The sequence below is a fragment of the Heterocephalus glaber genome, unplaced genomic scaffold (genome assembly GCF_053883595.1).
Source record: "Heterocephalus glaber isolate CG9 unplaced genomic scaffold, H.glaber_assembly_v1.0 deba00001532, whole genome shotgun sequence".
In the NCBI taxonomy this organism is placed as follows: Eukaryota; Metazoa; Chordata; class Mammalia; order Rodentia; family Bathyergidae; genus Heterocephalus; species Heterocephalus glaber.
Window position 1 is genome coordinate 1,348,596 of NW_028258330.1, and position 67,595 is coordinate 1,416,190.

The 67,595-nt window shown below is 46.3% G+C and overlaps 2 protein-coding genes and 1 long non-coding RNA gene across 5 annotated transcripts; 2 read left to right on the forward strand and 1 right to left on the reverse strand.

Moving 5' to 3' along the window:
- The first annotated feature begins 6,137 nt into the window (after nt 1-6,137).
- Napb (NSF attachment protein beta) lies at nt 6,138-44,589 on the forward strand. The gene is made up of 11 exons (XM_004840913.4): nt 6,138-6,324; nt 22,213-22,292; nt 25,829-25,945; nt 27,702-27,748; nt 27,885-27,962; nt 32,583-32,638; nt 32,811-32,895; nt 39,237-39,341; nt 39,814-39,882; nt 40,209-40,259; nt 41,781-44,589. The coding sequence occupies exons 1-11, from the start codon at nt 6,227-6,229 to the stop codon at nt 41,889-41,891; spliced, it is 897 nt and encodes a 298-aa protein (XP_004840970.1). The 5' UTR covers nt 6,138-6,226; the 3' UTR covers nt 41,892-44,589.
- Nucleotides 44,590-46,039: 1,450 nt separating this feature from the next.
- Gzf1 (GDNF inducible zinc finger protein 1) lies at nt 46,040-55,800 on the reverse strand. 2 transcript variants are annotated; one of them, XM_004840911.4, is made up of 6 exons: nt 55,688-55,800; nt 52,045-53,493; nt 50,943-51,037; nt 48,997-49,164; nt 48,241-48,398; nt 46,040-47,992 (listed from the first exon to the last, which is right to left on the reverse strand). In XM_004840911.4, the coding sequence occupies exons 2-6, from the start codon at nt 53,472-53,474 to the stop codon at nt 47,645-47,647; spliced, it is 2,199 nt and encodes a 732-aa protein (XP_004840968.1). In that variant the 5' UTR covers nt 53,475-53,493; nt 55,688-55,800; the 3' UTR covers nt 46,040-47,644. The 2 variants fall into 2 exon arrangements, with proteins under 2 accessions (XP_004840968.1, XP_004840969.1); XM_004840912.4 differs by having other exon boundaries at nt 46,040-47,946; nt 55,688-55,798.
- Nucleotides 55,801-55,883: 83 nt separating this feature from the next.
- LOC110348349 (uncharacterized) lies at nt 55,884-57,135 on the forward strand. 2 transcript variants are annotated; one of them, XR_002393512.2, is made up of 2 exons: nt 55,884-56,624; nt 56,858-57,135. It is a non-coding gene; the product is annotated as an uncharacterized LOC110348349 (long non-coding RNA). The 2 variants fall into 2 exon arrangements; XR_002393511.2 differs by having other exon boundaries at nt 55,884-56,303.
- Nucleotides 57,136-67,595: the final 10,460 nt, after the last annotated feature.

Sequence of the window (67,595 nt, forward strand, 5' to 3'; positions counted from 1 at the left end):
ATATGATGCACTCAACTGTGGGCAATTAACAATCACTGTCAGGTGTCCTGTCACAGTCTGGATCTGAAATGTTCTCCAATGTTTGTGTCAAACAAGGCTTAGACCAGAGCTTGGGGTCCTACAGGGAGGTGGTGGAATTTTAAGAGGTGGGGACTGGGGAGAAGAGGAAGTAGGGTCCTTGGGGATGAGCCCTTTGAGGCCATCCCAGGGCCCCAGAGCCCGCCCTTGTTGCTTGCTTTCTGGCCACCACAAGCTGAATAGGCCTCTGTCACCACTGCTCCTCTGTGATGTGGTATGTCACCTCAGGCCCAGTGCTATTGGACAAGGTAACCACAGGCTGAAACCTCTCAAGTTATCTGCCAATCAACTTCCTATTTTAAGTTGATTTTCTCAGACATTTTGTAACAGCAATGGAAAGCTGACTAACACATGACACTTAACACCAAGGACACATTCTGAGAAATCACATTCTAGGTGCCCTTGTGAGGACATCACAGAGTGTACTTACATAGACTAAGGCTATGTGTGCTTGCCTGAACTACTGGCTACCATACCACAGGCTGAGACAGTCTAACTGGGCCACTGAATATATGTGCTCTATCACTAGATGGATTGTCATCATGTTGGTCAGCAAAATACTCAAGACAATCAACTCACAGAAAGACGAGGTTTAGCTTGGCTCATATTTTTGAGATTTTTTAACCCATGGTTGAATAGATCCATTTGTTAATTTTGGGTCCATGGTCAGGTAGCATATCACAGTGGGAAGTAGGTAGTGGAGTAAACTACTCACCTCTGGCAACCAAGAAGCAAAGAGAGACATGAAAGGGAGGGATCCCAATATCTCCTTCGAAGGGGTCTTAATCTCAAAGACCTAAGAGCTTCCACTGAGCCACACCTTTTAGAGTTTGTGCACCTCCCTGCCCCCACTGAATAGTGTGATGCCGAGGAACAAGCCTGTTATGGTTTAGATCTAAAGTGTTGCCTTGAAAGTCTCAGGTTTGGATAAAGATGGGGCCTGGTCAGAGAGGTGGGTCCCTGGGGCTGTGACTTTGAGGTTATTTTCTTGTCCCCAGCTCCTCCCTCTCTCTGTTTCCTGGCTGCCATGGAGTGAGCAGCTTTCCCCCTCTAGGGCCTTCCACCAAGCCATTTTTGTCTTGGAACCAGCCAACCATGGACTGAACCTGCTGGAACCATGAGCCAAATAAACCCGTCCTCCTTTAAGTTGTGGACATTGAGTATTTTGACCCAGGCATGAGAAGGTGACTAAGACAAAGCCTTTAACACACAGGCCCTGATGGGTGGTGGGAGTGGGGGTGTTATTTCAGATCTAAACAATAGCAGTTGTTATGTGGCCCTTGATTAGAAGTACAAAGATTTGGGCCGGGGATTTAGCTCAGTGGTGCCACACTTGCCTCACAAGCGCAAGGTCCTGAGTTCAATCCCTGGTACCATAAAAAAAAAAGTACAAAGATTTGTAGCAATACAGAAAATGTGTTTGTAAACTAACAGAAGAGGGGCACAGTGGTGCATTCCTGCAACCCCAACAGTTGGGGAGGCTGATGCTAGAGGACAGCAAGTTTGAGTTACACCTGAGAAACTTAGAAAGAGCTTATCTCAAAACAAAACAAAAAAATGGGTCAGGGATGTAGCTCAGAAGTAGAGTCTTGGGCCGGGGATTTAGCCCAGTGGTTCCGTCGCCTGTCTCACAAGCACAAGGAGCCAAGTCCCATCCCCGGTACCAAAAAAAAAAAAAGAAGTAGGGTCTTAAGCCCCGGTACCAAGAAAAAAGAAAAACTACTCTAAGCATATACCTTGATCATATATATATATATATATATATATATATATATATATATATATGAATTTGAGAATGACATTTAGAGAGGAATACATGTTTTAAAAATAAAACAGCCTTGTTAGGTATGTAGAATTATGAATACATTTTTCACATAATATTTTTGAATAAAATTTTCAAATAAAATAACAATAACAGTAATGTGAAAGGAAATCAAGGGGGATGGAGGAAAAAGCATTTCCCCCTCTAAGCAATTATGTGTCTGCAGCTCAGAACCATAGCTTTTTTTTTTTTTGGTACCGGGGCTCAAACTCCAGTCCTTATGCTTGCAAGGCAAGTGGCAGAACCACTGAGCTAAATCCCTGGCCCTCAGAACCATAGCTTTTAAAAAAACATTTTATTTTATTTTATCCCATTCCCCCCTCTCTTCCCTATGCACAAAAGCTTTGTTTCTATTTTTTCCTTCTATTCAGAATCATAGCTTTGAGAAGACCTATTTTAAGCACAGATGAGAAAGGTCTTAGACTATATTATAGTTGTCATCTTTGTTATACCCCTTTTCCATAATGAAAGAGGAAAGTTAATTTTAAAATGTGTTGGTAGACTTTCATGCCAACTAATAAAATGTATCACTGATAATAATAGGAATAATTTGTATTTTTTATCAGCATTTATTTTAATTCACTACTTACTGTTTCCCCTAGCAGATGCTTGCATATATTTAATTTTACCTTTTCTAATTTTTTTGGTCTAAATTTTACAATTTCTTGCAGAAACGCTGAATTATATTTTAAAATCTGCATTTGGAGTTATTTGTAGCAATTTTGACATGGTATGAAATGGCATCCACACACAAACACACACATATATAAACTACTACTGTTGCTTTGAAAAGCTTCTGAATAATATTAGACACATCTAATGGTGCCTCTGAAATGTGCCATTCAAATGTTCTTGGACTTTGCAAGTCCACGAGGAAAATGAGAGGAATCACTGTGAACAGAAGTTAAATTCTGTGCCTAAGGTTGCAGAGCCTCCTGTCAGGAATAGAGACTTCCAGTGAAGAGCTCCCCAGAGGGGCATCGTTGGTCCCTGCCTGCTGATACCTCAGCTCAGTGCTCTGGAGGCCCTGGCCTGGTATTTTTTGGACCACTCTCAGGGCCACAGGCAGCAGACTGGAGCACCCCTGAGGGCTCGTCTCACAACTCGGTCAATGTGACCCAAGAGGACCAGGGTAGGAACTGTCTGGAAATCTGTGGAGACCCTCCCATCAAGAGGGGGTTCCAGGGCCAGGGATTTAGCTCAGTGGTGCTGCCACCTGCCTCGAAAGCACAAGGTCCTGAGTTCAATCCCTGGTACAAAAAAAAAAAAAAAAAAAAGAAGGGGGTCCAACATCTCCAAATGTGGCCAAGTCTCCTCCATTTGCTTCAGTGTGGAAAATCATGTATATAAATTTGGAGACTGGATCATAACAGGTGACCCCACTGTAACTGGGGCATTCTCGTCTCCTGAGAAGACTCCTTTCGTCCATCTTTTGTTCTCTTCTGACTCTGGGGAAAGGGCCCTCAGATGACTTTCACCCAGCCTTTGGCAGGTAGATCCGTCCCTTCCAGTCCAGCTCCCCATGTGCTGACTCAGTCTCAGTGTCCATGTGGCCCCAGATCTACTCCTAAGGACAGGCTAGCAGGCCCTCCATTGGTCAGGGCAGGCTCCTCCTTTCCTGCTAAGGTTTCATGTTAATGTCTCACCCACTGCTCTGTTTGCTGGTGAGCCTGGTCCCAACATGGTGTTATTGGAAGCAGAGCCTAGTGAGCCTAGTGAAGGCCCTGGACTACTGGGACGTGCCCTTGATGGGGCAGGGGGCCCACCAGCCCCTTCTGTCTCTCTCTGCTTTTTGGCTCATGATGAATGCAGGTCACTCTGATTTGTACTCTCCCCATGACCCTCTGTCCTCACCAGAGGGCCCAAACCACCAGCCACCTGGGTGTGGACTGGAACTTCCAGAACCGTGAGCTAAAATAAACTTTTCTCTTTAAAAGTTACTACCTCAGATATTCCCTTATCAAAATGCAAAGCTGACTGATGCATAAGTGGAACATAGGCCCCTTTGGCCCACTGCAATGACAGAAACATCCTAATCTGTGCAGTCCAACCCGGTAGCCACCAGCTATGCCTACTGTAACTGAGAAACAGGATTTTACATTTTATGTGATATTACTTCACTTAAATGCAAATTCAGGGCTGGGGATTTAGCTCAGTGTTTCCGGTGCCTGCCTTGCAAGTGCAAGGTCCTGAGTTTGATCCCTGGTACAAAAAAAAAAAATGTAAATTCAATATGTACCAGTGGTTGCATCCTCAGTACAGCTTGGGCAATGGTGATCTGGGCTTCTTCAGAGCAGCTTCCACCCTTCCTAGCCCACAATGGGGTGGTACTTCTCTTTCCCCTTCTGCTTTGAGGATTCCTCATCTGTTGTGTTCCCCACCACCACCACCGTGGGTCCTCATTCTGTGAGGTTTGTTTCTCAGCCCTGCTCCATCCTCTCCTCTAGCTCCTGGAAGAAATCCCTTGCTCCAGATAGCAGCTAAGGTTCAAGTTTTTCTGCCACTTTGGTGTGGACAGGTAAGACTGCCCAGGTTTTCCTGTGAGAGAAGAGAATGAGGTAAATAACCAGAAACAACCCAAACTGTCGGGGTACGTTCCCTGCCACTCCCCACTGCAAGTTCTAGTTTAGGGAGCTGACCATTCTGGCTCCGTTTTGACTGATTACAGATTTAATAATCTGGAACTGTGAGCTCTAGAACAGGTGTGGAGGGTTCTTTCAAAAATGCACACTTTCTGGATCCTTCCATGAAAAGCTAGTGGTCTAGGTGTCAGTATTTCTTGAACATGTCTGGGAACTGCTCTGATCTGCATCCTGAAACACTTGGGAGCTTTTAAATTGGCCCACTCCATTCAGTCCCCTAAACTGCTCCACTTCCATCCACCTTTTGTGGCTTTTTTCTCTTCATATCTGCATTTATTGCCACTTCCAAGTTCCTCCCTCCTTCTTTCCCCGAACTGCTCACACACACACACACACACACACACACACACACACACACACACACACACACACCAGCTCTTTGGAGTCAGAAAAATGCACCTAGTAATTGTAGGTGAGCCCTGCAGGCAAGCTGAGAGTTCCCCTCACCCCTACAGTGTCCTGAACTATCTGAACTCTGTGATGCACTCATCTTTCCAGGAGCTTGGCCCCTTCATCCTTGCTCTCTAGACAGGCTGCATTTACTTTGGCACGTTTTGCTTGTCTGTGCCAGCAGCTATTTATTAATAATGGAAAATTGCCATAAATCCTCATTTGGCAGTGATTTTCGTATCTGTCCCAGCACCTCTGCCTTAGAATGCCAAGCATAAGCGGTCTAGACATTGCTTTGGAAAGAACTCCTCTGGGACAGGCCTGGAACTCTCTGGCACAAGACGGCCTCTATCTATGGATACTTCTCTTAATAGATTAGAAAGCTTCCTGGCAGACAAGAATTTTGTCCCAGGAGATTTAGCTCTGTGACCAGCATTACGTAAAGGACAAGAAAGCTTGTTGGCTTGCATCCATTTAGTAGAATTCAATATAAAGAGTGGATTCTGAATACAAGCAACTCATTTCTAGCTCTTTTCTTTTTTCTTTTGGCGGTGATGGGGATCGATGTGCAACTCATTTCTAACCAAGGAAGAGACCCACCAGTGAGCTGCAGTTTGGGGGAATTTAGAAACAATCCTGAGTTTATATCTGGGAGGACGATACATTTGCAAACGTCTAAGAGAGGAGATGGAGATGAAAATATCTCTTCTTGCCAGCTGTTGCTCCTTTCGCGGAGTCGGGGGTGGGTTCACGTGGCTGAGGAGACTGCTGTCGCCAGCGGCTAGGATCATCTGCTGGAAGGGCGCGTGGGCGGAGCGCCCATCCCCAGACCGCAGGTCGTCGGGGTCCAGCACGGGTTCCTGAAGCTGCGGATTTTAGGTAATCTTTATTGGAAGCCACGCAACGTTTTCCAATACACACATTAGAGTCCAACAGGAACTCGGACCATGCCACAGGGTCGCGCCCTCCAGAGGTGCTGGTCCTGCCCCTCAAGGCTCCGCCCAGCGGCCTCCCTAAACTGTTGGCGTACCTCTCCCTAGCCCCGCCGCCCAGTCGAGCCGCGAACTACATGTCCCAGAAGGCCCTGCGCCGCGTTCACTCATCCGCCCACTCTACCCCCGCCTTCTGTGGTAGCAATGGACTACAAGTCCCGGCAGGTTCTGCGCCGCGCCTGGGGACCCAGCCCTCGCGCCTGGCCGAGCGCCTGCGCAGCGCGCCCAATCCGCTAGAGGGAGCGGAAGAGTGCTGGGCGCTTAGTGAGCCAGCCCAGCAGTCTGTGGAGGCGGCGGGCGACATGGACAACGCGGGGAAAGAACGAGAGGCGGTGCAGCTGATGGCGGAGGCCGAGAAGCGAGTCAAGTCCTCTCACTCCTTCCTCCGAGGGCTGTTCGGGTGAGCGCCAGTGTGCGTGCCCTGGGGGGGTCCCCGCAGAGTCCCGACACTCCGGACCCCGGAACGCGCCTAGGTACCCGCCGCTCTCCAGAGACCGTTCTGAGCCGCCCCCCCCCCCCCGCCCCGCCTCGGGCCCTGGGCGTCCTGGAGAGCCGCCTGTACCCCCAGGCCCTCGCGCTCCCGAGTCCCCAGGCCCCGCCCCGCCTGCGCCCCGCGGAAGCCCAGGGTTCCCGCCCCCGCCCCCCGAGCCCCGGCGCGCACCCGAGACCCCCCAGAGCTTCTCGAGTGCCCGGGCGTCCCAGACCCCCGGCATCCCGCGAGGTGCGGGTCTCTATGGGACCCGCCAATAGACCCGCGCTTGGCTTGGGGCCCAGCAGGCGCTCGGCGCGGCCCCTGGGTGGCGAGGTGCGGCTCCTTCTGGCTCGGTTGTTCTTCCTTTGCCTGAGACAGATCTGTAGCCGGGCCTGCTGTCTGGTGAAAGAGAACGCAGTTCTTGCCTTGAGTCGGCAGCGTTGGGGAATCCCGTTAATGTCCTGTAATTCGTCTATGCCGTCCTAGGAAAGGCTTCCTGTTAGCATCTCTGGGGCAGCAGAGCCGCATGGACAGCTTTTGGAGGAAATCTTGGCCGTTGATTGTGTGAATGATTCAGCTGTTTAGGATGAGAGGAGCAGAAATACCGTGTTTTCTTTTTCCTTTGGGAAACGAAAGATCCTCTGCTGTCACACAGCAGATTGTATTTTTTAGAAGGACCAGCGGTACATACTTAGCAAACATGGCATTATTAGTTTTTTCTGTACACAATTCAACTTGGACTCTTAGTTCAGAAAACAGACCCTTCGAACTTTGGCTTGTTTTGCAAACATCATTTCTTCGACTACAAATTATGATGTTTTACCATTACTGATAAACCTCCAGGAAATGCTTGCAGGCCAATTTCATGCAGTGCATGGTAGCGTGGCTGCTAAGATGCACTAAGAGGAGGGTCCTTGTCCTCAAGGACCTCTCAGAGGACGTTTATCACAGCTAGTTCCTAAATTTCTCATGTGATATGTAATTGGAAGATACAGCTAGTTATAATGAGTACTGCCTAGTAGCTGCTGATGCCAGACAGTAACTCCTGTATTTCACAAAACATTTAAAATTCATTCAGATGAAATTGAATGTCATAGCATCTCACACTGGGAGCGATTTTACTGTCATACCTTTTTCAATCAGGATGTGCTTCCCTGGGGGAAGCATTCACCACTGGCAGAGGAAAAAGCAGACAGCACTGAGTGCCCCTCTCGAGGGACACTTCCTTTGGCCAAGAGGTGTTTGTTGTTTTTAGGGAACTAGGTCAGATCTTGAGCCAGTAGTCCTAAAAGGATTTTGAAGAACCTTCTTGCTTTTAAAGAAACATCACTGATTGTCACTGACCTGTCATTGACAGGCCGTGTAGGAAGACTTTCTTCACTAAGGTTGTGCAGAAGGCACTGCATCTAAGTGACTTATCGCTGGGACTGAATGCCCAACACCCATGACTTAAAGAGGAGAGGTTTATTTTGGCTGGAGTTGGCTGGCTCCAAGGCAGAAGTAGGATGGAAGAGGAACTTGTTGGAAGGGCCTGGGAGCCAGACAGCTGCTCATCCCCGGGCAGCCACAGAGCAGAGAGAACAGGGAGGAGCCAGGAACAAGAACACACTACCCAGGTCATGCCCCAGCAGCTCAACTTCAGCCAGGCCCCACCTCCTAACAGCAAGTCAGCCATAGTGTCCCCAAGGTCCATTCATCTTCCAAAAGCCCCACCTCAGAACACGTGAGACTTTTGGGGGAGAGTCTAGATCTGAACCCTAACAGCATCCTAGGTGTAACAGGTTAGTTTATGATCCCAGGTTTGGGACCAGGGACAGGTTAACTTTGCTTTTCTTTGCCTCGGTCTCCTTTGCTACCAAGATAGTAATTGTGCTTTTTTTTTTTTGCATAGGGGATCGAACTTGGGGCTTTGCACTTGCGAGGCAGGTGCTGGAACCACTGAGCTAAATCCCTGGCCATTGCATTTTTTTTTTTTTTTGGTACCGGGGATCGAACTTGGGTCCTTGCACTTTTGAGGCAGGCGGCGGAACCACTGAGCTAAATCCCTGGCCCATGCATTTTATAATTTGTGAGAACAGGCTCGGAGGCACACACTTCCAGTCCCAGCACTTGGGAGGCTGAGGCAGGAGGATCACCGTGAGTTCCAGGCCAGCCTGGGCTACATAGTGAGTCCAAGGCTACCTTGAACTACATAACAAGAGCCTGTCTCTAAAAACATAAACAGAAATACCTTGTGAGTGTTGAGTGAGTTTATGTAAATCATTCAGAACTATGAGTGTTGGCAATGATGATTATGAGATAATTCTCATAGTCATTAAAATTGTCAGTTGCTTGTCAAGGAACTAGGGGGCCAGATGGATTAAATGACTTTTCCAGGATCTCCAGAGTGAGAGACTTGACTGGTATTTTAATGCAATAAATACCACAGAGAGTGTTTAGCAGTTAAAGAACCATGGAAGCATTACTTACAATGTTAGAGCTGTTTTCTTTTCTGCAATACTTGGCTCCTGGAAAGCTTGGGGAAGGAAGAGTAATTGGAGTTCTGAGTCTTAATAATATTACATTATTACTTGCAGCGCAAAACCAGATCTAGTTCCTCTGTGAAGCTAAAATTTTGTATAAATTTTGGGCCATTAGAATCCTGTGTTATGTATGACATCAAATGCATTTGTCATCATCTTTCTAGACTGGAATATGTGTTACTTGGCCCTCCCTGCCCTGCTTCCTGTTGTCCTTTATTTAAAGTAGTGCAGTGTGTCTCCATGTCCGGCTCCTGAATGAACAAAACACACATACTGACCTGAGTGTATTGGAGCTTGCATACTTAAGGGCTGATTATCTCAAACTTTTAAGGGCATATGTCATGTTTTGAGGATGTGGCAGCTGTTAGAAGATGCTTGATGTATTGCAGATGTTTCTTGCCACAGATGTTCTTAATATCCTAACTAGATTAAAGCCAGGTGTGAGTGCACCTGTCCCTCCCTTAGTATGTGCCCCACCCACACTGGTTTGGCACAGTACTGTATTATTAGACTGTTCGTAGCTCTCCTTGTTTTGTTGCTGTCAGTAAAGTAGATGAAAATATGTGTGAGTATTCGCAAGAACGAGCCAGGCAGATATTGTATGTGAGGCACAGATTCTGTACCTTGTCTGCTAGGTAGGCACAATGTCTTCGGTCCTTCCCATAAGACCTGCCTGTTCCCTCACTCCTAGGCATCAGAGCCTTGTGACTGGAGTGCTGTTCTGCCTGATGACCAGTTAATTAAATAATGATGTATTTTTGTAGATGTGGAAACAAATTAAACCTTTGCTTTCTGAAGGGCATAGTGTAGTATAGTAAAAGTACTGCCAAAAGAGTTGTGTTCTTGTTTAGTTTGTCGAAGAGATGAATTTCATAATTTCATATTCTGATTTAGTCTTTATCAACTGCTAGTGTGATCTTAAACTGGCCTGAGTGTCGGGGTTTTGAGTTGTAGAGACCTGACCACCGTCTCCACCTTGTTGCTGGGAGACCAGATTGAGGATAGCCTGCACAGGGCACTTCTGGCATGGTGGTGCATAGGAATGACAGGAAGGATGTTCCTGTTGGCCGGTGCTGGTTTTTCATCACTCATCAGTGTCAGAGTTTATGAAAGAGAGAGCAATTGGCACTGTCAGGTTGGGTGTGATGGGGCATGCCTGTGATCCCAGCACTGGAGGCTGAGGCAGGAGTGCCATGAGTTTGAGGCCAGCCTGGGTTACATAGTGAGCTTAAGGTTAGACTGAACTACATAACAAGACCCTGTCTCAAAAATAATAATAATAATAATTATTATTATTATTATTATTATTTGACAGTATCAGTATAAATTTAATGGAGGGTCCTATTGAGTTTCTTGAAGTAATGATGAATCTGTAATTTACTAGCTATTTGTAAAAATGGGGAATATTTCTTAAGCATCGTAGACCATTAATTACCAGTACTTTTTGCTTGGCTTTACTTCAGTGAAGATTGTGTCTCTTAAGTTTTTCCAGCATATGATGGGATTGTTGTTTTTATAAAGCATTTAGGTCTTAATTATAGTGGATTTCCATCTTCCTTCCTTCCTTCCTTCCTTCCTTCCTTCCTTCCTTTCCTCAGTACTAGTGATTGAACTCAGGACCTTCACACTTGACTACATTCTTTTTATTTTTTATTTTTATTTTTTACTTTGAGACAGTCTTGCTGAGTTGTTGCCCTTATGGGACTTGAACTTGCAATTCTCTCACCTCAGCATCTCTCAGTGCTGGGATTACAGGTGTGTGCCACTGTACCTGACCACAGTATATAGATTGAATTTTTAAAAAATCATTAGGCTCAGATTTACTTACAGAGACAAGTAGCATAATGTAAGAAATATTTATGTGTGATAGCCGGGCATGGTGGCACACACCTGTAATCCCAGCACTTTGGAGGACTTGACAGGAGGATCACCATGAGTTTGTGGCCAGCCTGGGCTCCATAGTGACATCTTGTTTCAAAAAAAAAGTATGTGTGTGTGTATTACATATAATTCTTATTAGAACTAGGATAATCTATACTGGATAAAATAATATCTGTCATTATATATGAGAAGACAAAGCACAGACTAGTTCTCTCATGTACTGTTCTGGGACCATTGCCAGGTAAGTCATCCTTAGAACTTTTCCCTTTCTTAGGCTTTCAGAGGATAGAGTCTGCTTTTCAGAGTTGTTAGGATTAAATGAGGTGTTAGGATGCTTATGCAGCAGCACAAATATACATTATTGTTAGTTTTCTAATTTTACATCAGGTTACAGTTTGGGTGACCTATGCAGCATGGCTCTTTCTCTCTGCTGGAGAGCAGCTCAGAGGAGGCAGGGAGCGCTCAGGGTGGCTGTGGCCTAGTGCCTCACCCTGCTGGTGACCCTCACTAGACGCCTGGTGGGTCTTGGTGGAGGGACTGAGTAAATTAATGCTAATACAAATCCTGTTTCTTTCTCTTTTATCAAGTTTTCAAGAGCAAAGATGTGGCAAGTGCAAGGGAATTGATGTGACTGTCTTCCATGTTTTAAACATTTGCGTACTGTAAACATAGCTACACAACCCTCAGAAAAGTGCTGGGAGTATAGACCCTTCTGTTAAACAGAAAATTCTCGCAGGGTCTTCCCTCTCCTTACACTCATTGTCAGAAGGAGCCATTTTAAACTCTTTTTAGTTCTTCTGATGGTTACTTTCATAGTTCTAAATAATTTCAGAACATTTCTACTTGAGACTTAATTGATCAGTATCTGTTGATTCTGGTAGAAATGAGGAAGAATTTACCAGAACTTACATGACTGTGCATTTGGCCTTTGAGCTTCTGATTTTACTTAGGTTTTTCCCAGTCTCCAGATAGTACCTTTTATGCGTAAATAGCAGATTTAAACCTGTAATTCTGGATCTGTGCTCAGTATGTCTTTTAGCTAATCGGAATGATTCTTTTGTACCTTAACATCTTTTCAGGTATTTCTCTTTGCGCCAGTTATAGACAAATAGCTGTGAATGTATCGTCCACTGGGATATTTTTGAGATGCCAAGAAAGTGGATGTGGACCATGTGTCCATTCCTCAGGACCCAGGCTCACTCTAGTTAGAAGGGAGGCCATATCCTTACTCAGACCTTCCCACCATGCTCATGTCACTAGATGGTAGAGTCAGTAGAGCCTTCGTACCTTAACGATAGCAGTATTTAAATACAGCTGAGTATAGATAATGATAATTGACGTCTAAGAAATCAATGTTTTCTAACATTATTTTTCATGGTAAAAAAGTATATCAGTTCCTGCTTTATTGGATGTTTTTAGTAGAGATTAGTGTTGTAATTTGAAGGCCTTTGCAATATCTGGAAATCAAGATTTTTCTCCTCAGAGTTATGAACGTTAGTGTAGGGCCTCCAGTTGAACTACCCTTGTGTTCCTTGTGTTACTGTATTATTTTTTAATGAGCTCTGTTAGATTCTGTTTTTACGTATTTAATTTAAGATTGTTTTATTTATTGTTATGGTTTGTGTCTAGATTTCCTTCCAAAGCCTCATGTGGTCATAGGCTATTTTGGAGGTGGCTGAATCTAGAGTGCCTGATTGATTCATGGTGCAGTGCTAGGCTCAAGGGCACTAGGGTTAAGGGTGTGAGTACCACCCACCCTAAGTAGACTGAATAAGATAAAAGGGTCAAGGAGATGCTATTAAAGTCCCTTGTTGCCTTGCTACCTTTGGTCTGCCATGAACTGTTGCCCCTCCTCCATGTGCCACTGTGCCTTGGAGCCAGCCAATTATGGACTGAATCCTCTAAAGACTGTGGGTGTTGGATATTTTGGGCTCAGCAACAAGAAAAGTAACTAAGACACTTATAAATCTTTCTGTACAGTCATCAGATTGAAGTGTTGATGTTACAGGTTCCTCATAAGAAGAATCTAAGAGTTTTTCTTTTTTCCTAATCTGGCCTCTGAAAGTTAAAGTAGAATCCACTTATAATGAAATAACTGGGCTTGTTGGTGGGTATTTCCTTGATAACTTTCTCTTTTTGCTCTTTGGAATTTGGAATGTCTAAATTACCTATTTGCATCAGTTTTGTTAAATTACATTTTCCTAGGAAATTACTCATTTCATCTATGTTTTTAAAAACAGTGAGACCCTATCTTAAAGTCAGAAAGTAAGAAGAAGGGTTGGGGATGTAGCTCTGTACAAATGTCTTGGGTTCAATCCCCAGCATCACACGCATCTATATATTTGTTTACTTATATATAAGTATGTGTGTATAATATATACATATATTATGTATATTTTCAGAATGTACAAAACAGTCACAACTTCTAAAAAATGATTTCAGGAGCTTTTTTCCTTCTTGTCGTTTCTTGTTTTTATACTTATGCTTTCCCCTCTTTATTCTTTTGATTCTTTTTCTCCAACAACCAATATTTGGACTCATTGGTTCTACTGGTTTCGTATTTTCTGCCTTAGTAGTTTAATTTTTATATTTACCTGTATTGCTTTCCTATGTTTTTCCCTTTGGCTCTTTCTTTTGGGAGGGGAGTATTAATTTGCTCTTTTTATTTTATTTGTATTGATTCAAATATTTATGGGTGTGAATTTTAGAACTGCTTTAAAACTCCTTTAATTATATACTGTAGATCCTGTTATTTAACAATTTTATTTTAGTTTATTTTCCCTTTGATCCAAAGGGGCTTTATTCAAAGCAGAAGGGCCTTTTTTTTGTATATTATTATTAATTTCTAGTTTTACTTCATCGTGAAAAAGAACACACTGATGTTTTCTTTGCCACTTAATATATGATTGGTGTTCATGAATTGCACATGTGCATTTTAGAAGGTGGTTATTCCTTTTCAGGGTTTGATAAAGATTTGTAAAATCTAATTATTGATTATAATGCCAGGTCTTTTGTGTCTGTGTGTTTTTCTTTTTTCATTCAGTTGATCTACTTTGGAGTGAAAGGAGTGTGTTGATGTCTCCTCTGTTTCTTTTTCTTCTTGCATCTCTGTAGTTTCTGCTTTGTAAAGGTGACTACTGTGTTTTGGTGCATAGACACTCACAGCTAAGATAAATTGGTTTGAATTTCATCTGTAGTATTATGAGTGTACCGTATCTGATTCCAGGGGGCCAGTCCTGCTTTCTTGCCTAAGGATATTGTTTACAAGTTTTTGGAGTATAGATTTGGCATTGTTGAAGTTCCTCAGGTGCTCTTTGTCATGAAAGTAACTTATTTCTCTATCGATATTGAAAGATAGTTTTGCAGGGTACATCAATCTGGGTTGGAGGTTGTTTTCTTTTAGGGCTTGAAATACTTCACTCCAGGCTCTTCTTGCCTTGAGGGTTTGTGTTGAGAAGTCTGCTGTGATCCTCATGAGCTTTCCTTTGTATGTGATTTTGTTTTTCTCTAACTGCTCGTAAGATTTTGTTCTTCTGAGTCCTGCTTTCTTGTCACTGGCATTTGCCCAGGACTGCATTATGTAAGAGGATCAGACGCTCACCTGGATGCCATGTGCTCTGTGGTGGCCGTGTGTCTGGCTTGGAGCGACACAGGCCCTCTGAGCAGAAGTGCAAGACCACTGGGAGGGGCTGCCTTCCAGGAGAAGGGGGACACTTTGAACAGCCTGCAGCACAGTGGAGTGAGCAGAGAATCGAGAAGGGCAGTGAGTGTCGGATGTGATAAATTAACAAAAGTTGGCTATTTTAAGCCTTCAAAATGGCTTTTAGTTGTGTCTCGTGTACTGAGCACAGAGTTGGGATTTATTTTGTGAGTGCACCTGAAAACCTCATTTATGTGCTTGTTAGCTCCGTCACACTGTCGCCAAGGTTAAGGTCTGTATTGCCTGTCACTCCCTAAAACTCAGGAGGCAGAGTGTTGGCAGAAGGAAAAAGCTTATTCAGAACTAGCTCAGAAGAAGATAAAGGGGCCTCTGTACCCCCATCCCCAATTCGGCCAAATTGTGAATAAACTCATTTTTCCATTTTTATGGGTTTTTCTTATACTCTTGCTAGTAGGAGAGGATGAATCCAGATGCCTTTGAGCCCCTGGCAACAATTCTGTGCTGTTATGTTGACTGTTAGGTTTTGTTTGTTCTTTCTCTTCATGTGATCTCTATGAAGATGTGCGTTTTTCCTGGACTGGTAATATTTATGCTGTCAGTCCTTTTTAAATGTTCTTAGCTCCTATTCCTTACTTAGGCACTTACTTAGTTTGTGTGGAAAATATCTACTCCCTTTCTTTAATGTGGGCTTCTCTTTTCCTCTCTTTATACTTTGTCAGACATAAAAATGTTCAGTTTTTTTTCTTCCTTTCTCGATATCTTTTGATCTTAGGTCTGTTGTAAAACATAGAACCACACCCGCATTCTTCTGGCGTGTCTACCAGCTTGAAGTCAGTTGGGTAACCCTGGAGTGCTGGCCTCAGTAAGGTCAGTGGCACTAGGTGGGCACCTGACTGCTGGGTAATCACTGACCTGCCCTTTTTTCCCCTTGAGATTTTCAAAAACTGTTCCCCTGTTGTCTTGCTTTGTGTGCTATTGTTAAAGTCTGATGCTAACTCTGTTTTCTTATTTTCATAAGTACCTTTGGCCTTTTACTTGGATGCCCAGAGGTTCTCTTCATTTGTAAACTCTGAGAGTGTTACGAGCCTATTTCACAGGGGACATCTGTACACGGGCGACCTGTTCAGCATTTGGGTTTGGGTCAGCTTTGTTTCCAGGAAAGTTTCTCCAAGATCCTAAGTTGTAAATATCTGTTTGGGTGGCTGTTACCCCTCCATCCTGGGGTTGTGCTTACATGGATATTGGCTCTTTGTCTCCTCTGTATCATTCTTTATCCACTCTTTTTCTTTTGTTTCATTTTCATTCTCTGGCTGTTTTCATTTTTCTTCTCCACATTAGTAGAATCTTTTTTTCAAGAATTTATACTTGGACACTTCTGTCATAAGTCCTTGAATGCCTCAAGTTCTTTCCTGGGTCTGAGAATCTGTGATTATTTTTGTTCTTAAGCAGAAATAAAGTGAGAAGCGCCCAGAAAACTGCATCCGAAATACTTGCTGGCACCATGCCGGGAGGTGTTTCTCTTCATTCCCTTGGCCCAGGACCTCCTGGGAGTGGGGCAGTGAGGGAAGTACTCATTTTGTAGGTGTCTGGCTGAAGCCCAACTTGGACCTTTCCACTGTTCCGCAGGCTTCTGTGTCACCAATTGATGGAAAACAAAAGCACTCTCACATGCTGCCCCAGATCCTGGGAAGAGGCTTTTGGTGTAAGACTTCCCATCAGCTTTCTGGAGAGTACTCTCTCCTGCCTGCCTTTTTAATATCTATATTTTTAATTTTAAATGACACATGATAATTTACATATTTATGGGGTGCAGTGTGACATCACAGCACATATAAACAATGTAATGATCAGATCAGAGTAACTGGGTTGTCTGTCAGAACTGATCATATCCTTGGGTCAGGAATCTTGACACTCTCTCAGCTGTTTTTGTTGTCATCCATACCTTAGTTATCCTCCTGCTACAGAATGTAAGAGTTACTCCTGTACCCATGACCTGACCTCTCTCCACCCTCCCTTCCTTCCTGGGCTCTGTGACCACTTGGACTTCAGTGAGCTCGACTGTTTAGCTTCCACGTAAAAGTGAGGCCATGTGGTATTGGTTGTGTGTTCCAGTTCTACCCATATTGCTGTAAGTGACAGAATTTCATTGTTTTTATGGCTGAATAATATTCCATTGTATATAGCTACTACTTTTTTTTGGTACTGGGTATTGAACTCAGGACCTTGTGCTTGCAAGGCAGGTGGTGGAACCACTGAGCTAAATCCTCGGCCTTTTTTTTTTTTTGAGACAGTGTGTTGCTATGTCCAAGTTGGCCTTGAACTTGTGTATCCCAGGCTGGCCTCGAGCTTGCAATCTTCCTATCACAGCCTCCTGAGTCCTGGGATTGCAGGCATGCCTGGCTACCACATTTTCTCTATCCATTCACCCATTGATAGATACCCCTGTTGTCCTGGGGCCTCTGTATCTCCCCTGCTGCAGAAATTTCTACTTTTTATAGCTCATGACAGAAGCTGGGATGTTTCAAAATATATAAACCGAGCTATAAAATAATCTATAGATCACAAAAGTGAAGCATCAGGTGACAGTAGTTGTTTTTGAAGTTGATACTATCACAGAATTGAAGTTCTCTGTGGTGGAGGTACTTTTAAGCACATTTGAGCCTGGCCCTCCTTTTCTAGATACAAGATGCACGGAAAGCTTTTGAAAAGCTGTAATGTGGACAGGCTCTCCATCTCTATGCTAAGCAGTTGACATCGTCATTGTGGCCTGCTCCCTTTCCCCAGAGACCAGGCACCTGGCCTAGGAGACACTGCTGGTGAATGAGGACTTCACCATGGTCCTTGCCCTGCTGACAGTAATCCCTGCTGTCCTGTGATGTGGCATGGCTCCCCTTCAGGATGTCCTGATGAGAAAGCCCAGTCTTTCCTGGTTCTGTATGCATATCACCATAGCACTGTCATTGTGACTTTTTGAAATATTTTTGCTGGTGATTTATTTCTGCTTGGCAGTTGTCACCCTTTTCTTTTGGGTATATCTCATGATGTGTGTCATTCATTCCCATGCATCTACTTTGATGCATCCCTCTCCCGCCTGGGGTTTTAAAGCAGCATGCACCGTAGTTGCCTGCAATGCTCCGACATAGGGATTGCTCAGGACTGGGAACCCCAGGCCCTCCATCACTTGAGGGAGGGTTCGTCTGCTTTGCCTTCTCTGCTCCTCACTGGCATTGTGGGACGCATTGACACTTTGGCTGCTGTGGAGCACTGCGGGTTTGGGTGTGCACTCAGACCTCTTCCAGCTTGGAAGTCGGATGTTCCTCTGCACTGTGCCCTTCAAGGTGCTTCTCTCTGCTCTGTCTTCTAACAAATCTTGTTAGTGTGGGCAGGAAAAGGGGTGCGCCCTGGGATGAACTGGGGGATCAGTGCAGTAGGGAAACATTTTCTTCTTTGGGGTCAGAATCCCATAATACCAACAAATAGCTAACTAAGCTTTCTTCTTATAAACTTAGTGCTGTGTACTACATTTTACTTTATAAGATAGATCCTCAGAGCATCTTGTTTCTGTTTTCAGGAACCTTGTGCCCACTGTGGGGGCTCTGGTGTGCACTTTGTTCATAAAGCCTTGAAGTTCTGTTCTGTTCTGTTCTGTTCTGTTAGTGACAAGCCTTTTCTTGTAGTTTAAAGTGAGACTGCCTCTGCTAGTTCTCCTTCAGAAGAGGTGAGGGTCTGTTGGCGCAGCCAACCTTGTGCAGTATTTTTGTGAAGATCACTAAATTTGAGGTCAGGAGTCAGCTGTGCCCTTGCCCTGGGATGGGGCACTGTGCTCGCCATTGCCTTCAGATACCGTTGCTCTTCTATAAAATGACCAGTGTGTAATGATTGACCTGACGTAAGAATACTAGGCATAGACCTAGCAAAGTACGGTTCTGGTGTTCTTCGTTGTCTGTGTCTCTGAAAATAATAGGCTAAAGCACATCTTAATTAAGGTAGTTTTATTTGGAAATCTGTAATAAGAACGAATACACTGTAATTACAATTCAAGATCCCTGGTACTCTTCAGAAACACAGGACTTAAGAAAGTGGTAACATTTAGTGCTAGCGAGCTATGGCTGAGACTGAGAATGCTCTCATGTTAGGAATTTTCCACTGGGGAAACCTTTTAGCTAATTTCTGGTTTTTTTAAAATAAAGATACGAGAAGTGGAGAAAAAGGGACATGAAGTGTGAGAGAAAGCTTTGCTAATTCTGGCGCTTCTCTTTTGGTGTGGTTCATTCTATCCTGTCATTCACTGTGTGATGTAGCCCTGGAAGGTTTTCTTATTTGGGGATGGAGTAGCAGCTTTCTTGAATTAGAATTACCATACAGTTCACCCATCCAACTTGTAACATTCAGTGATTCTTTTTGCGTATCCATATCTTTGCAACCAATTTTAGAATACAGATCTTCACCCCAGAAAGAAAGTGCACCCTTTCAGTCTTACTCCCTCTCTCCGAACTTTCCCCACACTCCCAGTACCTGGTGACAGCTTGTTTGGGTTGCCTTAAGGGAACACCTGAGATGGGATAGCTTGCAGAGCCAGAGCGGAGCAGAGCCTGAGCCCGGATCTTCTCACAGTTCTGAAGGCTGGAGAGTGCAGGGTCGAGGCTCTGACATCTAGGGTGGGGTGAGGGGTGGGAATATTGTGTCCTCAGAGTAGAGGGGTGACAGAAGCCATTCCCCTAAGCTCTTTCTGTAGTGGTACTAACCCATTGGTGGTGAACTGAGCGCTTTTGGGAGGCCCCACCTCCCCAGTAGTATTGGGGATTGAATTTCAGCATGAGTTTTGGAGGGTACAGAAGTGTTCCAGCCTCAGCATTGGGTAGCAGTCCGGTCCTACAGATTGGCTTACCCTAGAGCTCCCCTATAAATGGAATCATACTGTGACCTTCATCTTTCATTTCGCATAGTATTTTCAGGGCTCAGCCTTGTGGTAGGGATTTTGGAACTTCGTTCCTTTTCATTGCCTGATTGTATTCCATTGTCTGTGACACATTTTATTTTTCTGTTCATCAGTCGATGTATATTTGGGTGTTTCTACTTAAAGGCTGTTGTGATGAATACTGCTGTGAACATTTATATACTAGTGTTCATATGGGCATGTTTTCATTTCTCTTGGGTAGAATTGCAGGAGCATGTGGAAACTGTTTAACCTTTAAGCAGCTGCCAAGCCATTTTCCAGATTGGCAACTACACCATTTTATAATCTTGCCTAGTAATAGTTTCTGAGAAGTTCGAGTTTCTCCACATTTCTCCCCAGCGCTTCTTGTCTGTATAGTTGTCTTGCACATGTTTGATTTGTACTCCCTGATGGCTAATGGGGATGAGTATCTTTGCATGTGCTTAATGGCCACTGTGTATCTTTGGGAAAATGTCCATTTAAACATTTGTGTTTTTTTTTAATTGGGTTATTAAGTTTTATTTATCCCTGAGTCGTAGGGTGCTTTATATTCTAGATAGAAGTTCCTTGTGTGTTATAGGAGGCCTGTCAGTCCTCCATTCTGCCTAGAAAGAGGGGCACCGAGAAAGAAAGACAGTAGAGATTTGTGTAATTTTAAAGTACATGGGGGTTGGGAGGTCATTGCCTCAGTGGGCAAAGACAAAAACTCCGAGCTAGCCACTATTTATTGGGTGCACACAATAATCAGAGGGAGTATCGAGTGACTCAGAGGGCGGTCATGAGGATCTTAGGTTGATGAGCATCTTATGTTGATGAGGACAGGGAGATGAGCAAAGCATTCTTACAATAGTAGGTGGGACAAGATAGCAGGCTAATAAGGAATCTGTCCTTCTCTCAGGTGAAACCTTTTTCTTTTTTTATTACTACTCAGTTCTCAAAGAACCAGTATGTCTTCTGCTGATATATTCTTGCCCTTGAGCATCACAGTATTGTGGGACCACTGAAGCCTCAACTTGTGAACGGAGGCAAAACCAAGTTGTTTCCCCATACCCATAGCTGGCTTTCAGGCAAGAAGACATTGGGCCTTAGACATCCCTAGTCAAAATTTAATTATGAAATTATTTTTTCCCCAAATTATATAGAATGGCTCTTGACATACATGTATTCCCAAAGGCTTTTGTGTATTCAGTACATGGTTTCTTATAATAACCAACTGGATTGAGGACCTATTCTGAGTCAGCTCTGCCATGGCAACTATAGAAGAATTATTTTTTGATCCTCATTAATAATAACCCAGAAGTGGAGATAATAACTATACTTAGTTTATGTTAAGCAAAAACGTAAGCCCAAGGAAGTTAAGAACTAGCCAGGTCAAGCTATGAGTAGGTAGTGTGTAAGGTCCGAGTCACACTTGGGCCTCCTGTATGCCCAGCCTGGCCTCTGTGCCAGGGCGTGTGCCCATGGCGAGCTTTGTGCCCCTGAACTGGAGCTGGGAGTGCCTGAGTGCCTGGCATGTGGGTTTCAGCTGTGCATGTTCATACTGTGTCCAGTCTGCAGGGTTGGGGGCTCTCCTGTCTCTGAGTTCCTGTGTCTGCACTGCACTGGGTTCCTCAGTGTGTGCTCTGCACAGTCCACTGGGCCTTGATTTCCTCTGGATGAAATGTCTTTCATAGATGAGCCTTAGCTTAGTAAAAGCAGGGCTGAATTAGGACTCCGGGGAATTACACATGGTGAGTTTGGCTGTTATGTAAGAAGGAACAGCTGAGCAGCTGAAGCCCTCCCCCAGGGGGATCAGGTGCCTGATGTCCAGCTTTCCAGAACTGCTCCATTCACACAGCAGCAGAGGACTGTGTTCCCAGATGTCATAGAATGCCTTTCTGTCCCAGGAGGACTGGACTGGACACCCTTGGGCTGGGAAGGCCATGCTCCTGCCCAGCCAGCAGATAGTACCTCATAGAGCAGGGTGGCATCTTCATGCTCTGGCTAAGGTTTTGAAGTCTGAATAAACAGTACTAAACTCTGGAAAACTGTAAGATAAAACCATCCTTAGCCTTCAGAATGTAATGTCCTCTGAAAAATATACTTCTAGGATGTAAGAGAGAATAAAGGGGATAGATGTGATCAAAATATGTTATATGTATATATGAAAATATCCCATTGAAACCCAGTATTTTGTAAAAATTAATAGGCACTGGTGAGTGTGGTGCCACACACCTGTAATCTCAGCACTTGGGAGGCTAAGGCAGGAAGATCGCTGTGAGTTTGAGGCCAGCCTGCGCTACATAGTGAGTTCAAGGTCAGCCTGAACTACATAGCAAGACCCTGTCTAAAAAAAATAATAATAATTAATAGGCACTAATAAAATATAGCTTAAAAAATAACTAAAAGTTGGCTAGCTAGAAGGGATAATAGGCTTCCAGACTGAAAATAATTGTGGCATAGTCAGGTATAAAAGCAATAAATCAAGTTAAATTTTAGTTTAAAAAACACTTCTAACTACTCAGACCCATGTAAAACTTTGAGTTTTTATTATAGAAAGGACTGTTTAGTATGTACTCTGAATTCAGGCATATCTGTCCTGGAGTCTCCTCTCCATGGTGTTTGCAGGCCGGCCTGGGTGGTGACCTTATCACATGTGTCTCAGTCTCCACATCTGGAACCTGGGGATACTGGCATCTCCTCTGAAGAGCTGTACGGATCCTGTAAAGTCTGTCTGACTTGTAGTGCTCAGGAAATCTTTATTTTTGAGGACGGGAGGATGAGGGACTTAGATAGTCATTATAATAATGTAACCTTACGTTTGAATTTTTTCTTAGAGGAAACACAAGAATAGAAGAGGCTTGTGAAATGTATACCAGAGCTGCAAATATGTTCAAGATGGCTAAAAATTGGAGTGGTATGTACAAACTTTTTGTTTGTTTGCTTTGCAGACAAATATTTAAAAATCATTTTGTGGGAGGGCAAGACTGTTTTATTCCTCATGAAGTGTGAGACTTGGCTGGAGACAGGTGTCAGTGCCACAAGAACCATGACTTGGTGAATCGAGCTGGAAACCTGGCTCCAAGTTTAAGCACACAGCAATGTCTGCTTTAATGTTTGCTAAACTACCTAATACGATAAGCTTGAGGTAACTAAAGAGAGTTAACATGACAGAATTAGAGTAATCTTTGCTTCTTACAAATGTGCTTAAATAAGTAAGTGGCAAAGGAAAGAGATTGCAGCGAAACTCATTAAAGCTAGCAGGATAAATGAAAGTGCCTGGTTTTCTTTCTGTAAGCATTGTTGGGAATTTCTAACTGTTCCCTGCTCTGAGATGAGTGACTGAGTCCCCCAGGAACTGCCGCTCTGGGTGTCTTTGGAAACCCCCAACAGACAGACGCTCCTTCTTGCGTATGTAATGCCTTCTCCCCTGAAGTCACAGGACAGAATCAGCAGGATTATTCTTTGACCTGTGAGGGGATGCCCCGTTCTAATAGTGACTTGAGAGAAAGGTACATCCTCTTCCCCCTGGAAGAGAATGTTTCAGGGCTCAGTTAGTGCTACCTACCTGCAGACCTGGTCCCTAGGCCCTCACATACTGGCTGCCAGATGGGAGGTGTCTCCCTTGCCTTCGGCAAGCTGTTTCCCCATTTGCCTTCAGGGCAGTTACTTTAAAGTCATTTCAAAGGAAAAGTGCTTCCTTCTTTATAACTTTAGTTGTGGGTAGGGCTGTAGTTAAAAAGGTGATACTACGTTTTCGAAATGCACTTATGTCTGAATTATATTATATTGAAAAATGGAAGGGAAGAAAGTATTGTCCTAGAATCCCCATCCAGTAATCCTAAGTTAAAAAGTGATCATTCTGAAATGCAAGTGGGTTGAATGTGAAGGTTCAGAATTAGGGAATTAAAGTGAATTAAAAATGTAAAAACATTAAAACTATAAATTTCCAGGGCAGCTCAGTGGTTCCAACACCTCCCTTGCAAGCACAAGGTCCCAAGTTCGATCCCCAGTACAAAAAAAAAACACCTGTGAATTTCCCTTCTTTGATTAAAAAATCTTTCTCTTCTGTATGAGGAAAAAAAAGTTATCTTTCCTAAGACGAGTACATAGTTAATGATCTACTGAGCAGATAGTCTCCCTCCCTGGAAACCCTACTTCCCTGCCGTCTGTCCCCTGGGCTGATGTGCCATCGCTGTTGTGCTTTCTCACCCTGTCCCCTTCCTGTCTAAGTCATCCCCTGCTTGCTGCCTTGTGCCCCCCTGCAGCCACCTCAGAGCCTTTGCACTCGATGTTCCTCTGCCTGCACACTTTTCTCCTAGATAGAATGTGGCTGGTTCCCTGCTTCCTTCAGGCTCTTCTCCAAAATCATCTTTGAGCACTCTTCCCTGGGCACTCTTAAAACAGCAGTCTCCTTCTTGGAAACTTCCTTCCCTTTGCTCCAGTGCTCTTAATCATGGGCTAGCAAAAATAAATGGGGTATGTCGTATTTCAGTTATTTATATTTGTGTTTTTGTTGCTTAGCAGCTCTCATTAGAATATAAACTTCAGAAGAGCAGGGTGTCTGTTTTATCCGTGCCATGTCTCCAGACCCAGATATGTGTCTGCAGCATAGCAGGTGTTCATTGTATTTGTTGGTGAATAAATAAACACCAGTCCATGGTGCAGTGGTGGTAATCATGACACCATTGCATCTCTGTGTGATTTTTTTTTTTTTTTTTGGTACAGGGGATCGAACTTGGGATCTTGCGCTTGCAAGGCAGGCGGCAGCACCACTGAGCTAAATCCCCGGCCCTCTGTGTGATTTTTAAAGTATTTTATAGTACACAAATGCCTTTGATAGCTCAGCTTTGAGAGATCATTATGGCAAGTATTAGGCCAGTTTTACAGATAAGGAAATTTAGCCTGAGAAGTTGGATGCTTTCCTAGAGACCACTGAGTATGGTGCTCCTTGAAAGACACTTCCAGGCCTGGAAAGACCAAGCTGGCATTGCCAGCAGTGATTGGAATAGGTCCTCGGAGTGAAATGCAAGTCAGAGGCCAGCTGGGACGGTGTCAGAGTGAAGGACTTGCACCCCGTGGAGAACGGAGGCAACCTCAGAGAGCCTGGGAATTGTAGTTTCCACTCAGCAGTGGACAGAGAGACCAAAATTGGTTCTGGGACAGTGAACATGAAGTATTAAAAATGCAGTACTAACAGGAGAGAAGGGTGTAAGTTGTAAAGAAGCGATGACATTTAAACCTGTTGGAGCCCAGATGGAGCTATGGGTAGATTTGCACAGTAATGGAAGTGGTGACCTTGTACGACCTGGGCCAGGCCCTTCCAGGCACTCACTGAGGTGCGAGTGCCTGTGCTACTCTTAGGAGGCAGAGTCCTCGGAGCTACTGTCCAGCTGGCATCTCCTGCACTGCCTCTTGGTGGTGAGCCACTGCCTGAGCACCCTGGGCACAGCCCTGGCAGGGGCCTGAGCCCAGAAGAGGGCTCAGGCCCCATGAGTCACCAGGGGCCAACACGGGCTCTGCAGGGCCAGGACAATGTCTGCTTCGAGTGGTCAGAGCCTCCTTTTGTCTGGAAACTACTGTAGCCTGGGTAATTTATAAAACACAGAAACTTCCTGCACACAGTTCTGGAGCCTGAGAATGAGGATCAAGGGGGCAGCAGACTTGAGAGGGCTGTTCTGTCTATAAGGTGGCAGATGGGACAAGGCAGCTGCTGTCAGCATCCTTCATGAGGGTGCATGCCCATTTTTGAGGGCAGAGCCTGATGAGTGACTTAACCATGTCCCCAAAGCCCCTACTCCTGATGCTGTCCCCAGACACATTATGCCCCACACAGGAATTCTGGGGGAACATCAGCATTCAGATCAGAGCAGTACTGGTGTCGGACTGGCGGTTTAGTGTCTTCACAACTGCCTGGTACTCTTTTCATCAGAAACTGAGGCTCCGAGCAGGAATGGCCCTGGGCAGGCCGACTCCAGGTTTTGTGCAGCTGCTTTCACCCAAAGTGGAAGTCCAGAACCCTGTGTGGTAATCGGGTGGCACCTCTGAAGAGCAGCATAGGACAAAGGATGCAGCTGAAGCTTTGGCACAACTGAATGCTTTATTTCCTACAAGGAAATCCAAAGCAGATGTTTAGCCTTACCATTGGGTATTGCTGTATGATTAAAAATGTTTTAGATCTGTTTTGTTTTTTTTTTTGAGTCAGGGTCTCCCTTTGTAGTCTGGGCTGACCTCAAACTCTTGATCCTCCTTAGCCTCCTGAGTGCTGGGATTGCTGGTGTGCTTCAGCACACTTGGTGTTGATTCTGACTCCTTTTATAATCACCAGCCGCACTTGACTATGCTGATTCAGGCTCCGACTGAAATGCCGCTTTCCAGGAGGGCCAGCAGTTGCGTCCTGGCTGTGGTGCCAGGCGTCTCATTCCTCTGTGTCTCACATGTTGTCTTCCTCAGCCGCAGGAAATGCATTTTGTCAGGCCGCCAAGCTCCACATGCAGCTTCAGAGCAAGCACGACTCAGCCACCAGCTTCGTGGATGCCGGAAATGCGTACAAAAAGGCGGACCCCCAAGGTAAGGCAGCTGCTGAACTGACTTCTGTGGAACTGTGAACCAGGTTCCTTCAGCCTTCTGAGTCCTCTAAAAGGAATTTGATTGCCTTCTGGAACGCTGGAGGAATGTGGTAACTGTAGACGGTTTTATTCTTTAATCCTTTGGAAGCTTTTATGTAGAGAAAGTATTTTAATTTATTGTAGCTGTGTAGTCATCAAGACCATTTTCATAAACTCCATGTATGTTACATTTTGGAGACTCTTTGAAAATTACCATTAATTTTATCTAACACTTCTTATATCTCAGTTGTACAAAATATGGTTTTAATCAAACAAGGAAAGTTTGCTGTTCACCTTTTCCTGAATACCCAGTGAGTTTTAAGATCTATTTTGCCGGGGCTTTAGCCCAGTGGTTCTGGTGCCTGCCTCGCAAGCTCAATGTCCCGAGTTTGATCCAAAGACCTATTTGGTGGTGGATTGTTATATCCAGTGGTGAAAAACATCGCTTAGCCACACAATGTTCATTTGTTTTTTTAGTATATTTCAATTTTTTTTCATTTTTTTATTATTTTAATTTAATTTTTTTTGGTACTGGAGATCGAGTTCAAAATTTTTGTTTTGAAAAAATGAAGTCAGATATTTAAAGTGGTAAAAATTTGCAATTGTTCTTCTTTTTTAGTTGGAAAAGCATATGTAGCAATTAAAAGTATTAATATCTTTCCTCCCGCACATGCATGGATAGCTTTGAATCTCCTTTTTTTCTTTGAGCCCTCCATTTTGTTTAACACACAGATCCCAGCTTTTATGGACAGGCCATAAAAAAATAAGATGTCTCCAAGGCTTTTATATAAAGATGGTCACAGCTCATTGAAGATGGAACGTATTCTGCAGAAGCTCTGGGGGCCCAGAGTGAACTTAGAATGTAGTATAATCCCTTATTTCAGATGCTTCTGTGGCCTGTGAATGTTCACATTGTAATTAAAGAGCCAAATGAGAGGAAAGCAGTCCGAATGCTGGTGCTGGGGAGGGGTGTGTGTGAGATTGGAGGTTAACTTTTTTTCTATAGTTTTTATGGTTTCATGGTGAGTCTGCATTTTCATATAGTTACTAGAGAAATTGCTTTTAATTTTTTGTCATTCTGCTTACTTTTCTAATTCTGGGGTCAAGCTTTTCTGTGTTGCTGCCTTTTTCAAGACAAAAGTGATCAACTTGGAGCTGTCAGCCAGGTGGCAGCAGTGTAAATACCACCACTGTGTGATGGGGAAACTTTCCATTTTAGAAAATCATTATTACTGTCCATTAGACTTTTTCCTTCCTTTTGTGACAGTGCTAGTCCACCGGAAATTGACACCTTTGAGCATATACAGGTTGAGCATATTCAGTGTTCAGTTTCACTGAACCGTTGTGTAAACAGGTGTTTCAGAGCACATTGGGTTTTTGCTGCATGAAGGTAGACTCTAGACGGAAGAGCACTTTTACTTACATGTGTTAGCAGGTGTAATTGTCAATGGGGGTGACAGTCCCCAGTTTGTCACCTGGATAGAGTCCTCATCTCAAGGTTACAAGTAACTTAGCTGCTAGCATTCCAGCCCTCTCGCTCAGTTACACTGTTGCTGCTGGCCTTGTGCATGACTTGTATTTGCTGTTCCCTAACTGCTGCCCTACGCCCCCAATGGTACTTCATTGCCACTCTAATGACAGCCAGGAAGACAGGCTCACCTGAATCCTCTGTGACTGAATGGATTTTTCATTGTTTTTCTTAAATGCCTACGCTTCAGAGGCTATCAACTGCTTAAATGCAGCCATCGACATTTACACAGACATGGTAAGACATTGCCTTGCTTGATGGCTGTGGGGTGGAGGCCCTGAGATGGCTTAGAGTTGTATTTTTGTTCTGTTCCCAAGCTGATTGGCATTCAGATAGGTGAAGCTGGTGTGTGACTCTGGTCTTTTGCCCCCAGGGAAGGTTTACAATCGCAGCCAAGCACCACATCACCATCGCTGAGATCTATGAGACTGAGCTGGTGGACATTGAGAAGGTAAGCACTGGACATAGCTCCCCATGACCTCTGTATGAAGTGGGTGGACAGGAAGCCCAGGAACTGCCCCTCTGCCCCACTGGCTGGCATGGCAGAGTGGTCACACAGGGCTGAGTGGGGCGACTGTTTTCCTGAGTGGAACAGAGCCTAATGGACCCTTCCCCTCACCTCGAGCCTGCATGCTGCAGTTCACCAAGGGGTCCCTGTCAATAGCAAGTATGTCTTTGGGTTCCCACTTCTAGAGGGGCAGCAGGGTCCTTGCTTGTGCATGGTTGCCACGCCCATGAGCTTAGCTGTGCTCCTCCTGCCTCCCCTGCACCTTGTGCACCCAGGGCCTCTTGCTTCTCTCATTCTCCTTACCACGTGCCAGGTGAACTCCTGCCAGGACCTTTGTGTTGGCCATTCCCTCTGCCTGCAGAACTCTTCTTCAGATGTCTGTGTGGCAACTCTTTACATCTCTCATGTCCATATGGCTGGCTTCCCCACATCCTTCAGTCTTTGCTGTTTATCACCTTTTCCATGAGGCCCATCATGGCCACTGAGTTCAGATTCTCACCTTAGCACATCAAGAATACCCTCCCCTGCCTCACTAAGCTTTTCCTCTTGCTTGGCAATACGTGCATCTCCTTGCCACGTGCATGTGACGTGCCTGCTCCTGTTCCATCCATAAGACTCTGCCCTGCTTCTCTTGTGGTCCCCATGGCATAGAGCCCTGGTAGAAGGCTCTGGGTGTGCCAGTGCTGGGTAAGCACCCGCACTATCCCTGACCCAGCAGGTGGAAGGGAACCTCTGAGCAGTACCAAGGCTGGGTGGCATGGCTGACATTCACCCTTTTGAGTTTACCACCTGCCCGTTGGCTACTGTACACATTTCTTACTTGCTACATAATGTTCATTCTTCCCCTGCTCCCATAATTGCTGTGCTTTTCAAGGAAGCTCTGAAATTCCAGTAAACTGGGGGCACGTGCACCTTGGCATATATGTGTGTTGCTCTCGAGAAGGTCCCTTGTGGGTCCTAGGGCCTATGGGATTTTCCTGTAGGGGATGAGTGCTGGGCAGGAGGGAGGCAGAGCCTGCCCTGGATCAATGGTCAGGGCTGGTTATGACATCTTTATGAGGTGAAATGAGTGGCCAAGGACAGCACTGCGCAGCGTCTTCCTGGCTTGGATTCCTGGTCTGTGGTAGTCAGAGGAGCACTGTGGGGCAGGAGCCATGGTCTTGTGGCAGTTCTGCACCTGGGCGTGGTCCCAGGTAAGCACTTCACCACATGGGTCTCCAAAAAAGTGGGGTGCATGAATGAAACCATCTGTAGCATGTTTTCTTCCTTTTTAAGAAAATGGACCTCAGCTTCTAAAATCTGGCTCCTCAGGTGTGCCTGCCATTCCAGGAACCACCAGTAGGTGGCACCTTCCTTTCCCCAGTGTGGCATCTTCTGTTAAACCGAGGCAGGGAGAATGCCCCTCACAGGCGCACAAGGTTGGCTTGTTGAGTTCCGGATGTCTGGGTTTCTGTGGTGCGGAGAAGTGCTTTTGCCTTCCCTGTGTCGGTCAGACTCAGGATTATGGTCAGTGATGTGTAAAGATTAAGTTGGAGAAATGAATCCCCCAAGGTACTTTACACATTTGCTACAAATTGAAGTCTTCCCCTTTAGTGCTCCCCGGTGGTGTTCTCTGATCACTCACAGATGTTAGCAGTTGGACAGTGAACTGTGTCGTTGCCTAAATTTGTGCTGCTGCCCTCAGTCTTGAGATGGAAACCCTGGGCAGCGTATGAATAGGTCCTCTTTGGGTATCTGTAAGAGATCAGAGGAGCTGTGGCTTGTTTCTGCTTTAGGCTCCAGAAGGACCTGATTTCAGACACTTTAGTGCAGTGGAGGGTCAGTGTATGAACCAGGTTCATGGTGGATCCAGTCCCAGGGTGTCTGTTTTAGAAGATCGGTCCCATTGAAAGCCCCCCTGAGGCTACCTCTCCTCCATTGTCTTCCTCAGTGGGCGACTTTGGGTGTGGGTGTGCCATTCCTGCTGTCACTAGCTGTTGAGATTCCGCACTTGATATGAGCGCCCTGGGATGATGCACAGCCACCCTGCGCTCTGACCCATTCTCAAGTCTAGTACCACTCACAGCTTGGGAAAACAGTGGAGTTGGATGATTGGTTTAATTAACATTATTAAAAACCAAACTGAAAGCCTGTCTTTTAGTATGATATAGGTAGCTGTAGTTTTTAGTTCTTCCAAATACAGTTTGCTGACCCTGCTCTAGACCTTAATGAATATTAAGTCACTATGTTGTCAATTTTTGGCCATCCTCCCCCAAAATAATACCCCAACAGCAGTTTTTCTTGGCTGTGCCTTGTTCATTGACACCTGGTAAGAACTGGGAAGAAGACAGCAGCCACTTCTACCCAGGCAGAGGGGATATTCTCTGATCTCTAGAAAATTTGGTCTTGCTTTTCATGTCTCATTCCATTTATTACAGTGAGAAACAGTCCTGAACACTTCAGAGAATTCAGACAGCTCAAAGAAAGTTTCTTTTTGGGGTGGGGTTGGTGGTGCTGGAGATTGAATCCAGTGCCCTGTGCCTGCCAGACATGTGCTGTGCCACTGAGCAACACCCCAGCCCCACAGACTTTCGATTAAGTATAAACTCCTCCTACGTCAGCCTCCCAGAGTGCTGGGATTACAGTCCTGTACCACCATGCTTGGCTTATTTTAAAAATCAGTATTTCATGAAGAACTTTCCATCTTGATGCTTTCTGCCCATTGTCTTTAAATCATAGCCCAGTAGTCCTGTATATTTAACCACTTAAGTTGTCTTCAGCTTTTCTCCTATTACACATAATGCCAAGAAAGTGTTTCTTTCAGAGGCATATCAAGGTAGCTAAGTGCTGAAACCACAGGCTCAAACATGCAGAAAGGTCTACTTTTGGTTTTTTTCTAGTACTGGGGATCAAGCCCAGGGTGCTGCACATGCTAGGCTGACGCCTTACCACTGAGCTGTGTCCCCAGCCCAGAGTGGCTGCTTTTTACAGAAGCATTCAAGGCTGAAATGCTGTTTGCCCTGCCACCCTCACTATGTAGCTTCAGAGGTGGCCCAGCTCCATTGTCAGCACTGTGGATACCTGCAGGAAGGTGGAGGCCTGTGGGCTCTGTGGGCCGGGTCTGCCCCCAGGGAGCTCCCCGTGCCGGTGGCATGGCCGAGGCGGAAATGGTGTTCTAACACAGTTCCCCAGCTGTTCCCTTCATTGGCTCTCATTCCTGCATCCAACTCTTAACATACTAGGGGCTGCCCCTGAGCCACGGAGGTACATGGATATCCTGTGAAGGCCGTACCTGAATCTCATTTCCACATACTGCTGGCTCCCTCTGGGGCTTAGCGAGAAGCCGTTGTGATATAAGGCAAGAGTCTGCAAACCCACCACTTGTTTCTGTAAGCCCACAAGCTAAGAATGGCTTTTACATCCTTAAATCACTAGGGAAAAGAAAGTGTTTGTGATACATAAAATAAGTCGGTTGAGACTGCACTGTGCATGAATAAAGTTTCGTGAGGATGCAGCCACAGGTACATCTTGTGCATGGTCACAGTACCATTGGAGAGCCAAGCGGTACAGTAGACACTGGTTGGTTCACAAAACCCAAAACGTCTGACTTGTTACAGAAAAGCTTCGTTGGATCCCTGGTTTAAAGTCTTGCGTGGACCTACCTCTCACCATGTGGACATAGAAGCCTTGGCTTTTTCAGTCTTATCAGGCCCTTATCCCTGAACTTGGACTTACCACCTTTCCTAACCACCTGTGAACCAGCTAATTCTTTCCTGAGGGCATGCCTTGTGACAACAGCAATGCTACTGCATGGCTTTTCCCAGCTGCCTCATGCAGTTTCCAGTTCTGGTGGACACCTGTTCTACCTCCTCATTTCACTCCACCCTTTGCCACACCAGGACAAGGACTTGAGCTTTCCAGCCTGCAGCCTGGGTTCTCTCCATGTGACTGTAGAGTGTCACACCCTTCCTCCAGATGATACTGACAGTGTTACTGAACATAGTCTGTGCTGCTAGCGTAGGTTGCAGGCATAATGTTCCCTAGGGCTCCCTGTCGCTCTAAAGTAACAATTCAGCCCAGCTACTGTTGACAGTGGCTGGTGTCCTGGGGTTGGGGTGCATTCTGCCCCTTGGGTCATTCAGGAAGCAGGCTGGCAGAGTTCTGCCATCTTCAGTCTGTGACCATAGTGTTACTCTGGATGTGGTTGCTGCTGTTCTATTTTACGGATGTAGAAAAGGCCTGGAGAAGGCACACAGTAAGGTGCATGGCCCAAGCCCTGAAGCAGCCCTAGTTTCCTTGTTCTGTTCTGTTGGAAAGAACTTGCCTACCCTTTCCTGCAGGGAAACTGGAGAGATGTGTGCTGGGTGTTTGCTCTGGAGGGAAGGGGACAGCAGCAGCAGATTATGATGGATAGCAAGCATTCTGCCACAAAGAGGCTTCTAGGTGCATTCCCTAAATAAAGCAGGCCAAGCTGTGAAAGGTTTACTGCTGAAACAGGTAGATTTATAGGAAAATAACTGTGCAACGTAGTTTTTTAAATGCCGCTCTTCACATTAATTGAGAATAAAACTTTTGTGTTTTCAGGCTATTGCACATTATGAACAGTCTGCTGATTATTACAAAGGAGAAGAATCTAACAGGCAAGTATTATTTCCTTAATATTAGACAGTGGGTTTTGTATGTGTGATAAAAGACAGGTCATTTTTATACTCCAAGGGTCTTTTGCACCAAATGAAAGTGTGCTGGGCCCTTGTGCACACATACCTCTGTGTTTCCTGTGGATGCTTATTTGTCTGCTCTGCTTGATTCCAGCTCCGCTAACAAATGTCTGCTGAAGGTAGCCGCCTATGCTGCGCAGCTGGAACAGTACCAGAAAGCCATCGAGATCTACGAGCAGGTGGGTGGCATCCAGTCTGGGTCACTCTTCTGATTAGACTTGCTCCTTAATTCTTCTTTTTGGGAAGAATGGGACATAGGGCCGGGGATTTAGCTCAGTGGTTCTGCCTCTTGCCTCACAAGCAGAAGGACCCGAGTTCAATCCCTGGTCCAAAAAAAAAAAAAAAAAAAGAATGGGACATAATTCACACATCACACAATTCATCCTTTTAGTGAGTATAGTTCAATGGTTTTGGGCACATTCACAAGTTGTGTGACCACTGGCACTACCTAATTCTAGCACATTTCCATCACCCTAGTCTCCTGGATTTCCATGTGAGTCTGTTTTATGGAATTCAGTTCTATTCTGTGTTGAGCATTCATGGTTTCCATGTCTTTCCTAAGCTCCTCTATTTTTTTTAATCTGTATCTACTTTAGATTAACTAATCATGTCTTTCATTATAGTTGTCATCTCTTTAATTATCTGTTTTGTTTTTGTCAAGGGACTTACTGATCTCTGTTGTACTTCTACTGCTACCATTTCATAAAATTCAGCTGGGTGGCTTTTGATTTCTTCCACTTTAGTGCCCCCTTGATTTGCCTTCAGTGAATTGGGGGTTATGTTGTGTGTTTTCTATTTTATTGTTGTTTATTTATTTTCTGCATTGAGGCTTGTAAATTGTTTATGGTAGGTAGCTTTATTACTAGTATCAAGACCTCTAGGAAATGACTACTTTTCAGAGATGTCTTCTAGGCGTAGATGGCTTTTGGTTTTTGAATCTGTTCCAGCATTCTGCCTCTTCGATGGGTATGATGGTGCACACCTGAAATCTCAGTACTTAGGAGGCTGAGGCAGGAGGACCGAGGCCAGCCTGAGACCCTGTCTCCAAAAAAAAAAAAAGTGTTATGATTTATGTCTAGATGTCCCCACCAAGCCGAAGTCTTGGATGGGTCTTTGCAGAGAAAGCTGAATCTAGAGTGTGTGATTACTAAACTAGTGCACTGTATGGTTTGGCACTGCCCTAATCCTGGTAGTCTGGATAAGATAAAAGGGGCAGCAAGATACTAAGTCCCTTGTTGCTTTTGCTGTCTTTTTCTGCTGTAAACTGTTGCCCCTCTGCCCTGGAGCCAGCCGATTAAGGACTGAAGCCGCTAACTCTGAGCTAAATTAACCTTTCCCCCTTTAATTTTGGGTGTCAGGTATTTTGTCTCAACAACGAGAAAAGTAACTAAGACAATGTGTATACTTTTGTGAAAAATTAAAAACCAAAAACAAACAAAAAGAGAAGTTTTATTTTTAAGAAAGAAAAAAGAATAAAAACCAAAACCAAACAAATAATAGGATTTCTGCTTTTTCATTTTCTTAGTGATGAAAATTTGCTACCTGTTTGGCCCAGCACCCAGTTCTTTGCTACTGGACTATATATAGTAATGTTTATGACACCCAGACAATCTAGGTATTGGCATACAAGGAGATCAGTTTATCACAACTTTGTCAACTTGGCTAAAGTAGTACAATCAGTAATAACAATAGCATCAAGCTCAAACTGGAAAATGACAAACTGTGATAACTATTAATTTGTCACCTTTAACTGTAGGTAAAAGATTTATAGTTATATAACAAAATCTAAGACAAATCAGAAAACTATATACAGTAAATATATACTCAGTAAAGCGATTTTACCCTAAGGTGAGAAAATTTTAAAAAGAGGAAAAAAATAGAGAAATAAGAGAAAGAGATTAGAAGCAAGGCTGAAGGACAAAGGTAGATTACCCATCTCAGGAAACTGGTAAGGAACAAACAAAAATAAGAACAAAACAAAACAAAAAAACCTGAAAACAGTGTTCACAGTCACAACAAAAACAAACAATAGAAATGAACCACAACACCCCCCAAAAAGCCCAAAGTGATGAGAAAAGAAGGAATTTCTCTGTGATTTCAAATCTGTGGTTGTCTTCTGGGGTCTACAGTTTTGTGATAGTGACCAATTCAGGGCATGACTCTGCTGTCACTGGTAGACAGATCCATGCTGTATACTCCCAGCAAGCCTGCAGTAGGAATAGGGCTGGGTGCCAGTTCTGGGACTTTCAAATCTACAGAAGTTCAGGCTGATCCTGGCCTCTGGTTGTGGGGTTGGGGCCTAAGTTGTTTAGCTTATAACCTTCTGGGTGTCTCGCTGGCCTGACCACAGTTCCCTGACCCTGCACGTCTCCTGTGGTTGTCTCTCACTCAGTCACTATGGGGTTTTAATACTGGGAGCCCCAGGATGAAGCCAACCCACAGCTGCTCTGAATCCTGGGTTAACTTGGCCCCTCTCTAAAATGGCATCTGGCCAAGCCAGGGGACCTGGCAGTTGCTTGGACTGGAATCATTTACCAGCTGTTGTAGCGCACAGCATCCACTGCTCTGTTCCATTGGCACATTTCTCCCTGGAGGCCTCTGGAGTCACCTGCTTTCACTGTGTCTCTGTAGATTCCATCTGCCTCTCACACCATGTGCCAGGAGCTCTCCACCATTTTCCCGGAAGTCCTTTAGGTGTAACTTAATTCTTGCACATGAGGAAATCAGGTGGAGACAGCTCCGCTTGTTGATCAGACTCTTTTTGTTATCGTGTGGTTCTGGGACTCTCATTGAAAACTTTCACTACCACCCAAGGCTTTATTTCTGGGCTCTGAATCTAATTGGTCAGTTTGTCCATATTTTGACCATATTACTTTATTTTGATTACTGTACCTTTCCAGGAAGTTTTGAAACCAGAAACTGTCCTACAATTTTTTCTTTCTTTCTCAAGATTGTTTTGACTATTCTGGATCCCTTGCATTTTCATATAAATTTTAGGATAAGCTTTTTAACCTCTGTATTTTCATAGGGATTGTGTCACACGTGAAGATCAATTTAAAGAATGCATTAGTCAGTGTTTTCCAGACTTACTACCAGTAGGAGATGTGCAAGTACCTGCATGTGTGTTGTGTATGCGTATGCGTGTGTGTATATATGTCTGTGTCCGTGCACGTGTGTCTGTATAGAGGGAAAAGGAGAGAAGAGAAATGATGTTAAGGAACAGGCTCACTAGATGGAAGACTCAGAAGTCCTAGGGTCAGCAGGTGACAAGCTGAAGACCCGGGTGAGCAGAGGGGTAGCTCTGGTCTAGGTCTGAGCCCTAGGCAGACAGTGTAGCAGCTCTGAGAGTGAGTCCTCCTCCACGCATTAGCGCTTGGTTCTGTCAGGGCTTCGGTAGGTGGGACAGCCCCACTCACAGTGAGGCCCATCTGCTGTACTCATCCTGCTGCTCCAGATCTTCACGTGACACAGATACATCCAGGTTGGGTTTAGCCAGCATCTAGGCAGAGAGGATTGCCATTTTAACAATATTAGGTCTGTCTGCCCATATAGGATGCCTTGCCATTTATTTAGATCTTTAATTTTGCTCAACAATGTTTTGTATTTATCAGTGTGTAAGCTTTGTAATTCTTTGGTTAAATATATTTCTGAGTATTTTACTCTTGATCCTCTTGGAGATGGAATAGTTTTCTTATTTTCCTTTTCAGATTGTATAGAAATACAGTTGGTTTTTGCAAATCAATTTCATATCCTGCAATCTTCCTGAATTTGTGTATTAGCTCTAACCGATTTTTTTGTGTGTGAATTTTTCAGGATTTTTTTTGTATGTAGGATCATATCATCTGCAAATAGCTATGTTTTACCTTTTCCTCTCCAGTCTGAATCCCTTTTGTTTCATTTTCTTGTCCAATGTCCTCACTGGAACTTCTGGCACAATACTTAACAGAAATGCAGGAGCAGATACTCTTCTCTTGTTACTGATCCTAGAGTTTTCAGTTCTTCACCATTACATATGATGTTAGTGGTGCCTCTCCACCTCAGTGCTTGTGATTGCTCCCAGAGCCTTTGCATTGAGCTGTGCCCTCAGCCTTTTATTTTTTACTTTGAGACAGAGTCTCAATAAATTATTAAGTTGCCCAAGCTGGGGTTGAACTTGTGATCCTCCTGCCTTAGCTTCCCATACAGTGCTGGGATTACAGGGATGCACTACCATGCTTGGCTTAGCTGTGGATTTTTTGTAAATGGTTTTCATCAATTTGAGGAAGCTCCTTTCTTTTCCTAGTCAATGTTTTATTACTAAAGGATTTGGATTTTGTTAAAAGCATTTATACATCCACTGAGGTGAGCATCCATCCTTTGTTCTTTATTCTATTAATATGGGGTATTACATTAATTTTCATGTGTTGAACCAAACTTAGGCTCCTGGAATAATTCCTGTGGTCACTGCAAAATTTCAGTGTCCCCTAGAATACCCTTGAGGCCACTGCACAGTTCCAGTGTCCTGTCCCCCAAAATACCCTCAAGTATAGTTATTTATTGGAGGGACTCAGCTCACTGAAAGCTCTTCTGGTCACAGGGAAGGTTCATCCTACCAGAGAGCTGGGGGTTGGGTCAATGGAAGAAAGCCTGGAGGTGCACTCTGGGTAGGCTCTGGGTATGCACCATTATCCACTCCCGGGGGTTGGGCACACAGTGTGATATGTGAGAGCACATGGAGGGGACACCCCTCACCCTGCTGCCCTGAGTTTTTACTGGGGCTCAGCCACATGAGCCTAGTTGGCCACCTTGTGGCTGGCCTGATTCTCTGCCCTGACCTAGGCTGAGCTGCACCACATTCCCCAGGGCCCAGGTACACAGTGCATTCTGTGAGGCCAGGCAGCTCAAGGACTTGGAGATGACTTCCAGCAACCATGGGCAAGGCCATTCCTTTGCTGGGCAGGACGATGCTTCACTGTGTGTACTTCATGATGCACAACCTTTCACAAGTTGCCAGAACAGGTTTGCTGATGTTTATTGAGGATTTTATGAGGATATTCACAAGGAATGTTGATCTTTAGTTCTCTCTCTCTCTCTGTATGTGTGTGTGTGTGTGTGTGTGTGTGTGTGTGTGTGTGTGTGTGTGTGATGTTTTGACTGGTTTTGGAATCTAGGTAATTCTGGCCTCAGAATGAAAAGAGTTTGTAAAGGATTGATGTTAATTCTTTAATAGTTCGGTAGAAGTCAGTGATTTTCTCTGTTTTTTTTTTTTTCATTTTTATTGATTTCTGTCTTCATTTTCCTGTCTGGTTTCTTTGGCTTTATTTTGCTCTTTTTGTTCTGGGCATTTGAGATGGAAGCTTGTTTAGCTTTCTGAGTTTCCTCATTATTGTATATGCATCTTTAGTGATTTCAGTTACCTTTTCATGTTCATTCTGGGTCGATCTTCTTTTCCTTCTGTATGAAGGATATTTAGTGTCGCTCTTTCCATGCTAGGTGGGTGTTGTTTTTCTCAGGCCATGGTCAGATTCTTTTGCTTGTCTTCAAGTTTTAGGAGTTTAATTATAATGTGGCTTGCAGTAGATATCTTTGGTTTTGTCCTACTTGAGTTTTGCTAAACTTGAATCTATAAGTCATCATCATCATTACTTGTTTGTGTACATTTGAACACTTTTCTCTCTGTTTGCCCTCCAGGACTCAGACAGGTTGTTAGGCTGGGTGTATCCTGTGTGTTCATTCTCTGTGAAGTCTGCCTTGAGTTCCACATTTGCATAACTTCTGCTGTGTCACCTGTTCACTGATCTCTGTGCTTTTATGCTCATATTGAGCTGACTGTTCTGAAGTTTCCATTTGTTTTTTTCTCCTTTTTTCCTATGATTAATTTTTGTTGATTCCTTTTCCCCATTCGCTCCCAGCATTTTGTAACTGCTTGTTGCACTTTTGTGAAGGCTTCTCTGAAGTCCTTCTGACTGATTTCCAGCGATTCTGTTGTGTGGCAGCTGTTGTGCATTCAGCTTCGGCTCTGCCTGCGCGTGGCACAGTGAGTGACTTTCAGTCAGGAGCACAGCATCTATGTGTTGTGAGGAACCGAGCCTTTCTTCAGCCTCCCCTTTTCCTATGCCCATGGTGGCAGGTTCCCCAGAGGCCTCTGAATACCTGGGCAGAGGGTACCTCCCCTCCCAGCCATCTCCACTGCTGACCCTGTGCATGGTAATGGGGAAGGCTTTGCCCTCCTCGAGCCCCCCTTAGCCCACCTCCAGCTGGTGGTGGAGGTGTTTTGGCCCTGCAGGGGAGGTGGCCCCCAGGTTCCCCAAGAAGCCCCCACAGCCTCTGTGACTATGTCCTCTGCCCTCTCAAACACTGTATGTACTTTCTTGTTCTAATAAAATCCTCTACTTCATGCTTTTGCATTGGAAGAATGGGTTCTGTAGCTAAACTTCATGAAGTTCATAAGTATTTTCTGAAGGGCAGCAGGTGAATATACAGAGTAGCTTTGTTGCTGTCAGATGGCAGGGCTTTGCTTTAACTCCACCTTCTGTTCCAGGTTGGGGCGAATACCATGGACAACCCCCTGCTGAAGTACAGCGCCAAGGACTACTTCTTCAAGGCAGCGCTCTGCCACTTCATCGTGGATGAGCTGAACGCCAAGGTAAGATCGCCCAAAGCTCATCCCAGCATCTTTTGGGGGGTGTTTAGCCAGACTGAACTGGGGAAGTTCGAAAGAGGAATTCATTGATGTTGATCCACGGCCAGACTAGGAAGGTTGTTCTCTTCAAGTTCTCCTTCAGCCCTTTTGCTCAATAGAAATTAAGAAGGAAACAATAAAGTGGAATAATTTAGGAGTGGAGTTGGCTGAGGATGGGGAGAAGCTGGAAAGCAAGATGGAAGCTGAGGGTGAAGGCAAGGACTTGGCACCAAGTGGCTATAGGGATTGCGAAAGGAAGAGCTCCCGGGTGTCTGGCCTGTGGCTTGCTTGGTGTTGGGATGGAGTTAAGGAAGAGCCTCTCCACCTAGCGGATGTGGCTCTGAAATGAGGAAGTGACACATTAGTTAGTAGGGAATCTGAAGCTTCCTTCCTAGTCCAGTAAGTCTAAAGTTGACGAGTGCTTTCTTTCCCTCAGCTTGCTCTCGAGAAATACGAGGAGATGTTTCCAGCATTTACTGATTCAAGAGAATGTAAATTATTGAAAGTGAGTAATTTCTAACTTTAAAGAAAAAGCCCTTGTTCTCAGATGATGACACCTCAGTGGGTCCCCATATGAGGTGACATTTTCATCTATCAGACATTCTCCTGCTATTCCCCAAGGTGTGCCGCTGTTGGGGTGAGGATGAGAGCCTCGTGGGTCTCACCAAAGCCAGGTCCTGGGCGGGGCGAATATTGCCCCAGTGCCCTGAGATTCTGGCAGCCTCCGTTATTGCAGTACCAAGGCTGGGTCTGTTTAAAGCATCCATTTAGAAATGGAACTTTCAGGGCTCAACCAATTAATTGTTTTTTATTTTTTTTCAATGCTACCAGAAACTTCTAGAAGCTCATGAAGAACAGAACAGTGAAGCTTACACTGAAGCAGTAAGTTAGACCCCTTAGGATACAGTGCGTTTTTGAAGGTTTATGTTATAGAAACTTCTTCTCCTTGCTGTTGTGTAAATTCTGAATGTTTATTTGAAATAATTTCAGAAGTATTTTCCAAAGGTCATGTTTCATTTTCCCCAGAAATTAGGCCAGTGATAGTGAACCTTTTAGAGCTTTCAGTGATAACAAACAGCCCACTGCAGCACACGTGCTGTAGGTTCACCACCACTGGATTAGGCTGTTCCATTCACCAGTAACTATGATGAAATTCCAGTTGTATTCAGCTCTGTTTCTTGACTTATGCTCAAAACTAATTTAGCTGTGAGGCTCTGTGGAGGGAAGACAACATTTGCGGCTGTGATTTGCTATTTCAGTCCTTTCTTTTGAAAATGATCTGATTCATAAATAAGTGTATGGTAAACTTAGTTTAAATATAAAGTATAAAAACTAAGCTCACTATATTTGTTGCATAAAATCGGTTTATTTTTTCTTGTCTTTTTTGGTATTTTCCCATCTTATGCTTAGAATCAAGTAGATTTCTCAGTCTCCTCTTTTATGCTCGTTGTAAGCTAGGCTTGATGGTGCATGCCTGTAATCCCAGCACTGTTGAGGTTGAGGCAAGCAGATTGCTAGAAGTTTGAGGCCAGCTTGGGGTTTATAGTGAGTTCGAGGCCAGCCTAAACCACATAGTGAGACCCTGTCTCAAAAAACAAACAAAAATATGTTCATCAGGACCCTTAAGGAGGGTTGGAAAGGAATATTTTCCTATTTAGCTTTTTCCCCAAACCACTTTCAGCCTGTTGTAACAGTGTTCTTTGGCAGCACAGTGAGATGTATTGAAGGGATTCTGCTTTGGCTCCTCCCAGCTCTGCCCCATGCTGCCAGGTAAATTGATTCTCCACATCCTCCCTACTCAAGTTTCCTGTCACTTTTCCATTTCCAATTTTTGCCACATACATGTTCACATACAAAGTAGTATAAAAAATAAAAAGCACAGGGGCTGGGGATTTAGCTCAATGGTGCTGCTGCCTGCCTCCCAAGCGGAAGGTCCCGAGTTTGATTCCTGGTACCAAATAAATAAATAAATAAATAAAATAAAATAAAAAGCACAGGAGCCGGGCGTGGTGCTGCACTCCTGTAATCCCAGCACTTGGGAGGCTAAAGAAGGAGGATCACAATTCTGAGGCCAGCCTGGGCTATATAGTGAGTTCAGGGTCAGCCTGAACTACAGAGGGAAACCCTGCCTCAAAAAAACAAAAATAAATGAATAAGTAATTTTAAAATAAAATAAATAAAAGGCACAGGTACTTGTCACCAGTGCCATCAAAATAGTCATAAAATAATGAAAAGTAAACTTTTAAAAACTTTTTTGTGGTGCTGGGGGATTAACGCAGGCCTCCCCAATGAAGGAAGCTGGTAGGTTATTGCTGTAAAGTGTTTATAAACAGCATGGGTCACCGCTGTCACGTTTGAATGTGTTTCCACTGAGTAATTCCTGTTCCTCATTCCTTAAACCAGGTAAAGGAGTTTGACTCGATATCGCGCTTGGACCAGTGGCTGACCACCATGTTACTGCGTATCAAGAAATCCATCCAAGGCGATGGCGAAGGGGACGGAGACCTAAAGTGAAGCATCTCTGTCTTCATGGCATGTAGCTCACTCCTCTTTAGTTTGTGTTAGGGCCAAGTGATCTCATGGGATGCCCATTTAATGGCTTCATTCTGTTACCTGTGAGCCCAGTGACCTATGTTGTTCAGCGTGCCATGTCTGCGTCACTGTGAAGCAGCTGAATGGGAGTCTCCTGTTGCTGTTCTGTTTGTGATGACCAGAGTACATTTCATGCTAAGTCCCCAGAGCTTCCCAAGAAGTGCTTCCAATCTTACTCCTGTCCCTTGACATCCACAGGCCCCTCTTTCATGTTGTGTTTATGTTCTGTTCCTTGGACTCCAGGACTCAGTTCTGTTGCTCTAATGGATGCTTTGCAAGCTCCCGTGTGTTGGCATCTGGATGTATTCTTTCTGTGCATTCAGTTTAGGGTGGTTATTAGGATGAGTTTACGACATCATTAGAAATGGTTTCTTTTTCTCTGTGATGGTGCTAGTGACAGCTTTCTTGGCTTTTATGTTCTGTTTGCTCACATGCCCATGGCAGAAACTCAGAGCAGTGGGGTCTATTGGCATCACTTGTGTTGGGAGAAGGAGCTCTCTGGCAGGACTTGCTTCTTGTTTGGATGAAAGTCAAAATGGATTTGATGGGTTTGTACTTAAGCACACACCTCCAAGTTTCTAAAATGTGTGAAAAGCAGAACAGTTCCTTTCCCAGGAGAAAGTCTGTGCTTTATTTGGGGTGAAAGTACATTCATTGGTGTGTCTTGTTCTTCATTTCATGTTTGTACACTTAGAGACATTGAGCTGTCTTCTGTGCCATGCTCGTGCCAGTCTTGTCAGGGTTGGGTGGACTGTCCAGTCAGAGTGTGAGAATGTGTGTGATTGACTTCATCCATCTGTTGAGCCTGATGGGTTAAGGGCAGGCAGGATGGTACAGGAGGTTACAGTGTGCCTGGCCGGGCGAGACCCCACCTCCCATCTGGGCATTAGATTGTCCCCTGGCCGGTGGGCTTATTGTAAGGTCTAAGACCTATGTATCCTCTTGAGCTGAGAACATGGTTCTCGCTGGTACCATACTCAGACGTGGGCTTATTCCCTGAGTCTCCTGTGCATATTTGTGTGCTGAAATGGTTTGAGAGGCATATGTTGCCTGACAGATATTGCACCCCTTTCTGAATTGTGTTTGCTGCCCTTAGTTGCCAGATAGCAAAACCTTCTGTGTTTTGTTAGGTGGTGAGGAGTGTCTGATAAGGTTACCATTTTTAGGTGACCCTTGGCTGGGAGTGTTAGGCTTTTGCTGTGCAGAAGCAGAGCAGACCAGCAGTGAGCCAGGAGGTGGAGGACTGGAGAGCAGGTCATCAGTCTGGGGTGAGAGGGAATGCAGGGAATAAAGTGGAAAAGTACCTGCTGAGGCTGACATGGAGGTTTGCATCTGGTGGCCCAACAATGGTGGTGACGGGCAGCGTCCTGGGGTGCAAGAATCTCAGTGATGTCCATATGTCTAGTAGGGGTAAAGGAATGGTCCCTGGAGTCTCACCTGTGGGGTCCCAGGTTCTTGAATGAAAGCTGCCTGTCTATGAAGGTAGGTTTGGACTGAAGCTGAGGTGGTGCTCTTTGATGCCCAGGTAGAATCTCCTCTGAAAGGAACGGTCAGAGGAAAGCAGATTTTGCTGCCGTACCTGGTGTGTTCCATGGACAGCCATGTGCACATCTAGGAATGCCGAGGGTGGTGGCTTGAGTCCTCTGGCTCCAAGTCAGTTTCAGGATCAGCTAGCCAGAGAGCTGTGTCAGCAGCACTAGTTCAGACTTTTCTGGTGGCCTTGTAAAGTAGAACTGCATGCTGTCCTCTGGGGCACTGTGTTTAGGTTTCAGCATGATCTCACAGGCCCATCCAAAGAAGGTGTGGTTTTTAAAACTGTAGCATTTGTACTATTTTGGCATGTCAGTCAGAGTGGCTTGTTTCTATTAAAATAAATGCTAGGACCAGTGCCTGGGGTAAGAAATAAGTTTTGTTTCTGATACTTCACATGAAAAGAATAAACATAATTACAGGGGCAAGAACAGACCTGCCAGAATCAGTAAAACGAGAATGAGAAAGGAGCCCAGACAATCATGTGTAAACTTGCCTCTCCAAATGTCCCATGGATACAGGACAATGCCATGTCTCAGGATGCCCAGGAGTTAGCTTTAGGAGTTTCAGAATGCTGCCTATAAACAGAATATAATGATCATTTATGTTACAGTTCCTACCCTTTTCCAGATCTGGGGTCAGTTCATAGTTGAAGTCAGTTCATATTTCATACAGGAAAGTTTTGCTTTTTGTGGCAACAATTTTATAGCTTGTGTGAATTCCTTTTTTATTTAATGATCTGAAAACAGTATTTTTGCACACTTGTGACCCTGTGTGGTGGCATCACTGTAACTGTAGTACATGCACCAGCCCTCATGCAGTCATTGTTCCTCTGATGTTGTGCATTCCCAACATTTAAATGCAGACCTTAAAGACTTCCATTGGAGGTTCTGCAGCACCGCATGACCATGCCCTGCCCGCTGCAGTGTGAGCTATGACCGTAGCAGGCTCCTGCTTGTGAGGTCCTGAGTTGCCTTCTGCAGGGAGCTACAGTATTGAAAAACAACCATGTAACGATAAACCTACCTTAGCAAAAAGAATGCATTTGTTTTATGTGAACCTGTACAGTAAATAAAATGTAAATTATGAATATCATCTTGACGAGTCTTTCCTAGCTACATTGACGTGGTTCAGAAGTAGCTTCCTTTCCTGAAAACTGCCTCTCATTCATATTTTGTAGGCCCTTTGAGCCTCAGGCAGCCAGGCCAAGGGTGTACAAGGAAACCTCGGAGCTCAGCTGCTACAGGCCACTAAGTGTGCATGGCAGCTGCTGACCTCACGCTCTCGCTCCTTCCCCAAGTTCTGTGGGCTCCACAGTCACTTGCAAGGGAAGCGAAGAGTGGTGCTGGAAGACCTTTGAGCTGTGTGGAGGCAAGGACCCTGGAAGCCTGGCGCTGTCCCCAGGCATAGGAGATGGCTGTGTGGGGCAGTGGCAGCAGCTTGTCCTATCATGCTGTCACAGAGCCTTGACTGCTTACAGCAACTTTAAGTAAATCAAAGCAGGTTTACGGAATGCATGGTAGAATAGGCCATCCAAGACCAGGAGATCTGAGAAATTGTTGGGCACAGAAAGCCCAGTGTTTCTTCTCAGAGTCAGTTTCCTAACAGGAAGAAACCAAGGCCTGGCTGTGCTGCCTTGGGAAGAGGCTGTAGACTGCCAGAGGACAGCTGGGGCCAGCCGGGGACTTGCTGTGTGACCTGCTGGCCTGGTTGTGGCCCGTCAGCTCTGTCTGTGCTGTCCAGTTGCCTGTACACAAGGCCTTGGCATGAGCACCCTCCCCAAGCTGATATGTTGCTACTTCTGGTACAAGCAGGTTGAGTTGGCTTAGTGCACAAGCACCCATTTTGTTTCCAGAAATTCCAAAGTCCTTAATGTGCAAAGGTGTAACTGTGCAGATTAAAGCCAACTCACACCATACAGGCAAATTTGCCCAGATAATTACCACCGACAGCAGTCTCATGAGGTCTTCTCTACTTCCTGACCCATTCTTTCCAGCTGTACACAAACTTGGTAAAACGAAGGGCTGCAGAGCCCTTTGAAGTTGGGGCTGAGTGTTTCACACAAAATGTTTGCAGTGGCACCAGGTCACCTCCTCAGTGACCTTTGACACCTTGGGAGCCATGTACTACTATTCAAGTATTGTTCCTCATCACCTGCTTGGCATGGACATAACAGGGTGGTGTTGCTTTCACCAGTGGGGCTGTACTTGTATTAGGAGAATCAGGGTAGCCACCCCTAGTCCCCTGCAGTGAGGCTTCAGTAGGTGTGGGAGTCTTGCTTTCAGGGACAGCTGTACCCTGCTGAGAAGGGGACAAAAGCGAATAAAGTAGAAGTTGTCTCCTGGGTCACACTGGGTCACACTGAGGACATGCAGGAAGCCCCCCCCCATTGCTTCCTGAGACACCAGTTATGTGGCTTTGAAGACCCTGATTTAAGTTTCATTACGTATATGATTAAGGAATTACACCTATTTCATTAAGAATCTTATTATTTCTCTAGACCCTAAATTATAATCCTGTAAATAATTTAAACTAAAAACTACTTCAAAAAGCATTTATTAACACATTAAACAGTTTTGTGCAGAACTTCTAAAGAAACAAATTCAAGACAAAAATTCTTCCAGCAGGTAACAAAATAATCTATTTAAATTCCTTTCCATCAAGATGACTTTATCCCTTAACAGTCCGTGAGCTGGACAGTCTCCTCTTCAAACAGCTATGTGGCAGTCACAAGGTTTTGTTCTGTAAACACAACTGGGATACTATGACGTGGATAACGGAGTTTGAAGTAATTCAGTCCGACCTTCAAGAGCAGTGTGAGATGTCAGTGCTGAGCAGCACTCACAGGCTCCCCTAGTTCCTCAGACACAGTAGCCCGGAATCACAGTGAGAGCTGTGGAAGAAACTTCCCCATTTCTGTCATCCGCAGCCTGGCATCATCCCCCAGCAGAAGGGTGAGGCACCTTCCTCTAGGAGGATCAGTGTGTACACAGCAAATTTAATAAATTAAGAACATGGGGAAAAGCAACTGGGGTACAGAACTCTCCCTTGAAAGGGCTCCTTTGAAATTAATACACTTAGGGTTATGTGTGGATCAAAGCATTTCACAAACATGGCCATGCAGCCAGGGCCCCAGAGGGGAGCAGCAGTGACAGCATAATCCTCTTCCCATTGTGTTTCTGATCTGTGATTTAGTTCAGCAGACAGCCAGAGGAGCGCTGAAGCCAGTTACTGGCTCTGTCCCAGCTGCTCGATAAGGCACAGTCTGAGATGTGCACACCCAGGTTTTGGTCCCTTCTAAGCTCTTGGCTCCCTACTACAGCCAGCCGCAACCTCTCAGTTTGCAGGATGTAGGGGGTTTTAGAAATGACAAATCAAGTGAGAAAAACCTAGCAAAAACACTCATTCTCCATGTTGTCTGACTTGCCCTTGCCACCCCTCATTTTGCTGTATGTCAATAAAATGACATTCAAGTGCTCTAAAGCCCCTTGCTGCATTTTTCATTCCTCTGTACAGTGCTACTGTCTTGCTAAACTCTTTGGTAGGACAGCTTTCACCCAAGCTTGTTTTTAGGAATGAAACTAAACAGCCACATGTCATTTCTCAAGTAGATTTCTTGACAAACTCCTCAGCTGTGTATGCACGAACATAACAACTTTTGACAGCATTCAATTTGTCATTCCTGTTTTAGTGCCTGCAAGTAGGAGGTGGGGGAGGAATGAATGTAGCAATCCATTGCGTCAGTCCCAGAGCAGATCTGATTTGCTTCAGCTCAACAAGGAAGCAGCGGATGAAATTACATGGTCCCAGCTTTATTTTGGCTTGGCAGAAAACACTTTAAAGCACATGGAGTTTAAGGCAGGGCGGGACCAGGAAGACTACGAAGAGCACTCAGGAGCTGGGCAGTGCCATGTTCTGTGCATTAGGACAAAAGCGGGCCAAGCATCAACAGTGCACACTGCCTACACCGGGATTCAGGGAGTAAAGGTCATGCAAGTCAGGACGCCGAAGGGAAATTTGAAAGTGGTGTGATGAGAATGTGCAAGGTCGGGGTCATGTGGAGAGGGCACCCTTCCCACGAACAGTGACTTCTAGGCTGCTAGTGCATCGTGGAGCATGGCTGTCACCCGCAGACCACATGAAGCTCATTCAATGCTGCTCAGAGAGTGAAGCTGTGTGGGCATCGAGTCTGTCTGTGGGGTCAGCTCACCGAGCTCACTCATGGCAGTGGCAAGCAGAGTATCCTGGGACACCACGGAAGCATCCGCCTTACAGTCTGCATGTGTGGCATTGTTTTGTCTGGCAGGTGCCATACCTGGCGCAGTGGCCAGGCTGTCAAAGTGGCCATTTTCTGCGAAGGGCAGCAACTTCTGCGGAAGTTTGGGGGGTGCATACTCTTCATCGGGCTGCTCTGTCTTATGCTCTTCGTCGTTCTTCGGTGAGCCATCTACAATAACAAGGAAAGACTTCCATGGAGTATTCTTATCGTGGATCTACAAAACAAACAGGACAGAGTCACCAGATGTGCCTCCATAATCCCCCAATTTAGACACGCTTAACAAGGGTATCTTTTAATTCCATAAATTCCATTTCTGCTGCAGTGAAGCCCCATCTCATCAACAGCTGTCAAACATCTGCCTGGCACCAGTGCCACTGCTAGAAAGTGTCCAGTGTGGACTGTGCCTGCTGTCACCCCGCTGCCTCCTCCAGCCCAGCATTTCCCAGGGCGCCCGCTGTTTACTGAGGTGTGCCGCCGGAGGGTGGACTTGTCAGTGAATGTTCGTCCACACGCGTTACACATGAACGGCTTCTCTCCTGTGTGGATGCGACGGTGGCGCTGGAGGGCATTGAGCTGGGTGAACTGCTTCCCGCACTGGTCACAACAGTAGGGCCGCTCCCCTGTGATGGAAGAGGAGAAGTGACTGGGAGAGCGACCTCTTCACCTGCTGTGTTTACTGCTGAATACACTGTCCACCAGCCCTGGGAATCCTCAACTCTTGCAGCCACATAAGCCTAAGTCCAACAGTTTGAGGGACCAATCTGTCTGTGTCACACAGACTATGTTTATGCCAAAAGTGGGCCAAAATCTGTGCCTGCAGCTGGTATTCCATCTGTAGAGATGACACCTGTTTTCCACAGTAACAGAAGAAAACTGCAAGTCCCTAGTAACTACGTGTGAGTGTGTGTGTGTGTGTGTGTGAACATGTAGACAGTGGCCCCTGTGTATAATCCAAGTGTAGGACGTGCACAACTGTACTGACATTCACATCCCATCTCTCATTTCTGCAAAGGAATAAGGCTGGCCCCCATGTACACATAAGTGCTCCCACTTTTCAATTTCTCAGGGCCAGAAAATATCCAAAAAATGCAATTATGACATCAGAGTTTGGCCATTTTGGGGAGGTAAAGCTTCCAGATAGTTTCCTGGTAAATCTGAAACCTTGCAGCCACATCTCTTGTCACCTTGAACCCCCTCCCTGGGACACTGCAGCCCTACCTGTGTGGACTTTCACGTGCTGGTAGAGTGAGTTCCGCTGGGCAAAAGTCCTGAAACACATTTCACACTTATAAGGTTTGGAGCCAGTATGGATTCTGTTGTGGTGCTTTAAGTACTCCTTGGAAGCAAAACTCTTGCCACATGTTTCACACATAAAAGGCTTTTCACCTACATAGAAAGATGAAAGAAAATTAGAAACAATACTTAAGCATTAAAAGCAGGTGGGAAGGGCCAGGGATTTAGCTCAGTGGTTCTGGTGCCTGCCTCACAAGCGCTAGGTCCCGAGTTCGATCCCCGGTACCAAAAAAAAAAAAAAAAAAAAAAGGTGGGAAGAGTAGGTCTACGCTTACAAACCCATTGGTGGGTGGCACGTTAGACTTCCTAATTATCATAAAACATTAATTCACACAGGATGCTTGCTACTTGCTGAAAGTTGGTGTAAAACCTCCTTAGAAATCAAAGAAAATGTCAGCCAGCTCCCATTTTGGAAATGTAGTTACTCCCTATAAGGAAACAGCTTTACTTTACTTTGGATTGTTGAATTGTTTTTTTTAAAAGCACTTCTGAGGATCTTTATCCGAATAAAAAGATTCTTAAAATGAAAGTTTCTGTGGATATGTATTATACTTACTATACTACATTAGTATATTATATAAAGCTAGCTCTAGAAAGCAACCCCAGTCTCCAGACTGGACTGTAGGGCAAGAAAGAGTTTGTTTTGGTTTTGGTTTTTTGTTTTGTTTTGGTTTTTTTGAGGCAGGGTCTCCCTTTGTAGTTCAGCCTGGCCCTGAACTCACTATGTAGCCCAGGCTGACCTCGAACCTGCAGCAATCCTGCTGCCTCAGCCTCCCGAGTGCTGGGATTACAGGTGTGCACCACCATGCCCGGCAAGAAAGAGTTTAGTATCTCATGTTTTGCAGTTTCAGTCTTTTATTCTCATAGCTCAGACTCATATAATTAACAGGTGTGCTCCTGATTTCACAAAAAGCAAAATAAAAATGCTGGCTTTACTAAAACCTTAATACATTAAGTATCATCAAATGACTGATTCTGATTTGATTATTCCATGTGACCTGATATTGCCTCACCCCCACCTCTACTAGACCCCAATCCTGCTCATCTGCAGCATGGTCATTCACATTAAATGCACATCTCCATCTTGTCTGCATTTGAACTGACACCTTTATGACAGTGCTTAGAAGAAAAAAACGTAAGCAAAGGAACTGTAGAACAACCACGGCATACAACAGTTGGATTGTATATCTGTGTAGCTCACAACAGGATTCTGAGGCTCACAGACACTGCTGAACCAGAATAAAGCCAAATTAAATATTGCCCCTCTTATGCTCAGATTACATTGCACAGATTTGGGGAAACAGGAGATGATCCCACCACCTTAATATAACAATGGATCACGTAATGGTTTTCTTCTGGTCTTTTATGTATAGGTTTTCCATATAGTTGGGATTAACTGTGGGCTTAATTGAGCATTTTAAAATCCAACCTCCAAGTTCAGACATTTTGTGCCACTCAGAGCCCTTACTCTGAATGGCTAGGTTGTGAGCCAGGGCCTGCATCTGCCTCAGAGAGCTGACTGAACCACTTCATATGGCTGGACAATCAGGTCCAATTGGTTTACAATCTGTTAATAAAATGGCAAGAAGACAATAGCATACTGCTTCTGCCATATTTTGGACAATTTAAGGATGGATTCCTGGAAATAAGTTTGGTCCCTGGGACCTGTTTCACACCTCTGGACATGGAGACCCAGAGGCTAGAATCGTGCAGAGGCCAAGGCCCTGCAGGCCATGGTGATTTTTACTCATTTTTGCTCACTAGATAAGAAAGGTGGAGAGTAACTTCAACATGCACCTCTTGGCAGAGCCAGCAGTTTCCCTCCACAGCTAGGAAAGACAAGGTGTGAGTCACCGCAGCGTGGTATTTACCTGTGTGGACCCTTTTGTGGTAAATCAGCATGTGGTTCTGAGTGAATCTCGCCCCACACTCATCACAGACAAAAGGCTTTTCCCCTGTATGAATTCTGAAAGCACAACATCCAGATGGTGACTCAGGGTGGGTATCAAAGCTCACTCTGCAATACAATGTCCACTCTATCCTGCAAAAACCATCACCCTGGGGGATGGATTGAGAGCCCCAGTCTCTATCCCACAGCACCCGGAGCTTCTGTGCAAGGTCAGGAGGTGGGCACAGTGCCCTCTGAGTCCATACAGTGGACTGTGAGCCTTGCCCACTGTGCTCAGCTTATACCACTGGGCCTGTGCAGGGACTGTGCCCAAGCACCATCTAGTAATTGTGAACTTCCTCCTTTAGAATGATCAGCCACGGACAGCTTGGCAACAGTTGTTGACAAAATACCACATGGTTAAGACTTTCCCCTCATTTCTTCATATGTCCCATCTAGAAAGAAGCCGCTGCTCTCAAGGCGGGGGAGCCTGGGTCTGAGCAGTACGTCCAATCTTTCTAAGTTTGAAGCCACAAGCTGCAGCAGCTAGCCAGGCTTGACCACCCACATCCTAAATGAGATTTCACTTCCTACACTGAGGAGAGGAGCCTGCTGCCACCCCACTGTGGGCCTGGGAGTGGAAGCAGACCTAGGACAGCCAGCATAGGAACTTTAACCACTTAATTGGCTATGTGCTGGGAGCTGGGCAGAAACTTATTTGGAAACAAGACCACCAGCCCCTACAGCGCAAAAAACAAATTAACAGAAAACAGTCCTGATCCTGGACTAACCGGTTGCACCTTCTAAACACAGAACCAGCAGATATCATCTCACTGACATCTGTCCCCAGCTCTTCCTGGGGGCACAGAGGGAACCAGGTTGGATGTCCCTTGGGTGCTCCAGGCCTGCAGGACAAGCCCCGGGTGGCTGAGGACGGTGGGTCCCCTGCCCTTGGGCTCTGTAAAGGTGATGGGGCCATCTCCCAGTGCCTTGCCACCTCTGCAGAGAACGCACGCTGTCTCCAAGCCATCTCCCAACTCTGGCCAACTGGGGACCCAGCAAGCCACCCCACCCACACATTGCACCTCATGTGGGTCTTGAGCGCTGAGGGTTGTGAGAAGCGCGCGCCGCAGTCAGGGCAAACATGCGGCCGATCTCCTGTGTGCGTGCGCTCGTGCAGGCGCAGGGCCGTCTTTGAGCTTAGGCCCTTGCCACACTCTGCACATCGGTGGCGTGCACCTCCGCCCTCGTGCACATGCAGCACGTGCCGCCGCACGTCCTTCTGGCGCTTGAACTTCTTCCCGCACAGCTCACAGGGGAAGTGGCGCTCGCTGCTGTGCACGAGGAGCTGGTGATTCCGGAGGTTGCAGCGGTTGGCGAAGGTCTGGCCGCAGGTGTCGCAGCGGTACACCGCCTCGGTGGCCACACCATGGTGCTGCTGGACGTGCTTCAGGAAGCTCTTCTCATACAAGAAGGCCTTGTCGCAGAGCGTACACTTCAAGTTACTCTTCTTTCTGCCCTCCTCGCCGTCGTCGCCATCGCCCTCAGCCTCCTTCCCAGGCCCTGCTGCCCTTTCCCTCTGTAGTGCTCCCTCCAGCTCCCCCGCACCACATCCCTGGCTCCCTGCTGCAGCAGGTGCCATATCTGTGGACGGGATCATCTCGGCATCCAGCTTTGTCTCTGCAGCTGCCTCCGTCTCTGTGACCACACTGCCTTCAGGCTGCTCCTGGGGACACACACAATCCCCCACAACTGCGTCCTCGGCACTCTTCTGCTGCTCTCGGAGTCGTCTTGTGTATTTCTTTTTAGGGATTTCCACAAACACCTTTCTCCCAGCCAGCCTTCCACTCGCTCTTCTGATTTTAGGGTAGGGAGGTTTGGCCACATCTCTCTTCTTGTCTAGCTTTTCCTTGGGCTTCCTCGCTGGCATATCTGGTGACAAGCCATTGCTGAGCCCGTCCTCTGAGTGATCTGAGGAGCCCAGAAGACCGTTGCAATGGGCACTATCCCCGGCCACACTTGCTCTAGAGTCTACAGCAACATTGGCCAGGGGGCCACTGTTGGCTTCAGCCTTCTGAGACTCCGAGAAATTCTGCAATTCCAAAAGGACCGACTCTAACATCTGCTTCTTTAATTGGAAACAAGTTTCCGACAGGTCCAAACACTTGAGCTTTTCTGCCATCTCCAGCATCCGCTCCACCCGGTCTTCCTCCACCTGAACCTTGGCAGTGTAGACAAACTCAAGAAACGAAGCAAAGTCGACCACCTGCACCTCATGTAAGTACACGTTAGTCCTGGTCCCATCCATACTCTTCTCATTCAGGAACATATCCTTAAAAAACTTGCTGGTGGCTGCCAGCACCGCTTTGTGGGCCATGAAGTCTTCTCGTACACCCTGGTACTCCACGCTGATGGTGACGTCACACAGGTGGCCAAGAAGGCGGAGCTTGTGCATTTCCCGAAGCAGGTGAAATGGGGAGGATTTGGATTCCAGCAGAACCGTGCCACTTTCCATCTTTCTTCTTTCCAAACAGCTTTGAAAACAAAAGAAGAATTACATCAGGCAAGTATAACCACCAAAGCAAAGGGACTGGAAATTAGGAAGGTTACTTCAGTTCCTGGAAGGACTCGAGCAGACTGACAATATCACCTGTCTTGTGTGAAGATGCAAATAACATTCTACTTCCTAGTTCCTGCTACATTTTCACATTTGCACAGAAGCAGTCTTGGCAAGATTTTCCCCATTGATAAACATGAATGACTAATGTTATGACTGGCAAAACATAGCAAAGTAGTAATTTGCTTATCAAGGTCATTTGTCATTTGCTCACAGGCACACCCAAAACTGTAATAGAATTTATGGCAACAATCATGTCTAGTTCATTGATCAGGAAACCTGATAACTGAAATAAGACATGCGGCTGCCAATGTGTGGACACCTTATGCAATCATTTCTGCCTCTAAAAACAACCAACTAAATAAAGCACAGCTTTCCAGGAGGAAAACTTCTTGAAAAGTCGTCTGCAATCCCATCCCCATTACAATACCCTAAACACCTTGTACAGTGGTACCTCAGTTCACAAACGCTTTTTGTTTGCAAACAACTTGGCTTGCAAACAGAAGCATTTGGCAAAATTGTTTTTGTTTGCAAACTCTGCATTGGGTGACAAACACGACCGTGGCCATCTTTTCCAAAATTGTGGAACAAATTAAGTTCATGAACCAAGGTACCACTTAACCTGAATCATGAGTACTCTGTGGAAGTCATACAAGTCCACAGCTATTAGCATTGTGTTACTGGAGCAAGGGACAATGTCTGAGGCTGGGCTTCCTCTGATGGCAGGCCCACAGGTGAGAGTGTTGTCAACCAGCAAAGCGTGTCAAATGCTTACAGCCACCTGACTCCTGCAGCTTCCCCTGAACAGGCGGAGGTGCCATTCATTGTGATCCCATTCCACAGATGTGGAACTAACAAGGGAATGGTAAGTGCAGGTGGGGACAAGAGCCCTGGAAATTCTCAGCAGAGCTACCATCACACCCTTGCTCCTCCCATTGCACCAGGGCTCCCAGTGTACCTACCGCACCTTTGCTCCTTCCACTTTATTTGTTTTGTTTTGGTACTGGGGATCGAACTCAGGACCTTGCGCTTGCGAAGCAGGCACAGTGCCACTGAGCTAACTCCCCAGTCCCGCTCCTTCTACTTTGTTTGGAGACCCTTCAGGGTATGGTTTCTCCTTCAGATTCACCCGCCTTCTGCTCCTGAGCCCACCTTCCTCTTACAAGGCTCCTGGGTCTATGTCTTCACCCTCCAGAGCACTCACTTTCCTTCCAGCCTCCTTCCCCCAGATTTTGGATGTCACCTAGCATTGCACACATGTAGCACAGAACTCCTGTCACTGTCTGAAGAGCCAGTCCCACCCTTCTTCCCATTAAAGGTGCTGTCCACACAGCCCCCACCTATAGAGGAGGCTTGTGGTGTCCAAAGTGCGAGACAGTGTCAAGACCTGAGTGAAGGATGGGCCACCAGTGACCCCAGCCCCAGCCAGGGGTCAACAGACGGCAGACCCTGTTTTCCTGATGCCCATGTGGCCAGCTCTAAGTCCTTGAGGCTGGCCCTCCAGGGAAGTGAGTCCTCATAGGACAAGCGGGCTCTGAGTTAACATTCCCAGCTTGCTCTGGGCAAATGGGCACTGGTCATGGTCAAGGGCCACCTGCAGCCTGGGGACAGCGTCTCTCATTGCAACTCACCCCATGTTGGCACCTCCTACAATATGCACTAGTGTCCTCTCAGAGCCAGGCCTTCCATCCCCAGGGGACCCTGCCCTGCATGGTGCCCCCAGCTTACGAGGCCAGGCCTTCCCCAGGGGACTGCTCTATGTGGTATCCTCAGCTCACGGGGCCAGGCCTTCCATCCCCAGGGGACTCTGCCCAGCACGATGTCCCCAACTCACAGGACCAGACCTTCCCCAGGGGACCCTACCCTGCGCAGTGTCCCCACCTCATGGGGCCAGGCCTTCCCAGAGGGCATTGGCCTGCGCGGTGTCCCCAGTAATGGGGCCAGGCCCTAACTCCCCGGGGACCCTGCCCTGTGCGGTGTCTCCAGCTCATGGGGCCAGACCTTCCCTCCCCGGGGACTCTGCCCAGCGCGGTGTCCCAGGATCAGGATCCAGTTGTGCATCTCGCCCCGCCGAGTTTGTATTCAGGACTAGTACCGGGCCGCACACTCACCTCCGCCGGGGCCACCGCCACCATACCAGGCCCTGAGCTGCCGCCGGCGGGGCGGGGCGGGCCCGACTAGACTGGCGCTGATTGGCCGACGTGGTCCCCGCCCCGCCCCGACAATCCCCGCCCCTCGCGCTCTGGGACGGAGCTGCGTGCGCACGTCCGGCTGCGGTGGACGCTCGGGCGGAGCTACGTGTGCCAACGTGCGCTGGGCGGGGCGACTGGCCAACCTTGTGGGATTACGTCAGCGCTGCCACCACGGCTCGCGCCTGCGCAGGAAGCAACAGAGGGCGGCTCAGGGCCTGAGGCGGAGCTGTTGGAGGCACGCGCACGCGCGTACCCGCTGTTCTGCGCGTTCCTTGCCGCGGCGACTGGACACCGTAGCTCCTAGCTGGCGTGCTGCGGGTGGCCCGCGGCCGGTCTCCCGCAGGGGGCGCGGAGGGCGGGTCCGTGCCCTACTGGGCACCTGCAGTCTTCCCAGTCTTCGGTCCAGGCTCGTGGACGGAGCCGCCCCACAACGGTTCCACTGGGTGAAATGCAGCTGCTGCCGGGAGGCTCTCCAGCCTGCTGTTTGCACCCAGTCCTTAATCCTAACTAAACCTTCTACGAAACATCGGCTAAGGTTCAGTTTGCCTTCGCAGCACATGGCTGATCTTTCCTTCCTGCGGCCGCTGCGCACTGTCTTACCAGCCCGTGTCGGGGAGAGAGAGAGAGAGAAAGACAAATGCAAATTAAAATTGAGCTTAACTCGCCCTGTTGGAAGTGCGAGGGTGCCCTAAAGGCTCACTGTAGGAATCGTCTCGAACAGGAAACTGCTAGCCCCAGTGCTGCTTCACAGCCTACGACGAGGGCAGCTCTGAAACGCGAGTGCCAGGGGGACAGCAGCCCAACTGACGTGGAGTGCGTCGCCTCAAGTCGCAAAACTTGCCTCCTGTCGCAAAGAGTTTGTCCCCCCCCCTCAATAAAGCCCATTGGTCAGCATAGGGCCACCCCTGCCTCGCAGAGTTAGCGGAGCCGGGTGGCTGAGCTGCGCCCCAGCCCGGAGCCCGCGGTGTGGACAGGCGGGCTGCGTCTGCAGGCTCTCAATGGGCCGTGTGAGCGCCGCCTCTAGTTTGATGCGTTTCCTTGTGGGGAGGGTTGAGTTGGACATTGTTTTCCCTTGTGTCTCCCCTCCAGGCAGGACCCTCGAGCCGGCTGTCCACACAGCAGAGGCCCCGTAAATCCATGAGGAAAGATTGGCCGGCGTCTCTGCTGAGGAAGACTCGGCACTGTGGTCCTTGACTCCAGGAGACGGCAAAATCGCTTTTCACCGGTGCTCAGCAGGCCTGGAGTTGTTTTAATGACTTGCCTTACGAAAAGGTGGCCAACTTCTCCAGCGTATTGGCCATTTGTGTATCTCTTATGGAGAAATCTATTCAGATTCTTTGTCCATTTTTAAATTGAGTTGTAACTATTGAGTGTGATAGTCTTTTTATATTTTGGATAAAAAGTACCTTCCCAGTGTAGCAAAAGGCAGCTTCTAGGCAGGAAAAAGACAGGTTTTATTTAAAAATTAATGGGAAATCTTACTGGGGGCAGCTTCTGCTTCTATAGGTAGACTCTACAGTTAGAGCAATTCGAACGACAGAGACAGACAACACCCAGAGAGGCGCCCACCATGAGAATTTATCAGAAAGAGTTAACAAAGCAAGGAGGAAGCCAGAAACTTGAAAGAACAGGGAAATCAGCCCCCTCATCCACCTCTGATAAAATGCAAAAGAGACAAGATGGCAGCCACCTAAGGACTCTTATTTAATATTTAAAAGACACACCCCGATACATACTTATATGTATATTCTCAGTTTAGCATCACTATTCCTCCACCAGATATATACCTGTCCCCTTTGCTTGGTCATTAACTCTAAGTTACTTTATAAGCATCCCCATCCATCGCAAAAGGGCAGAAAGGTATCAAAGGCCAGAAAGAATCTAGACAGAAGTGCCAGGTTAGGATCAAAGGCAGCCAGACAGCCAATCAGATGGATGGTGAACTTCTGACACATGAGGGATGGAAGAAATCACTAGTCCTAAATAAAAAGAGACTGAGGATAAAAATCCACGGGTACTCACTTCTGATGCTCCCTATTCTTCCAAGGTAGCTATCTATCTTCTTTTTTCTGTCTTTTCCGAAATAAACAGTCTTATAAAGTCTGCCTCTTTAATTCATTACTAAAGTTGAGAGTTTACAATTATGGCAGGATCCTGGTAATGTTCCAGCAGAGCAGTGGTGTGGCATGGAGTGGCATGCTGTACACCCCTCCCAAGACATGACACCAGGTGCATGATTCAAAAGCACCATCTCCCCTCAGCAGGGGCCCAGGCCCCTTGTGGGCAACACAGTATGGGTGGGCAACACGGTATTTGGTTCCTGTAGGCCCTTCCTCCCCACCCTGAAGTCCTTCTGAGGGTCATATGTTGGGGTAAAACTAGTCTTTAGCAGGCAGGGGCAGGCAGCTGGGGGCTACCTGAAAAACAAAGGAGATGAGATTTTTCTTTGCTTCCTTAACCATTAACTATAGCTAAAATTGCTACAAGCTTGTAGTTTCAAATTTACCTTGAGAGGATGTGAAATCCTTTAAGTGTACAGATATGGTCCAGGCCATATCAGGCTTAGACTGTTGTTGAGGGTTGGGAAAATCTTGGGATCTCAAAATTAAATGGGGGCTCCACATAAGGAGTGAACAGGGACCCCTCCCAGTAGGTGCACATAATGTATTCTGTTTGTGTAACAGTAACACAGCTAGAGATGGCCACAGGAATGGGGAGAGACAGATCCTGAGCCCTCACCTGATGTCCATTAAAAGCAGGACTTGCGTTTTCTCCTAGGACAGCCAGGGATTTAAACACCATGAACCTTAACTCTTCACCTGGGCCTACAGATACCCACTAGGTAACTAAAAGCAAAACAGTGCTCTGCATGTGCATGTGTTAATCATTTAAGGAGTGTGTGTATAAAAGTCTACAAAACAAGCTGGGTCAGCCCTGAGTTTACATAATCTTACCCCCCCACACACACACAACTAAAGACACTAGGATGGGCAATTTCCAGGGACATCTAACTATGCCTGAGAAGTGTGCACCACTGTCCCAAACTTGGGAAGGAAACCATCTCCGATCATAAAGACTCCAGAGCTGTGACCCCAGCCCACCAGCTACCCTGAGAAGCTGGCCTCCCTCCCACCTTTGGAGTGGGCCAGGCTGACCCCTATGTCAGGGTGTGCCCCCTCCAGCCACCTGAGCTGGAGTCCTTCCCTATGTTCTAACTTTCCAATTAAAGCTTTTTTTCCTGTAAATTGGTATGTCACTTTTATTTCCATTATTACTAAATGTGAGGACCCCAGTTAATGGCAACACCTCCTGCTGGAGCTGCCTCCTCCTCTCAGGACAATGTCTGAGGTGTCTGTTGAAATAAAGACTTGCTGCTTTAGTGGTCCCGGAAACCTGCCCATGAATTATTTCTCAGCGTGTGGGCTCCTAAAGTCCTGTAAATCTACTCAGGGTTCTTGAAAAATGTGGACAGAGTGGTTGTTCCCAAAGAAAAGGCAATAAATATTCAAAGCTGTTAAGGCCAAAGAGTTCCAGAGACCAGCAGCCAACGAGGACCAGCAGCACAGACCAGGACCTGGCAGGGTGACCTAGAGCAGTGGTGGTGAACCTATGGCATTTCCTTTTCAAACAAAAGATGTTATTGTAGGAGTTGTTTTTTCTAAACTAAAACCTCAGTATTCGGGTTTAATTGAAGTGTTGGCACTTTGCAATAAATAAGTGCGTTTGAGGTTGCAGTATGGGCACTCGTCTCTAAAAGGTTTGTCATCCCTGCGCTAGAGTCTGGCACAAGCCAAGAGCAGAAGGCAGAGGCCAGTAGTGGCAGTGACCAGCAGCTGGCTGTGTCAACTATTGGCATCCAGCATTATCCTGTATCATCTGGTGACATCAGGACTGCCAGCAGAGATGCATTTGTCATCCTATGATTTCCCCCTGAACTGAGCAAAACCGTGGACTGATGGGCAACAGAGGAACCCAGGCCATCAAGAGTGTGCAAACCCCAAAGGCCACAGACATCTGCAGGACGTCAATGCAAGGAAGCAGCGTGCTTGGGCATAGTAACGGTAGAGGTGGATGGACTGCCACTGCCACACAGTGGATTGGACCAGGCTCAGCCACAGGGGACCGCTGAGCCTCTGCTGCACATGCGCATGCGTAAGAACGTAGCGCAGCATAGCGCTAACCTGTGTTTAGCTCAGGCCAAGTGGTCACTGTACACAGTGGGGCAACACCACGCCAGGAGCCCCTGCTACACAGAGGTGATGGGCACTGACTAGAGAGGTGACTGCATAGAAGAGAAAGTCCCAGAGAAAACAAAACAAAAACATGGTTTGGGAATAAATTCAGCATAAAATAAATGCAAATAAAATGTTAGAAAGCCTAATAGCAGAGCCAGGCTTGGCGGTGCACGCCTGTAATCCCAACACTCGGGAGGCTGAGGAAGGAGGATCGCTGAGAGTTCGAGGGCAGCCTGGGCTACAAATTGAGTTCAGGGCCAGCCTGAACTACAAAGGGAGACCCTGCCACACATACAAAAAAGTCTAATAGCAGGGAAATGTTCACCTTGGCCCGGGTAAAGACAGCTACACTATTTCACATAGCTTCTGGTTTAAAAATAAGACTCCAGAAACAGAGTAGAAAGAAAATTTACCAAATTCTCAACACTAAAACAAACATGAAAATGCACAACACAGCCCAGGGCTTCTGGCCCCGCCCACCTAGGCCTTCTCCCCACCCACCGGGGCGCTCACGCCCACTCCTCCCCCAGGTCGAGGTTTCCTCTCTAGGAGACCTGAGCAGAGTTGGGGTTCCGGGGTCACGCAGTGCATGCGTTCTCAGTTGATATTCTAATTGGTCCTGGGCGGTCGCTGTGGGATGACGTCTACTTCCTTGGCCGGGAGTAGGCGACCAGATGCGGGTTCTTGGGCTGGTTCTCCTCTGGAGGTGCCGTTGTTCCCTGGCGTCCCTGGCATCTGGGCAGCCCCGCCGGCGGCAGCCTGAGTGGGCGGAGACTGCGAGGGGACAGCGGGGGCGGGCACTGGCCGGCAGCTTTCCTGCGACGGCGCCACAGGCTCAAAGGCTGCAGATTAAGCAACGCCCCTCCGCGGGAGAGAATTAGGCTGCACCGCGGTGTTAGTTCTAGAGTTCGCTTTTAACACCTCGCATGTCTTTTTCTCTGCTTTAAATTTGGAGAAATTATCACCACTTTGAAGATAAACCATCTCTCATGAGCTTAGTTGGTGATTTTTAATTTTTTTTTTTGGTACCAGGGATCGAACTCAGGACCTTGCTCTTGGGAGGATTTTTAAATTTTTAAAATGAATATGTTTTCATGAGAGCCCAGTGTTTCTGTGCACCCTCTTCCTGGAGACGTCTGTGTTATGTTGCTCAGCTTGGCTGTTCTGTAGTAGATTCCGACAATCCGAATGTCCTTCCTTTCTGGCTCTTGAAATACATTTCTAATTCTTCGAATTAGAGATTTTAACTTAAAACAGAAGAGGTGCATGGCATTAAAAATGCAAAATTAGGTTAGCCAACAGCTAATGCCTTGGCCCTACATTTAAATCCTAGAAGCCAAGCCCAAGCGACAGCCCTCTTTATTTTTTGGCCAGTGCTTCCAGAAAATCTATGCATACATAGCTAAATAATGAAATGTCATTTTTTTTTAACTCACAAACCAGTTTCCTCATTTGTAAAATGAGGTTGAAAATAGTGCAAAGCCGGTTGAGTGGTTCTTGGGATGTCCTGGCTGCCTGTGATAAATGTAAAATGTCCTTCAAAGAATGAACTTTGCTTTTCTGACCACGGGTGGATTGGATGGTTCCTTATCATTCACGTCACATAAAGTTCTACCTCTTGTTTTCAAACCTGCACAATAATCCCTCCTGTGGCAACATAATTGCTGGAGTCTCTTACTGGGGACCTTTAGGGGACTCTATTTTCTTATCAAGAATGCTGTGACGAATGGCCTTATGTGAAAGTTGTGGTGTGTGTGAATCCAACTCCGTGGGTTCTTGTGCTTTCTTTCAGGCTCAGAAACAAGGTGCTTTCTCTTTGCAAAAGGGGGAAAGAGGGGGGGCAGGCTGATCCAAACTGCCAGCAGGGGCTGGGGATTTAGCTCAGTGCTTCCAGTGCCCGCCTTCCAAACCACTGGCAAAAGTGTGCAGCTTTTATGTCACCTGTAGGGTGGGAAGGGCCTGGTCTCTTGATGCAGTCACACGTGGAGATAGAATTTAAATTGTGCTGGATCTCTTTTTTGTCATCCCTCCTCAAGTGACAAGTCTCATTGCCATCTTAAGTCCCCACCTTGGAGTGTGATTTTTACTATGCTAGTAAAGGTAGAGGCTCTTCTAAGCATCCCTGCCACCTGGAATTTGCTCCTTATCATCTGAGAAATTCCTAATTGGGTTTGGAGCAGGGAAGATCACTCCTCAGCCTCCATGGGTTTGACTTGAATGGTCTTGTTTTTCTTGGCTCTTGTTTCTCGATATCTCTGCTGACAGAGTAATCTTTGAGGCTGAGCGGCTTCCATCCTCCCATCTGCTGGTGTGGTGTGTTATCTTCACTCTGTAGCCTTGAAGATGCTGGTGTTTTTTTTGTTTTTTAAAAACTGTTTCCTGGTATGTTTGTTAGCCCCACGAGACTGAGAGGTAGGCTAGCCGTCTCCTGTGTATCAGGTCAACTGCATCTGTAAGCCATGTACACAGTCTTCTTTTGGTGTCAGCGCGGGATTGTTTCAGGAACCCCTTTTGTGTACTCCAAACCATAGATGCTCACGTCGTTCATGTAAAGTGTGGTAGTATTTCATAAATCCTATGCACATCCTCTTATATACTTCAGATCACTCCGAGATTACTAATGAATGTAATCAGTAAATGTAAATCCCTTTGTAATAGTTACGTTGTATTGTTTAGGGTTAGGGTATAATGAAGAAAAAGATTGTACATATTCAGATGCAATTTAAAAATATTTTCTATCTGCAGTAAGTTGAATACTCAGATATGGAATTTATGAACATGGAGAGCTAACTTTTCGTAAAAATGGATTCACCAGGGCTAAATGGGTGGCTTTTAAATGTCACATGTCCTCAGAACTTGCCATAATCAGTGCCCTCCAACTGAGCTTCTTTCTTGGAACCTGGCAATATGTTGAAGCAAGGAATGTTCAGGTCCCCTGCCTCTATAATAATGAACATTGCTGTGCACTGGACAACTTTCATCATAGGTTGCACAGAGGTTCATCCAACTGTCTGGCCGGTGAAAAGGGCTTTCATACTGGCTTTTTTAACCCTAGGGCCTGGTATTTCAGTCCACAGGCTTGGGTTGCATGAGTTCCAAGTGCATTGAAGCCAGTAGGGACCCAGGTTCCTTTTCCCCTTGGCCGTTCAGTCTTGTGTGCTGGGCCCAGATCCCCCAGCCAGCCAGCATGATGAGGTCAGGATGGTCATACTGACTGACATTGCCCTGTGCAGCAGACATTTCCCAGCCATGTTCTTCCCTCCATCACCACTCCCATCCCCAGCCTGACTGCCCGCCACCCCTCACTGGAGACCACTGGGAAGAGTTGATGGTCACAGGACCATTCCATTGGTTGTCCAAAGAGTATTTAAAATGGCACTCAAAGGGCAGGCAGACCAAGGAAGAGAGCGGCACTCAGAGAATTGAAGGAAAGGCAGGTTTATTCTCTAGCAGGCCCAGCAGAAGTCACCTTCCAGTCTGAGGGTCTAAGCTCCATTTCTAAGTTTGTTTTCATTTTTATCTTGTTCTTCAGGTAGGGCAGGGGAGCAAGCAAAATTTTACAGAAGCAGAACTTAGCAAAAAGTAGGGAGGTGGTGGCAAATGTTGCTTTTACAGTTTATCTTTAAAACACAGGGAGGAACAGGCAGCTGTTGTTTCAGCAGTTCATCTTTTTGGGCACAGTGACCTTGGTGGGTGTAGCAGGAGGGGCAAGCCTTAGACTGTCAGCCTTGAGACCATGTGTCTCTGTCAAGCTCTGAAACGGATAGTCTCTGCTTTGTTCTGTCTTTTTGGACTCAGGTGAGGGTGAGTGGAACGGAACCCTCAGGCACAGAGGAGATATGGGAGCTCAGGTGGTTCTGGAGGGGCCTTGCACTGGCACAGCAGAGAGCAGTACCCCTTAAACATGCACTCCAAAGGACAAAGCCAGCTGCAGCTTCGTTAACTATTTGCAGAAAAAAGACTGGGCCTTCACTGTGCAGGTTGGCAGGGGAGGATGGGCTGTGGTTTAAGGTGGGTGGAGGCAACATGTAATGTCTGATCCCATGAGTTCCAAATGCGGCTTCTACCAGAACTTCCTCGGGCTGGGAGACAACAGACTTGCTGTCAGGTTGGGATAGTTTCCTTATTAAACCTACACCTGGGACAAGGCAGCCTAAAAATAGATAAGAGAAAACAAAAACAAAAAGGATGAAAGTTTAGAGATAAGGATCTTTCCTTCCAGATGAAAAGGTTCTGAGAAGTATGCTAAATTAGTGGATAGCTCCTCCCTACCTTTGGACTGGACTCTGAAAAACATTAATACAAAATAACCAATTTGATTGAACTCAGTTTCTTTGTCTCCCCATCCATGTAGGAGGAGGGCAAAGAACACAATCTGGACTTCCATTTCGAATCCCCTCCTGGATATTCAAACTCTAGGAGCTCTTCTTCTGTTTCCAATGTATACTCTCCTAACTTCTTCCTTTTGGCTCTCGATTTCATTCTTGGACTGTATGAGACTACAAGCTCGGTTTGCACAGAATTAACTGTTTCCGGTGATGATGGGAACTTGCTAGGTCTGGTCACTGCCCAGTTGCAGCAGGGTGGGGTGGGTGGGTCTGCACTCAGGGGATGCCCCCTCCGTGTAAGCCCTGTGTGCTGCTGGTGACTGGTGGCCTCCACTCCTCACCCCAGGTCTCCACACCCTTTGCTCCTGTGTCAGCTCTGCCTACATGAGGTAGCCTCTGGCTCGGTATGTGTTGACCTGATCTCTACCATGTGACTTGACTGGACCAACACAGAGGGTATTATTAAATGCTTACATTAGAAGAGTTCAAGTCAATAATTTAAGCTTTCAATTTAAGATAAATTTTTAAAGACAAAGCCAAAATAAGCAGGAAGAAGGAAGCCACAAAAAGTAAATTGGAAACTGAATAACAGTAGAGAAAAAAAAATCAGTGAAACAAGCTTGTTCTTGAAAAGTCAATCCGGCTGAGCATAGTGGCACCCACCCATAAACCCAGCACTCAGGAGGCTGAGGCAGGAGGATTGCCACAAATTTGAAGCCAGCCTGAACTAGTCCTGTCTCAAAAAACAAACAAAAAAGTCAGTAAAATTGGAAAATCCATAAGACAAATATTACTAATATCAGGAAGGGGCACAATCATTAAAGTTAATGGGCTATCATGAATAACTTCACATGCATGAATTGCACAATGCAGATAATTCATTCAGCCCTCTGAAGGCATTGTGTCTGTGGTGGCCAAGGGTCTGCAGGATGAGAATCCAAGGGAAGTGCTGGATTTTCTACTCCAGCAAAGTCCCAGAGGGCTCTGCTCTAATACCAGCAGCATCATGAGCTTAGTGGCACACACCTGCAGTCCCAGCTACTCAGGAGGTTGAGGCAGGAGGATCTCTTGAGCCCAGGAATTGGAGACTTGTCTGTGCAACATGGAGACCCTGTCTCAAAGAAAGCCAAACCAAACCCTAATACAAACAACAGCCTTAACATGTAGTGGGGTGGCACCGGGCAGGTATCTGGCTGTCCTATCTCAGCAGTGATGGAGACAGCTCAGTGTCTCTGTCACCTCTGCCCCACCCCCTGCCTTGTCAGGGCCTCCTCCTGCACATCAGCCCACCCTCCCTCTGCTCTCCCTGCCCAACCTGCTCCACTAGCTTCGCCTCACTAGACTAAGCCAGAGAACCCACAGAACTTGCTGTGGCATGCAGAGGGATGGGAATTGGGAGTGAGGGGGCAGCAGATGTTGAGAGTGCAGCACACCTTCCCTTCTCATTCTCTTGCACTTTGGGGCTTGTGAGTTGGGCCACAGTAGACAGGGTGGGCGTTTACCACCACTCTTCAGCCAGTGAAATCTTTAAACTTGATTTAGGATAATTTCATTAAAGGCGAATCTAGGTGAAGACTTTTTTATTCTTGCTTCTGCAACTCTTAACTGTTAATTTTATAAAGCAGATTTGTGAACTGGGCTCCCTTCCTTCAGTCTGTTAGGCTGCAGGCCGTCCGCAGCATTATGCTCCAGGATGTAGGCTACTGGGATGTAGGCAGGGAGTGGAGAAAGGGAAGAAAACCCCTACATTTAGAATCTCATTCCCACCTTCCTGGAAACCTTTACCTGAAGGTCCTGAAACCTTGGGAAGGATGGAGGTGGGCAGGATCCTGGGGTCAGATTGGTGTTCCTTCTGGGTCCCCAAGCCTCGCCTGTCCTGCTTTCCCCAGGACCCCTCCCACACCTGCTGGTGTCCTCCCCAAGCAAGCTGTGATCTCTGCCCCAGGACAGGCAGCAAGGGACAGGATGGCAAGGGTAGTGGATTTCACCTGAGGGATGCTTTGCTCAAAGCCACTGGGTGCTTAGTCCAGTCTATCCAGGGCTGCAGGAGGGTCCCATATGTGAGCTTGGCTGGGATCCTAGTCCATTCTGCCTTCCTAGGTGTGGGACCATAGAGGGCGAGGCGAGGGTCACTGCTGCCCTGCCCTATGGAGGGCTGATGGGGAAGACAGATGGCCAGTAGCCCACTCCTGTTCCAGACTGGGACATGCCCATCGAACATAGTGGGCAGCTCGTTGTGTAAGGGGCCTGCTGTCCAAAGCGTCTCCAGCCTCTATGACCCAAGCTGCAGGGGTTCATATGCAGCTCTGGGCTCCCTGGAGGCAGGGCCCCTATCCAGCATGTCCCTCCACATGACTGCTGCGCTGGGCACAACCCCTTACCCTGTAGCCCTCCCCTGTCTCCAGTGGGCTGTATCCATTTGGGGCTCCAGCATCTCCGACAACCCTCTCGGTGGCTTGAGCCTTCCCATCTCCTGGGTCTCACCAATGTCTCAGCTGAACTGCTTGTCTTGGCTTGTTAGGCACAAGCTGTGCAACTTGTCTGACCACTCCTCACATGTGCCTTCAAGGCTGTAGTCATGCACGGCTTAATGACAGGGGTGTGTTGTGGAAAGTGTCCTCAGCCACTGTGTGAACATCAAGCAGTGGGGGCTACACACACTCAGAGCAGCCCAAACATGGGGGAGTGTAATCCTCCCACCGTGTCTGTGTTGGTCTGCACTGGTCACATCAGTTACCTTGTTTCCGAGCAGAGCCAGCTCTGATTCCCCTGGTGCCACGGCAGAGCCACTATACAATAAACCAGTCAATCTTGTGGCAAGTGCTTTCCTCTTAACATCAGTGCTGCATTCATGATGTGTACCCCATGAGGATAGCTTGTGACAGAGTTCACTCTCTTAGAAAGCATTCTTGGGGGATGTGAACTGGGGCTGTGTTGGTGGCTCCCAGTCACCAGGGACCCAGGCTCCTAGCACAAGATGACTCCACCTCTAGGGGTGTCCTGAGATGGAGCTGCCAGAATTCACTAACACGGCAAACTAGCTGCAGGCTGAACTGAAGTCACCTTGCAAGAGATCCCTTGTCCCTCTAAGCACTGGGCTTCAGGACTTGGTGCTGAGAAGGGAGGAGGTGCTAAGGAAGATCCTGCTGTCTGTGCCACTACTCACCAGGAGTTCCTTCCCTCCAGTACGTTCCCATTCCAGTGTCTGCAACCCTGTCCCAAGCCCAGCAGACTCTTACCACATGAGATGTCACTCACTGGTCA

Bases quoted from the DNA above. Each gene is read 5' to 3' on its own strand.
- Napb (XM_004840913.4), top strand. From the start codon at position 6,227: ATGGACAACGCGGGGAAAGAACGAGAGGCGGTGCAGCTGATGGCGGAG. The intron at 32,639-32,810 runs GCAAGTATTATT...GCTTGATTCCAG, and splicing joins AAAGGAGAAGAATCTAACAG to CTCCGCTAACAAATGTCTGC. The intron at 39,342-39,813 runs GTAAGATCGCCC...TCTTTCCCTCAG, and splicing joins TGGATGAGCTGAACGCCAAG to CTTGCTCTCGAGAAATACGA.
- Gzf1 (XM_004840911.4), bottom strand. From the start codon at position 53,474: ATGGAAAGTGGCACGGTTCTGCTGGAATCCAAATCCTCCCCATTTCAC. The intron at 51,038-52,044 runs GTGCAATGTGTG...TTGTGCTTTCAG, and splicing joins GCGCTCAAGACCCACATGAG to AATTCATACAGGGGAAAAGC. The intron at 48,399-48,996 runs GTAGGGCTGCAG...CTTCCATCACAG, and splicing joins GCACGTGAAAGTCCACACAG to GGGAGCGGCCCTACTGTTGT.